Source organism: Tubulanus polymorphus, chromosome 1, assembly GCF_964204645.1.
Source record: "Tubulanus polymorphus chromosome 1, tnTubPoly1.2, whole genome shotgun sequence".
NCBI lineage: Eukaryota > Metazoa > Nemertea > Palaeonemertea > Tubulaniformes > Tubulanidae > Tubulanus > Tubulanus polymorphus.
The window spans coordinates 4,887,060-4,953,228 of NC_134025.1; the positions used below are offsets into that span (position 1 = coordinate 4,887,060).

The 66,169-nt window shown below is 37.7% G+C and overlaps 4 protein-coding genes and 1 long non-coding RNA gene across 5 annotated transcripts; 2 read left to right on the forward strand and 3 right to left on the reverse strand.

Moving 5' to 3' along the window:
- Positions 1-1,500: 1,500 nt before the first annotated feature.
- Positions 1,501-8,004, forward strand: LOC141915445 (uncharacterized). The gene is made up of 8 exons (XM_074806971.1): positions 1,501-1,689; positions 2,973-3,175; positions 3,496-3,585; positions 3,665-3,720; positions 4,252-4,378; positions 4,774-4,898; positions 5,598-6,914; positions 7,710-8,004. The coding sequence occupies exons 1-8, from the start codon at positions 1,501-1,503 to the stop codon at positions 7,829-7,831; spliced, it is 2,229 nt and encodes a 742-aa protein (XP_074663072.1). The 3' UTR covers positions 7,832-8,004.
- A 1,885-nt stretch (positions 8,005-9,889) lies between these two features.
- Positions 9,890-28,972, reverse strand: LOC141911348 (mast cell tryptase-like). Its single transcript, XM_074802353.1, has 8 exons — positions 28,737-28,972; positions 15,841-15,874; positions 13,241-13,279; positions 12,700-12,910; positions 12,472-12,608; positions 12,195-12,350; positions 11,255-11,421; positions 9,890-11,045 (listed from the first exon to the last, which is right to left on the reverse strand). The coding sequence occupies exons 1-8, from the start codon at positions 28,797-28,799 to the stop codon at positions 10,878-10,880; spliced, it is 975 nt and encodes a 324-aa protein (XP_074658454.1). The 5' UTR covers positions 28,800-28,972; the 3' UTR covers positions 9,890-10,877.
- Positions 28,973-33,735: 4,763 nt separating this feature from the next.
- On the reverse strand, positions 33,736-41,344 carry LOC141911294 (uncharacterized). Its single transcript, XM_074802291.1, has 14 exons — positions 41,235-41,344; positions 39,127-39,203; positions 39,000-39,024; positions 38,755-38,885; positions 38,497-38,643; positions 38,074-38,206; positions 37,544-37,839; positions 36,799-36,931; positions 36,680-36,694; positions 36,344-36,533; positions 35,130-35,275; positions 34,882-35,037; positions 34,478-34,671; positions 33,736-33,961 (listed from the first exon to the last, which is right to left on the reverse strand). Exons 1-14 carry the CDS (start codon positions 41,239-41,241, stop codon positions 33,800-33,802), a joined length of 1,812 nt encoding a protein of 603 aa, XP_074658392.1. The 5' UTR covers positions 41,242-41,344; the 3' UTR covers positions 33,736-33,799.
- On the reverse strand, positions 39,414-40,647 carry LOC141911428 (uncharacterized). Its single transcript, XR_012620045.1, has 2 exons — positions 40,215-40,647; positions 39,414-39,995 (listed from the first exon to the last, which is right to left on the reverse strand). It is a non-coding gene; the product is annotated as an uncharacterized LOC141911428 (long non-coding RNA).
- Positions 41,345-41,894: 550 nt separating the features above from the next.
- Positions 41,895-42,965, forward strand: LOC141911414 (uncharacterized). The gene is made up of 2 exons (XM_074802427.1): positions 41,895-41,977; positions 42,575-42,965. The coding sequence occupies exons 1-2, from the start codon at positions 41,911-41,913 to the stop codon at positions 42,808-42,810; spliced, it is 303 nt and encodes a 100-aa protein (XP_074658528.1). The 5' UTR covers positions 41,895-41,910; the 3' UTR covers positions 42,811-42,965.
- Positions 42,966-66,169: the final 23,204 nt, after the last annotated feature.

Genomic DNA, 66,169 nt, shown 5'->3' on the forward strand with positions numbered 1-66,169 from the left:
TTTGAATTACCAAAAAACTTACTTCCGTCGATTTCTAACTGGCTGCGGTGGGGGATGGGTGATTATAGGACGTGCAAAAATTAATTCTCAAGATTTATTTCTAAATCTTTAGATTATAAGATCTTTATGCAATTCAAACATTGATTCGATTCCCTTCGGCGCTTATAATGGCTACAAGTGATTAGATATCCATTAATTCGGCTCGGTTATATTTAGTTTATGTTAGTATTTGCCTTATCCCTTGCTCGAGATAAAGAGCGATCGAAGCAATTTAGAAACGGACGTATGTAATGGACAAAAATGAGACATTGATGCATTCGTTGGATGGCATTTTGAGATCATTAATGCTTTCGTTGTCTACGAATTGCCATGCATATCAAATTCGATTCAACATAAAAACAACGCGATAAAGGTTGCAATAGTAAATGGACCGAAGTTATTTTCTTATAATTTTTCAAGTGCATAAGGATATGAAATAGCATGCCAACGACTGTCGAAAAACAGCAAGGACACAACAAATCTCCAATACCAATACATCCAATACGTATCTTTCTCTGTTCTGAATCCATCCATCTACGTCGCTGAAACGGTTTGCCAACTTAATGACCCAACCGTTTTCAAATTCTTATAAGTAACATGAAGTCATCTTTTCACCAATTCGGTAATACTCAAATAGATTTGAGTTAAATGTTTAGACTCGGGTCTAGTTGCTAGCTGTGCACTTACTACATTTGGATTGAGTCCTACAATCGTTGGGAGCATAAATCATTCTTTCGTTCGAATCGAACCTTTTTGTCATGGTGTTTTTTTCCAAAGGAATAAACGACATAACTGTCAACTTTGGCACAACAGGTTGGCTTAAGAAAAATTTCGTCACCGCATAGGGCTGTTTAGTAACTTCATTTTAAGAAAGATTCTTTGTTTGTTGCTGTAAGAATGCGTGTAATTTATGTATCGAGAAGGAATATTCCACCGAGAAGCTAATCTAACGTACGCCGTTTAAATAAAGCATATCAGAAATCGTACTGACATACATTTTTTGTCGCAGGAAAAACTACGCCGATCATTTGTTATTTGAATGGCAGACATAATGTAATATAATATAATTCGTTTTTTCGTCCATTATACCTAGATTGTATAGAACTCTTCTTTGGCAGCTCAATCAAACGTCAGCGTATTTTTCATATATTTAGAAACGCATTCACGTGAATAGCGGCACCTGTACTGATATGTTTTGTCTGGCTACTAAGTGTCGCTTGGTTAGTCGCGCTGTAATTAATAAATATGTTTCGGCCGACCTGCAAAGATTGTCATTCGGTTGTGTGATTTACCTAGTCGTAATAAATGCCACGATTTATGAATGTTGAACCTGTGGGCAATTAATTTTTACTTTTAGTCTATTCGAAAGTAATATACTTCTAGTCGATGACAATATGCGAAAAGCCAGCAAAGCAAGTAGTTGAATTTGAAAATTGGAAATCTGGCTAAAACTGCGTTATTATGAAAGGAATACGCGGACAAATGCAAAACAGTGAGCTACTCGAGGATATTATGAAGCAGGATGACTCCAAGGATGCATTCAATTCAGATTTGAAGAAGAAAGTTGGCGATTATGTCATTGGGAAAGTATTGGGTGAAGGGGCTTTTGCGAAGGTGAGACTTGGAATCCACCTTCCCACGAAAGAAAAGGTTTGTAATTTAAGAGAAATTTTGCATGAAATTTTGAGAATACTATCAGCGTTTTTTTTAAAGATTTACACTTCTACAAAAGGCAGTATAACTCCTATCTTCACACGATATCGTTGAATTTTCGTTGAAATACTTCCATCGACTTTTGTCGTATACAAACCTCTTATTAATTAATAATTGATATATTCGGCTTTTAGCATGTTTTACGCACGGGTAATTTCATTACGGAAAGATAGTTAGTAAATACAATCATTCCAAAGTAGGTGATTAGCGGATATTCAACAGTGAATGTCAATCTTCAAGTATACGTGGAGTGGTTTTGTACTTGTGTATTGAGGAACTAAGGGGATTTTGATATTGAATTACTGTGTCCGTGCCTAAGCTTCTCGACGGATCTGATATCGGTTAAGCAAACATCGCGAAACAATCAAATCGAAAACTGAGGCGAGATTTTTGTTAAGTATCGTCTAAGCTGAGGTACAAGTGTCAGATAGATTATCCTTTCTTCATCGATCTACATCACCAACAGCTGCCTAGTCGCGACACGTGCAACATATCCCCTAGAAAATATCCCTTTTAATATAATATAAATCGAAAAGAGTCCTCTTGCAAAAGAGTCCGTAACTCTTGCAATTGGCATATAGTATCACTAACCAGTTATTTGCAAATTGATTCAAAACTGGGCATGGTTAAACGTTTGCACATTCGTTGATGATTTGCAAAATTTTCACGTCCTTTGGATAAGCTCACGAATGATGTCTTCACCCTTTGTTGAATTATGGTCGTAAAACTATTGGCGAAATCGTCTGCAGTGATTTAAAGCAATAATCCTCCACGCAGACGTGATGAAAGGTCAAGGACAAGGCATATTGCGCAGGCCCACGCAATGAGATGACGCTTACCGTAAGTCGGAAATGAGCGGCTCCGACGTCCCGATAAATTTTGAAGAACAATAGCGCATTATGTAGAATTTGTCTTCATTAGATTCGCATTATCAAATTTTCTGAACGTCTACATATTCGATTTATCGCGCGGAGAGATATTCGATCGCTCGCAAAATCATTTTTTATTTAGACTTAATAGCATTCATAGCCTTATTGTTAAAGCCTTCTCACAGTCTTGTATAATGTCAAACAACCAATAGATATATGTCATATGATAGATTTTAAGGTCATTAATTTAAACAGAGTGCTCTAAGATATTCCGATAGAGCTAATATATAAACTGAAAATACATATAAAGCAATGATGCCGGAAAATTATTTTTCGATGTTTTCTTTTAAGGTCGCAGTAAAAATCGTGAACAAAGCTAACGTCAAACGACACCCGTATATGAAGAAGCATTTCAGACGAGAGGCGACGATTTTGCAAAAACTTGACCATCCTAATATCATACAGATTTACGACCTCATGGAAACAGAGAATTGTTTTTATTTGGTGACCGAATGGGCAGATGGGGGTGACTTCGTTAAGTACCTCAATTTAAGGTACCGTATACGCATATCATTCTCTGCTATAGGCCTGTTGTATATACAGTCAAACCGGCTTAATCCGAATCGGCTTAATCCAGATTTTGGTTTAATCTAGGTATTATTTGCTGTTCATTTGTTCATTAACATACACGAAAACTACTTATAATGTGAATTATAATTAATCCCAGATACCGGATGAATTCTTGTGGTCTCAAATGATCCAAATTAAGCCGGTTCTACTGTATACAACCAATGTTCAAGAACATAACCATAAATTAGATGATTTGAGATGAAGAAGAAACTATGCTCGACAGAAAATGTATTTATAAATTCAGGCGAATATTGAACGAATTTGAAGCTCGTCGAATTATGCGCCAGTTAGTCTCAGCGGTCGATCATATGCACAAGACCCATGTAGTTCACAGGTATTGAAATATTAGATAATGAATTTTGAGTGCACATTTTCATCCACAATTCTGAACTGCATTTATTTCCCTTTGTTAGAGATCTGAAACTGGAAAATGTGATGCTTGATAAAGATATAAATGTGAAGTTGATAGGTAAGTTCTGTTTTCAGTAAAGTTGGAAATGATAGATAAATGTAGGTGGAGTTTTGTATATATTAACACATTTTATTGCCATTGATAACACCGAACGGTCGTAATGTGAAAAGGTGAACTGTCAATATACGGTCAGCGGTTTTACCACTGAAGACAACTCCAATCAGTAGAGCTAATGACACTTTATTGTCGCAATAAATTGCATCATCGTAAGATCTTCCTGATTTGGTCTGTGTATGGTGCGTGTCAGTACAAATAACTACGAACGACACCAACGTCGCAGTGTCAGGTCATTTTGTCAGTAGTCACATTGTAATTAATGGCCACGACCTCAAATTATTTCTTTTCGACGTGTTAGCAGGACAAATAGGTTACTGAAACGTACCCAACCCACAAAAAGTATTATTTTCTTCAAAAACAACACAATATATAACAAACATTTGTGGTTAACTAACACAAAATCCCTAGCAATCATGTATATATATATATATATAGTTTTGGCTACTGATGAAGTATATGGTTGTATTATAGATTTCGGTCTTGGGAATGTCTTCAACGATTCGAAGATTTTACTCACAAACTGTGGTTCTCCAGGTTACACAGCACCGGAAGTGCTGACGAAGAAGCCACACGGACCAGCAGTCGACATATGGGCATTGTGAGTAAAGCAACCTATAGATAAGTAACTAAATACAAAAAGAATTTGACGACGTAAAAACCGTTACAATAATATTTATATACATTTCTTTTTACCTATTATGCATTAACTTAAGGGGTTTCGTGTGAGTAGATGAGCAATCATCAATATTGGCATTTCAAAATAACAATAACAATTGTGAATTTTGGCGTTTATTTTGTGATTATATGTATTTCATAACTCTTTTGGATAAATTTTGATAATTATGTGAGAATGATAGAAAAATGAGAGAATTTTATTAAGTCTATATCTAGTATATACGTTTCAAATATTCTTACCGCCCCCGGACAGAATTTAAAGTTTATGGACACGAAAAAACTGCTCCACATTACCCCGTTTTCATTGCACCATTCCAGGGGAATAAACCTGTTTGTGATGCTTACCGGAACCCTGCCATTTCTGGTTGACAGTCCGACCAATTATACTAAATTACACGCCACCATGCTTAAAGGACCGAATATTCCCAGCCATCTCTCAGACGGTAAGTCAATAAGATTCGTGGAAACCGAGACACAATTAAGCGGATCTGCAACGCACGCTTATTTAAGCCGGTAATTCGTTTCATTTCGCGTCTTATTTGCCTTTCAATGATGTCCGCTAAGGGTTCATTGGTGCGGTCATACCGATTGAAATCGCACCAAATCACGTCGACAGATCGGTTCTCATCAGTAATCAATGTTATAACGATGCCGCCGCCAGAGATCGCAATTCCAAATCATATAACACAAACTGATTAAAAGTGTCGAATCTCAACGGACCAGGAGTCGATATTATGAATGGAAAGCAAAACCAAATTCACAGGAGTCTCTATTTGATTAAACTCGTGCTGGGTATTCTGATCGCTTTTATCGCACTGACTGGAATCAGTCCGAAACTGACAGCACGAAATTCCAAACTACCATCACAAAACATGTCGAGATATGTTGTAAAAGAAAATCTTTTCAGCTTCGTCAAAAGCGATATCGAAACTCGGTCAAGGTTGCATTTACTCTCGACTCCTGAGAGCACGTGCATACTGTTAAATGTAGTCGGGCCATGATAGTCGGTCCATTTGCAATTAGCCTGAGCTTTGCCTTCTCTTTCTCGTATTCGTCTAATAGCCACCAAGGCTTTAGACCTAATGTCTTAGATTCCTATAATGACACCTTATTGCTATCATTATACTAATTCACTGTTTCAGAATGTCAAGATTTACTCAACTGTCTTTTGGACCCGGATCCTTCGCGTCGTATTAAGATGGCGGTACTCCGAGTTCACCCGTGGTTGAACGACGGTTTTAAAACGTTTCCCCAAACTGTTCCACTGAAAAGATGGCCGCCAACTCTGGACCAAGACATTACCGATTTCATGATGGATGAACTGGATATAGATAGCGAGGATATCCGAATTTCTTTCGCTAATGCTAAGATCAATTGCATTATGGCAACGTACAGCTTGCTTAAGCGCCGTAAATTAATGAGTTTACCTTTTCCCAAAGGAGAACCGCTAAGTAAAGACGACATAGTAGACGATATCCCACAATTAGACCGTAGTCCCGGGGTTCGTTTTTACAACATAGATATTTCCGGAGATATTGACTATAAACTCGTGGCTGCAGGTGAACAGACAGGAGAGGGAAGCGAGAGAATTTTCGATACGGGGAATTCAAAGAAGCCAATATATCCTACGACACTTTATGAGGCCGCTGGCGCAAGGTACGGCGGAGAGAGGCTAGCGCAAAGAGACGCGGCCATGTCCGCCTCTTCTCGCTCGAGTTTGCAAACTAAAGATTCAAACAGCGTTGTAGATTATAGGGATTGCCTGAGGAAACTGTACGTTAAAAGTCGAGAAGGAGCGCATAGTGTTTCCGAGGGCGTGCTGCAATTGGCAACGAAGAGAACACCTTCGCGTGGGTCGGGAACAGCGACCAGCTTGTCAATGTCATCTTCTTCCCCAAAACAAAACAAACAGTACGTACGACAAGCACTGCGAAACCAATTCAATGCTTCCAACTCAAAAATCCGGAGCAAAATTGGTGACATCGACGCTATGAAAGGTGCGATTACTTATAGAAAATTGAAACCTGGTTACTCTGGTGAATACGATGGGTTTATGAGACGGTCTGGAAACAGCACATCACGATTACGCGTCCTCAAAACCCTGTCCTCGAGTAAACGAAGACTACCAGTACCCCCACCTAATTCTGCAGCTCACCGTCAGTTTGATTTGGACAGCGGAACTAATAATGGCCGCAGCGAATCGACTGCTGATGAGACATCTAGATGTAACATGTGTGAAAACCTCGCCGAACTGGAGAGAGAATTCTATTGTCGATTCCGAGTACAGAACGTAGAAGCGGAAAATAATTACAATAGCACTACACCAAGAAAACCAGTTCCCTTGAGACATTCGACTCGCGAGATGCCGAAACAATCGGTACTGACAGCACGGGAACTCCTTGACCACCAGGGTATCCGAGGTTTGCCCTTCACGAAATACGGAAGGCAGAAAGTTCAAGGTAATTTACGTTTAAGGGATGGTAACCTTAAAATGCGTTTGGAAACATTTCCGGTATTGATAAGCCTTTAGAAGAATCGATCAGACCGACCGTACCCACACTTTTTCGAGATATCATCGGTGAATGATCATAAAATGTGTTTGGACCATCATTCAAAACGCGTTTTCTATACGTTTATTACATACATATCTTCGACCAACATAGTTTATGTCTGTTTTTTGATTGCCAATTTCTAACGGATACATCTAAATGGATGCATCTTGTGACATGTTTACATGCGTTTTATCGAACTAATTCAACGATCATCCATTTCCCCACACATACACACACATTCGCACTATTACACAATATCCAACACCCGGTGTGAATTTACATAAGCCGATTAGTCGGAGGCTTCTAAAGACTAGGAAAACATATTTCTGGTATTTAAGTCAACTACACCGTTAGCAGCATACCAATATCTATTATCATGAATTCTAATGCCAAAGAATTACATACCAAACTCTAGTGCCACAACGTATTTATCATTAAGACATATATACACATCATTTATCCTTATTCTATGGTTTAATAGACATTTACATCCCGGAGTTGCCAGTTCCTCACAGAAACCAAAAGCTTAAATATTGAGAAATTAACAATTTAAATGACTGAAAAAACCTTAATTATCCTAAAGGCTAAAATGCTTTAATTGTCGAAACATTTTCCCTGGGAGGCCATTGCATCGTGGAAAAGAATGAAATAACTTTCATTTCATAACCGTTTTGTTTATCGTTGAATGCATTGTGTTTTCAGGGTTCATGTTCCAAGGAGAAAACGAGGATGAAGCGCCGGTTATGCAGCCTATGCCAAAGCGAGTCGTGATTCACATTCCTCAAGTTCCGAATGAAAACATGACCGTCGTCACGTTGCGATGATACACGGTGAAACAGATCATAGGTTAATCGTGTGGCCCTGAGGATTGTTAGTGATTACGTGTGAATATTCTATATTTTAATGTTCCACGGGGATTTAATGAATAGATCTTAAAGAATACATTCGGATTTTTTACGACTGTTGCCGAAGACGATACACGAACACTCGCCATAATTTGTTTTCTTCTGAGCTTATTAGTTCCATAGCACTTCTGGTTACAGTCTCTTCCGTGAATAAATAATATCTCTATTATATATTCAGTGTTTATTTCTGACATTCTTGAGATTTTGGATATTTTTGCGATTCCCAAAAGAACATTACAAATCCATCACCAAGCTTCCTTTTTACCGAGGCTCCATTTAGATCCACGTCACGCACGGCTTAGTAGTTTTATGAAAGGTTTTCTGACTGCTATTTTCGGTGATCGGCAAATGTTGAATGCGCCCAAGCATGCTTAATCTACTTTGAAGGCCACACTCAGCAAACAATTAGCGCATAAGAGATGCCCAGCTCTGTTAAAGGACTCCTTGATATGTATCATACGAGATATATTTACCCCAATATTTGATATAAAACATAACCGCCCTGATCATCTCTGAAACATAAAACATTCATAAAACGGCAATTGTATCGATAAATTTACCACAAAATTAAGCGTTGAATCGAAAGTATTTTCAAAATCATCGTATTAAAAATACAGGTTGAATACTTGATACATATATATATATATCGATCGATATTTTATAAGTTTTCCATTATTCAGGTAATGACGTACTCGAGTTACTGAAAAATACGCTTGACTCAATTTTTTTTCTTAGTTACTTTTAATTTCGGAAAAGTCTTCAATTGTCACTTTTGGGAAATGAAATCCGCCCAAAGCCGACGGGGAGGATGTTGAAACATATAATGTAGCATCGAACTTGTCAACTGCACACTTCATTGAGAACATGAAGAGACGTGTATAATGTTCGTGATACTAATTGCTTTACGTATCGCGAACGTCGTTGAGAACAACCAATAACTGATGGAACCCCCTCCCTCCACATTGAAAACCCTGCGGAATATATTTGTATTATAACTATTATTTTTCTTTTTTATGTTTGGAATATCCTAACATTTTTCTAAACATTTTGTTCACTCTCCGAGTACCAAAACAAATGAATGGAATGATGAATAGATCCCTTTGGAACGAAGTATTTCATTTTCCATTTCTATTTTTTGTCTCGAAAAATATCGATAGAAATTCCCGGGGAGGGAAAATCACAACATGTTGTATAAACTCGTTATGTCTGTTCTGTGCTGAAGAAATGCAAATGTAACCGAGTTAGATTATTACGATAACAAACGTAATTCTACCGAGAAATGACGACGGGAACGGAAACTCGTCACTGGGACCGATGAAGATTAATCACTTTGGACATGTACGGATTCCCTATTCTTAAGATCCAGAAACCAATATCCATACTATGAATACTAGATGCAGCCATATTTGGGACGGACTTTGGCGTCGTTGTCTTCAAAACCAATTGGCGTCACACGGAAGCGAATACGTCGATAATGATTTCGGAGGAAAACTTCGCTCACTTTTGTTCCTCGCTGACACCAAAACTCGTGTCGATATCAAGCGAGTCGGGGCCATAAAGTAATGGAAAACTATCGGTAAAATGTCACCTTCTCAAAACAATCGTGATAATGCACAACATTGATCACACAATAACCTCCATTTCCATCTCACCATCGAGAAACACTAGAGAAACATTAGCGGAAAGCGTTTTTGGAGGCACGTTCTTATATTCGATCTCGAATTGTATTTTGCAACCGACGAATTTTCATGTTGAATAAAAAAGATTCGTTGGTACGTGTCTGATAGAATGGAACAGAATAACCGTTATAGTGAAAAATTAAAGAAGTCTCGTTATAGGAGTCAGATCTAAAAAGTCTCCCATTATGAAGAAACACGAAACGATGACTCATTTTCAAAAGTATTCCCTGGCAAAAGAGGAGAACGTGATTAGAATGTATTTTTTTTCAACAGGCGTCTTCAATTTTTATGAATTTGTCTACTTTCATTCACGACTATGTTACACGCTTATTATGGAAAATTGAATTTATTTTCACCAAAAACAACGGTAGAATATACAAATGTATTATCAAGACTATGAAATGAACCAGATATTCCGATATATGCGATGTTTTATCGGCGTTGCTTCGGTATAATTAATTGAAATAATAATGATGATAATTGTAATTGCGATCGTATTTGAGATTATTTTACAGAATATACCAGCCAGTAATGCATTCAGATAAGGGATGAATGTACCAATTCGGAACATACATAAACCCAACTACCCAATAAAACGATGTATGTCCACGCGTTTAATGATGATAACGGTAAAGTTAGAACTATAAATAAGTCGGAGACTAGACAGAGTTACACGTAACTGACATTAATTTATCATGGGCAGTAATATCGTTGTGTCGCGCTTGATTGGATCAATCAAGTTGCCTTGCTAAATCTGATCACACGGTCCAATTAGCTACCTCCAGTCCATATTACTGATTAGTTGACCTTCTGACAGATTATCGAGGTCTATTCGAGCACGAATCGGAAAAAATGCTCTCGCATTGACGAAGTTTATACAGTGGGATGGATCAAACGAAATTGGGATACGTCGGCTGCTAAGAAATCAGTACGATAGAGAGAAATAGAGATAGATAGAAACAATATATCATCATCCTGGACGATATTAATGTTTGCCATTAAGCAAGCGGACGTCCGTCTTAACAAGCCGCACGGTACACAGCTCACGCAGTCGAATATTACAATATTATGCTGAATGTCGAAATCGCCGTCTATATTTCACATGATATGCACTATTAATGTTGGACAGACGGACGTGAAGATGTGTCCAGTATCGAAACCGTTCCTGTAATAAGTTTCACCACGTTTAGCTCAACTTGTTTAATGGCAATCAATCCGTTTCTTGCGTATACCCGGAAAGAGACAGGCCCTACGTATAAACGCGTTTATTTTATATACAGCGGAACTTAGTTGGAGTCGATGGTGCTCTCTATCCAATCGTTGTAGCTCTGCACCCTTGTGTAAATCCCTGGGAAAGCTTTTCTTGCGCAACCATACCCGGTGGAAACGATGCCGACAACTAACCATTGACCGTCTTCCTCGTCTTTGTACATCATCGGGCCACCGGAATCAAACTGAAATCAAGTACATAATGTTTCTTGCAAAGTATCACTGAACCGATCGATCGCACGATTCTATCAATCACATATCGTCATCTCAATAGAATGTAAGATCTTTGATATAAACGAAGCAAACGCCAAATTTACGATTAAAAGAGAAGATGGGATGAAAGTAAAAAATTGTATTGGAGTCCCCACAAATTTAATAGGAAGTTTTATCCTACCTGACAGGCATCCCGGCCGCCTTTATCAGCATAGCCGGCACACATCATATCGTTGCTGATGTTAAGTACGACTCCCAATTCCTCGATTGGCTTGTAAAACCGATTGCAATCAACATTGCTAACGACTGGGACCTGAACGTGACGTACAATTTGCGATACCTCCCCATCTGCAAAAGGAGCGCGATATAAACAAATAAATCGTCTACCCCAAGCGATCGTTACAGGACATACAATGTCTAAGTAAAATAGCATCCAGACATTGGGGAATAATTTGTATTGATGCTCCGTCTGTATCTACTAAATCTATATCGAATATTAGTATATTCCTCTAGACTCGTTTTTTGCATAGCAAGTACAAGCATTTATATAAAGATTCTATCAGTGTTTGCATTTTCTAGATACATTAATTATAAGTCCTTCATAAAAGTTCGCCATTTTTCTATTCTATTCTATAACTCCGTCCGGTATTTCCGGCATGGAACAACAACTGCGAAACTTTCATATTGCGTGCATATAAATCGTGCCGTGATTGCATGGAATAATTGGGTCTCTTGTTATTAGAAACTGAATGTCCCTCCGGCTTCATCAAGCAGTTTGCGGTCGTATTCACCAATCTTAATATTCGAACAGGGACATCGTAATGTTTGCAATGTTTCGGAAATTAGGTTTGCCGTTTTATCCCGAAAGCTTTGCAAATGAGGTAAACTAGATCCAACTGATCATCTCCTTCCATTGAGACATCATCCGATGGTGTGAATCACACAGACGCTATAGACAGGTGTAAATAGTTGTCATAGTTCTTTGCGTGCGTGATCATATTAACAACAAGTTGAAATTACTGCTTTTTATTGCAAACAAAAGTCTCGAAAGCGTTTATCGCAGTGAGCTTTTTGCTTGGAAAATGAGACGGTATAAAAAACGATTTGCAACCGTTACTTACTTTCTTTCGTATGTCCCCAACCAGCCGTCGTACATAATGTTCCGGGTGGGAATTTATCTTCCCTCGAGGGTAAACAGGCGACGTTCACGTACTGAGAAAGCTTCACGGGATTTTTCAGTTTCAGGAGTGCAATGTCCATATTCATAGTCTTCGGTGCTGTGGATGAGAGTAGACATAAAACATACATAAATACAAACACCATTAATCTACGCAACGACAATAACATGACTTAATAAATTATCACATTCACGTTGGTGTAAGTTCATGGGCAATGCACCTTGTCTCTTAGGGTAGAAGATTATTTTTTCGATGTCGACGTCCATGTGTTTACCGTCATCTTTGAACATGTCGTGTTCGCCAACTCTTGCTTTCCATTTTGTCGGATCAGCAGTGAGGAATTCTGCCCAGAATGGTCTGCAATGTAAGTTTGGATTATGTATTCATTCTGATAGCAGGTTCTAAAAGGTATAGATTTGTCACTATCAGGGTATTTTAGAAAACTTACTCGAAGCAATGAGCAGCAGAAAGTACCCACTGCGGATGAATGAGTGTACCGCCGCAAAGATGTTCGTGCTTAACGCCATCTTTATTCAGTTGCAAGGTCACTAACCAAGGCCATTCGCCGTACTTTGATTCGACTCCACCGACAATACGTTTCTTCACATTTTCGTAACCTACAGGCTTGTAATATTTATTTTTTCCGCAATGTTCTAAATCTGCAAAAGCGGCGTAGAAATGAATGATTCGGCATATCATGCGTTTAGAAACAAATATACTTTTTCGACCTATTTTTTCCTATCGAATCACACCAGTAGTTCCTCGCGAATTAGAAAAGAAACTTTTGTCGTGACATTTTTGGTAACACATATCTCTTGACATCCTGACATTACGGATTAGTGTCGACTGAAGGGACTTATTAAATTGAAACACCTGATCCACCGCCTAAAGGCGATGATACCAATCAACTAATACTGGCAAGTGAAAATTCCCAATTATTAAGATAAATATTGCATGCTCTGACTACAGTTATCAATGTTGATACTTACTCCCTGCAGGAAGATTTTCATACTTTATGTAACCAAGTTCTGAAATAGAATGGAAATTCACTGATCATCCTACCCCACGGCCATGATTCTGATTGTAATACGACAACTTGTTGGAATTGAAAACGTGCCCCAGCTCAGGCCTCATTAAGAAAGGTATTGTGACTGAAATAGAGCGTTAAGGGAAAATTCGTAGATCTGGCCCGTGGGTTTTTCCGGAGTAGTGTCATTTATCTTCGGTCTGCGATCCAGCTTTGAAGATGGTAACAGTTACAATTACAAGAATAATAACGAATTGTTTGATCCAATATCAGTATTCATCGATCTCCAAATTTGTTACTGTAGGAGTGTTAAAGTGCTTATCAGCAAGTTACAATTGCTTCCGGTGTGTAAATTGGGTATTATGTACGGCTTAACACGTTTCAATGACTCGGATTGAAATTCATTATCGGTAAATTCAGTTCTTCGTACGGCATCATTATGCATCATCCGTTATTACTTTAGCAATGTTTTTAGTCACATCCGTGAAATACAATGATTTGTTTGCGTCTTTGTGAACATAGATGAAGATACAGATGGATACAGACCATCATGGGGCATGGGAAAACAAAAAAAGTGGCCTTGGTGTACGTATATTCTGTTGAGTCGATCCTCCGTAGCAGGTCTTGGGCTATGATTTGTATGAGTATTTCTATAGCATGATTCATTTTTTGTTTGTATCAGAAAAAATGTTCCGCAGGCGGAAACTATCCGCCGTGTCGAACTGTCTGTAAATTCCCAGACAGTGTTCACACGACACGACGTTTCGATCCATTTCAGCAATGCGTGAAATTTGACCGATTGCCATCTCGAATATGTACGAATGTTCGAATATACCCGGCGCTTTATGTGAAATTTGATTGGTTTCGGTTATATCGATGTTAACGCTGATACGATATTCAAGCAATTAATCCGTACAATGCAGATACCGTATAAACTTTCACTTCTCTGGTAACTTAGAGAAAATTAAACAGCTTCAGGGCATTCCGACACCAGCATAATCACAGTTTTATTAGCGCTGTACAGTTCTACCCCATCGTAAGGAACTCATTTCAATTAGATTATTTTGAAATGAAATATTCTTACAACCAGATTAGTTTTTTTGCACGATTAATCTGATTAATTTCTTATCAACGGCCGCATCATTTTTAAATCTTTATCGGAGAATGATGCATCCTCTTGGTTTCTATCCGTGCGTTGAACCAGTATAATTTATCCCAAACGATACAAAAATGTGATAACATTGATATTTTTCCAATATCTCGAGAGATCGCGTTTCCGAGATCAACAACATAACAACATCAACAATATCATCCCTACAAGATTTTAGCTGCTAAAACGCACAGAGTTCCAGGGGACATGGATCGATATGTTTTTCATGAGGCCAAATGCCACTTCACGAACATGGGAGTTCTTTTGCATTTACAAGTGGGCGATTTCGTGAAACAAGATAAGATGATTGGTAATTGCTGGCCTTAACCCTGTTTTACAAGAAAAATTGTATTGTATACTACAAAAATCTTACTGGGAAATAGAAATGAAAACCTTATCGAATCTAATGTGCGTGGTTCGATCTCGGTTCGATAACGTGGTATATTCGGACGGACGCCAAAGTCAATTCTTTCAGCGAATTCATACATTTTGCAAGACGTATCCATTTTGTTAAAGTACGAATCTCTATACAAGAATGTAGATTGTGTCAAAGAACAGTAAGCAGACCTTCTATGGTTTCATTCAAGGGGCAAATTGCCTTCGGTTTTACAAAACCCATCGACTGATGTCGACAGAAGTGGTCAGGGCTGAAACGTGATAAGAGTATTCGAATCCGTGATTCTAAACTTATTGTGAACCACAGAGAAGACAGGACGTCATTTACAAGAGGTCTTTGCTTCATAACTTCATTGCTAAGCCCTTGGTCGAGCAAGACGGCAATATTATCGCCACTTCTTATCGTGCATACTAAGTGAAAATATAATGGAAACAAGAGTGCTCCTGAGCTTATCTCACATTGCCTGCGCGACACTTCGTGGATAGAAATTGACGTCAGTGAGATTGCTTATGATGAGGGTTATTTCTCTTATAACTCGTGGTCACAATAATAACAAATTATGATAGCCGATAGTTTAAATGACGTCATGTAACAGTTGCAATCATATTCCAAAATATTCTACTAGAATTACTGTTAGGCACGAATGCGTCATCTCGCCATTAGCCAACGATGAATTTCAAGTTTTGGAACATCTAGATGCAAGTCTATGAAATGATTCAAAATAAACTGATAAATTACTAAATTACTTTTTTGTTACTGTCATTCATTCAAAACTATGGCCGTTATTTTGTCAAAAGGAATTCTAATCATTTGGCATATATATAATGATAAATGACACGAAGATCCATGAGTAAACTCTTGAGTCTTAATGGACGTGGGCTCATTTTTTAATACATTCCTCCGAGGAGTTTGTAGCGTTTGGTTTGATATGCTCGCAGATGAATGTATCAATAGAAAAAAGAACTTATCCTCGTAGGGAGAATCGTGCGGAAAACAAAACGTATTTGCATCCTACCTTTTAGCCAGTCTAAGAAGTCATTTGGCACTGCCTGAAAAGATATAAGAAAATAGCGCGTGAAACGTAGTTATTTGAATGAAGTGTACGATATCAGTTCCGCCTCAAATGAATAACAACTAAGTAGTAAAAAGCTTCTTCTCATTCGATCCTTGTACGGGGAATTTCATATTCCATTTTTCTATTCAAGAGGTCCATCAAAGCCAAACTGCGTTCGATTGATTCTGATGCAAACTAAACAGCCATTTCGAATAGCACCGATACGTACGATTTAAAAGGCATATCGTTTCATCAATCTATGCATGTCTTGTATATTGTATCTGGGTATCGCGGTAAAGCCATTTAAGCCGCATATATTTGACGCGCAACAGGTAATTCATTTTATGTGTGAATTATTGTGGACCGATGCATCAATTAAATAAGATAAATACCCTATCGGGAATAAACTAGACTAGCAGTCTAAATACCGAGTTAATCCGCATTTATCTTCATTCACACGCAAAGTGCATTTTGCCGTCCTACTGACCGTCTGAAAAGTAAGTTATACGGACTCTTCTTCCCAGTGGCTTCTTCGAATTAATCGAAACAAAGACGGCCGGATACAAAATCAGAAATCAATTTCTGGCATTACCCCAATTCCAAATATTCCAAAATCCTGAGATAACATTTGACTCGAGTTAACTCATTTAAAATGAAATGAATTTCACTCAGAGTTAACTCTCAATCACAACTGTGGAACTGGATCCTGCATTTTTGACCCCCTTAATGCGACGATCAATAGAAAAAAGGAGTTCAGGAGTTGTATTTCAATTTTGATACATGGTAGTTTTGTTAATGGAGACAGATAATGGCTTCCATTTAAGAGTTATAGAGGAACCAAAAATTCAGACACTCAGATAACAGCTGAAGAAGCCGATGAGAGGAATGCCGATGATTTGTTTGTGATTCTACAACAAAAGCCGAGATTCTCTTGTTGATACCGTTTTTGAAGATACGACGTTCTTCGATAGCTTCACTGGAGAAAAAAACACGTGAATCTTCAGCATACGAATGCCACAAAAAGGAAATATCGCGATGGCGTCGGGTTCTTCAATCGCATGAGACTGAGAAGGCGCGAGCGAAATTATGTAACATAAATATGTAATCAGGATCGGAGCACTGGCGGTAGTTAGGTTTCTGATACGTATAATCAAGGGACCGGGGTGGGCAGTGAAAATTATAAGGCTTTCGTAATTTGCCGTGTATTCAAGAATATTGTATTTCTCTAATGAACGCCGCCGGTAACTATACGTTTGGTATATTTTAACCCAAGTAATTGGATATGTACAGCGGTCACGATTAAACCTTTCCGCCCTATCTTAATTGTGATGCGGATTTGATGATATACGGCGTATTCGAGCATGTGATGATGCGATGATGCACGTACGCAGCAGTACATAAAGCTGTCTGAAACTTTCAATCACCCAACCTGTTTTTCATCGTCATTAAATAAGACATCTATAATTGCAGGTCTTTGATCGTCATTTCCATGTCCGCTGCTTCCTTCCGAATGTATTCATCTAACAACCAATAAGATATACACATTTATGACAAAGATGCAGTCACTCTGGAGCGTGTATAAGGAGATTAGCGAATCGTATTTTTCTTCGTATTTCGTAGAAAGAAAAGCCCAAAAGGGGAATTTCTCGGTATGACATGTTGACAAAAAAACTAGTACATATCTCATTGCTCCCAAGAGAATGAATGACAGTCGACGTTGCCACTTTCTATTGGAAGAAAACGCTTAATAAAATCAGGTGTTGCGCAAGGATCTTCGATGTTACATGAAAAGTCGAATATAAACTTGCACAAAGACGCGGAAATATGCCGTGGGGAAAAACAGACACACGAGAACCTCAGGAGAGATGGTGAAAAAAGATCAAGGATAGGATGAAAGTTGCTAAGTGAAATTGAAACATGCTCCAGGAAACGATGGCTCCGAGCTGCAAAAACCGCGCGATACGATTAGATTTTCAAAGAGAAAGGACTTTGTTGATCGTCTGATCAGAGCCTATTTGAAAAAAAAAAACGATTCTACCTGTGAATAGACAAATACTTGTGTCATTTGCATGAATTGCACATGATGGAACTCAATAACACAATTGTAAAACAAAAGCGAGCTTATAAGATATGGAGGTGCCCTTGTAGTTGTCACGAAAGGTCAAACCAATTTGACTCGCTTATAATGCATACGAACGACTAGCTAGCTAAAAGGATGAAAAACCACAGAGGCAAATATTAAAAGGAACTGAAGTCCCGTTAGTGACCCTAGGTTTGTGGTTGCAAGTGCATGCGTCGTGAATTATTGAACAGATCCAACTTATGTCAACTGCAATGGTTATCACGCAAACCTGGCGATTCGCATTAATTTGCCAGTTGTTCAGTACAGGGCAAATTCACTGCTTGATTTGAATAACATGTTGACACGGAGTGATCTCCACTTGGACGAGCATCGGTTTCGCCATTAGAAAATCTGCCGCGTGGACGCCAAGTAAACACTCGAGCGCATCGCACGGGCATCGAAATGAAAACCAATTAGCAAACCGAAGATCGCACTGGAAGCGCTTAGAAATAAGTTAACATTTTTTTCAGGGCATCTGAAATTTCAGTTTCAGATCGTTTTCTTTCGAATTGCGAAAACTGTACGTCATTGATTTCCATCGGGATGAACCGCGATAAATAATATATGACCATGGGACCTTGGAGTAATCATTCAATGATTACTCCAAGATGGGACTTAGTTAGCTCGCATTTTGACGATAATATGTGACGACTTGAAAGAAAGGCAAAACACAATCTTTTGGAGTAAATATGTCTAATCTACATTTCAGCAAGGCCCACTACCGTGTCCGTCTCCGCCCAAGTCAATACGCTGCAATATTACCGAGAAAATGATAATTAGGTATTTTGGCTACAGCTATATGTGCTAATGATGGAGTAACACATAATATGAAACGTAATGATATATTTCTGCATTTTCTTTGAAATGATCGGTACCAGCTCAATGCATCAGAATTGAAATAAGAAATGCACAGTAAGTGATGAATTCAACCGATCGTAATGACCCAGATCTCGAGGGCTTTAGATGTGACTCGCCTCATTCATTTGAATCAATTCAGGTGAGCAGAACGCGATAGAAATCCATTTGAAAAATATCCCATTTAAACACCAATACAAAGAAGCAATGAAAGAAACGATCGAAGACTTTCTAATGATATATTGTTAACGAGGGAATTGCTTTAGAGCAATTTAATCTGTGATGCAGGCGTTGGCATGTGAATGCACGATTTCACTGGAATCACAAATAAAGGTTTCTAATAGGAAAACTGGAGGTTTAGTGTAAGGTTTATATAAATCAACGCTTCATTATGGAAAAAATGTCATATCTTGTAGATATTCAGCCATCCATTTTCAGTAATTTGCAACATGTTCGAATCCATGGGGATATTTTTCAGCAACAGACCTTATTCAATGATTTATGACCCATCTTTTCTTTTCCTTTCGGGCCATTGTATGATTTTTAAATTTTACTGTTTTCGTGACGGCGTCCAGGAAATACAGTAGCAATTTCGCGAGAATCATTGCCTCATAATAGCACGAACCTAGTTATAAACCATATTGCAAAAATCTAATTCATCCCGCAGTTTTCAAACACCGTAGGAATTCAACGATGTCGATTGAATGTCTTGAAGAAAAAAATTGCAGTTCTTTTGTAAGGATGCTTTTTCATTAACGTACGTAACGGCCGTAGCGTAGGAGACATCACATACAGCGGAAATGAAAGTCTTACGATTTGTACATCCCTACATGATTTAATTCGACGCTTGCAGATCGTGTGGTCTCTTTTCTCTGTGTCCTAGCACTGGAAGCTATACAAACCTTTATGTCAGCGGCGTGTAGCGACAGGATATCCGGTTTGTTGCGCGATCCACCGAGAATAGCACTCAATTCCGTTATGTATATATTTGAAATCCTGACGTTTTAACGATCAGATCAAGCGTCGTTGTCAAAGGTTTTTCCGAGTATTCAAATACCGTGGGCGCCCGTAAAATAATGTTTCAGTACCGAAAAAAGGCCTCAATCTCAGTATAAATGGCTTTAACGGGTGTCATTAAAGGGATTTATAGTTTTTGAACACTTTAATTTGTTTATCTTGAACTTCTCAGAACGATCGCAAATAAGATTAGGTCAGGTTTTACGGGTCCAATATGGCAACTAATTGACGCCTCCATTAAGAGACACCGGAAGTGAAACGAGCGATTAGATTCAGAAATTGCATCATCGGAATTACAGCCAACTTGCGACAAAGTACCAACCCAGAGGGAGCTACGTGTCGAAAGCGTTGGCTACGCATTGTTTAAGTTTCTAGTCATTTTTCCATGATTTGAATATCATGAAAGTTCATTTTACTACAAAAAGAAACATTCACGCGTGAACAAGTGTACTGGAAAATTACTGGAATTTATAAACTCTTCGTTGACAAATGATGCGTGAGCATTTCACGTGATTGATTGTAATTAGATTCTTTTTAAGGGATTGGACAATTTCGGTAACGGGTAGACGATGAATGTGGAACCACAAAGTAACATCCACCATGCTCTACGTGACTTCACGATATTAGACGCGAAGCTCGTGTTTTCTTTTCGTGCATGAATGAGAATTATGAAACGTTTAATCCCACGATATGAAAACGATGTCGATACAGAAATGATGAGGTTCGAACTAAGATCTGTAGTAGAGCAAACATTTTTCGATAGCTCATTCGTAAATATTTTCAAATGAACATTGATTCTACGTTTTATTCAAACCGTTGCATCAATGATACTTTTTAAACAAGTTTACAGTTTCAAATACTTTACCATAATATAATAGTATTTCAATTTATCTAAAAGCTTTTAGAAATTGCTTTCAGCTTTTCACATAGATTCATGGTCATTGCCATTCATTACATGGGCTAATCGACCGCATCCCGGATATAATTCGAAATCGTCAAATCACTCAGTTATATTAATTTATGACTTTCAGGCCAATAATGATCTGTACGCACAGCTTGTTGTTCAATACTACGCGTATTAATATGACCGTTTGGTATGTTAAAAATTTATCACGGAGTCGAATCGGTCTACTACCGATATCACATTCGCATTAATTGATTTATGCGCTAATCCGCGATGACTAACATATACAAGCTATTAATCTGGGGTTTACTGTGAAATACTCTAGACACCGACGGGCAAAATATTCGACGCATTCGTTCATGAAATCGGTTCGGGATGTTGTCGCTGCCAGATCGCCACCATTCGTGATGATGAATACCTTCGGAAACAATTATCACATTAGTATAATTTCATAATGATTATCAGAATAATATTCATTACGAATCTGATTCCATTTAAGTAAATGATTCCACGTCCATTCGGATGAAGCGATTCGGTTTATATCGTTGTCATTTGGTGGCTTTCAGAGAATTATAATTGAATATATGGTATAACCGAACCAGAATATTTGGCCACATTTGTTTATGTTCATTTAGGATGGTGCGTAATTATGTGTTATATATGGATGTTGTAATTTCTGAAACTTGTTTTTGTACATTGGGATGAATGGGATAATAAACCATTTTACAGTTGCTAGCCGCCATTTTGTTAGGGTACTTTTGTCCCGTATTGTTGGGTCATTTTTTTCTCTTTTTTAAAAACTATCCGTGATGTGTATTGTATCATATTTCATCTGTCCATGGATGGATTTTGACAACTTCAGCAACATTCAAACCGCGTGAATCTCTAGTTTTCAGTTATGTTAAAATCATTTCTCAAATTTACAACAATGCGACATGAGAGCGATATAAAAATCGGTGGTCAGTTTTTGCCGTGCGCATAGAAATCCAGGGTACTGAATTTGAAGTTCGTTATTTTCAGAAATAATTTTCTAAAAAATCCAAACATTTCAAGCACTGTGCGCATAAATGCCCCCTTTTAGGTGAACTTTGAAATTTTAAGATATCTTGCCCAGTTTTTTTTCCTATGGCTCTTTAACTGCAGCGCGTGTATTGTCATTCCGAGATTCGGCGCTGTTTTCTTTGCGTGTATTTCAGTATATGGGTGTTATTTCTTCATTTTCACTACACTTGTCTCTACGGAAAATGGTTTTAATTGTTGGTACGAGTATCAGGTTTAAATATTACGGCATTAATACTGTATTCCGTTCTCCGGCGCTAGTTCGTAATGGCTGTAATGGTAACCGCTTTTACGGCAGGCAGAGGCTTACGTACATGCACCCAAGAAAACCCAAAATATCACTCTTTTGTTGTAAATGCAATCCACACACTTCTTGCGTTTTTGGTGATGGTAGATGTCACTTTTTACTTTTTATCACCTGCGTCTGACATTCGAAAAAAAGAAAACGTTTTCCTATATTTTCTTCCCAATCTAATCAATCTTGAGTGTACTTAATAGAAAGTATTCATAGAAAGTAGCTGAATATTTGCCCCACCCCATTTGTCCAGCTTTTTGACCACTTCTCCATCCATCTAATTTCAGTAGATTTTTATGTAAATTTATTGATAGACTACTGATTTAAATGGTCATCATACTCGATTTTGAGTGCTATATTTCTTTTCTTCTTCCATCTCAATATAGGCCCATATATTCTCTTCCCGCGCGCAACTTCGAATGCGTGATCAAAATGCCGCTCAGTCTCGCTGCTAAAACTGGTCAGAAAAATCCCTTAAACCCCAACATCTCTAATGTCTCCGATCTATTATATTGCATAAACGACGTGATATTTAAACCTGATACTCGTACCAACAATTAAAACCATTTTCCGTAGAGACAAGTGTAGTGAAAATGAAGAAATAACACCCATATACTGAAATACACGCAAAGAAAACAGCGCCGAATCTCGGAATGACAATACACGCGCTGCAGTTAAAGAGCCATAGGAAAAAAAACTGGGCAAGATATCTTAAAATTTCAAAGTTCACCTAAAAGGGGGCATTTATGCGCACAGTGCTTGAAATGTTTGGATTTTTTAGAAAATTATTTCTGAAAATAACGAACTTCAAATTCAGTACCCTGGATTTCTATGCGCACGGCAAAAACTGAGCACCGATTTTTATATCGCTCTCATGTCGCATTGTTGTAAATTTGAGGAATGATTTTAACATAACTGAAAACTAGAGATTCACGCGGTTTGAATGTTGCTGAAGTTGTCAAAATCAATCCATCGACAGATGAAATATGATACAATACACATCACGGATAGTTTTTAAAAAAGAGAAAAAAATGACCCAACAATACGGGACAAAAGTACCCTTACAAAATGGCGGCTAGCAACTGTAAAATGGTTTATTGTTTGGAAGGCTGTTACGCAGAAATTCCAGTTTCAAAATTTTACCAAAAAAAATTCACAATGAACGATCTTCCTGGTCAGGAAATTTCTGCTTGATATATGTGTTCAGCGAGACATAACGTTCGGGGCGAAGAAGGACGATTCTCAAGAGATTATGAAATTTAATCCGATCTTGTCACGAATATAACTCTTTATTGTCGCATACTTTCCGCCAGGAATTATACACGCTTGGCAATTCGATAATTTCTCGTAAACACGCAGTCGTCAAATCCTCTCCCTGTCAAAGCAACTTTCTGCGCATAAAAAAAGGCTTTTCATCGAAAAAAGCTACTTTCGGTTGAGTTTTATCAACATTTGATATCAGGAATTTAATTTTGTTCGATCGAAGAAGAGGACATCATTAAGATTCAATTAAATTGAAACCGTGATTTAGATTCAGTATTTTGTTACATCTCAGATTTTGAAAACATTTTATACAGTCATAGCAAAGGTGCTATTTCGCAGGAAACAGGATTATAAATTTTTTGTATCATCTAACCATCTGTCACGTATCATTATTACTAATATTATGAATATCATACAAGTAATTTTAATAGTATGATGGATATCAAATATGTAAATTGGCGAAAATTTTTCAAAGTATTATCTGAAGAATGAACAGGCTACAGCAAATAGAAAGTACTGTTTACCTATGTGAAGTATATTTCCAAAGGTTATTCGTTAATCAGATGTTGAATGGATCATTTTTGTTGGCGGTAAGGAAATTCCTTGAGAAATGATAATTTTCCTGACGCCTCTATTGTTAAAAAATACACTAATATTGATATGATTAGCAGTAAAAAGATTAATTTTCTATTTCCGATGTCGAAATATACTAAAATGTCTCGAACTCCCACACTGTCAGCCTGTGCTCCTCCTCCGCAATCAGCGATATACTTAAGACGACAGGATTGCCTGTGAAATCTGATATGAAAATTGATTTCATTCTTTTTTTGTTTTAGGACAAGATTAGCTTTCACTAGGAGTATGTTCTTGACACTTCCGAGAAAGTAAGGAGTTACTCTTGGGGTGATAACTATAAAAAGTGCACGAATAGCCAATTTCCGTCATTCGATTATTAATTGGATTGAAAAGACTATATTTTCGGGAAGGAAAAAATTGATTATCTTACGGTTAATGATATACGTCAGAAGCTCATGAATATGCAGCGCATTGCATGCTTATATTTGACCAAGAAAGTGTAAAATTGATTATTTAATTTATTATTTTCTTATCTCATGCTAAGTGCAAAGATTGCTATGTAGATAATGCGCTATATCAAGGGAATGAATTATTATCATTATCATTATTATTATTATCAATACGCTAAAATCCATATACAGAAAAGAAAAATGAGTCTAAAGGTTCCGTTGAGCTAAAGTTTATCTTCACTTTTTCGACTATATCCTAATAGTCATCTTCCCGAAGATCATTATCAAACGTTGAAAATCAACTACAGCTCAATGAATCCTTTTGGACTCATTTTTCTTTTCTGTATTGTGAGATTTAACTGTATTGATATATTTAAAGTATCGAATCAGCTCGATTCATTCATGTGAGATAATCACTATCGATAATGACGGCTTCGACACTAACAAAATATGTGATATATTCTATTATCGATGATAACTACTGCCTTCGTGGAATATTTGAAGTCGGTTGATATGAAATTGACGGGTTACGAAGTGACAGTGCGCTCCGTATCATTCGATTTCGATGTCAATTCTTATCACCTGAAAAACGACATCCGTTTCGCAAATGAATGAGGACAACTAGTCTTTTCGTTAGTTACAACGAACTACTTGATTTGATGGCTGACGCGGAAACGAACACCGAAAAGGCAGAATGAAAAACCTTGAGTCGACACAAGTTGGAAATTATTTCAATTCACGTTGAAATGCTGTTTCGACCGTGGATAACAATTTGCTGCAAGCGTACGGACAAGTTTTCGCGTGAGAAGCACGCGCAGATGTACCGGATTGGGATTCTCCGATTACCGATTTCCTTGATCGACTAGGTAATTATTTCCTGGCTTAAAGACACATTGTACGTACAAGCGATCATTAGGCGTAATGAAAAGGCCGCTGTTGCGCTAATGACGCCTGATTTTTCTCCGAACGCGTCGCGTTCGATAGGGGAACGATTGTCAATGACAGTGTCGATATGTAACGGGGAAATGCCTTTTCTCCAAAGAACTGTCTCCTGTTTCACAACCTTCCACAGGCATTGATGTCAACAGGTGAATAACGTCGATACCTATTACAAAAATAATGAATATATAAAAAGTGTGACCTGAAATGTATAGCCTCCCGGTAAAATCACACGGGCTCAACGTTGAAGTTTGGGAGCGAATAAAAGTAGCTTAGATCCTCCAATATCCCAGCAACTTTCTTTTTATACGTACCGGTATAGTACGACGAGCCCCCGTGGGTAAAACATCATCTGGTTCGAATCCATATGATCGTGGCAGGTGCCGTATATAAGGTCGTCACGTCTTAGGTTAATCTTGGATCACTTATATGTGAGACTTGGCGGTTATCTCACCCACACCTCTTAATACTTACACATCCAGTATATGCATGACACGACAAGCGAGTAATGAAAAACCATCATAGTCAGCGAACTGATGCAGAAAATTAACGATCATTCGCATACTATGTCTACAGTATCGACTATAAGTTGTGGAAATGCAATACACGAATATGTGGGATTTGGTAATAATTGATGCGTGCCGCCACTGATCCCTTCCGGCGTCATGCTGCTAGGATTAAGTTACCTTTTTCTACGCGTTCGTATTAATACGACAAGATTTGCTACCATGAAATCGGCGCGCGAATACAAATTTGATTTCTTCGGTTCACAGTGGACGCGATACTCGCGGATGCGATATCTTTAATACGATTTAAGAAATCAAAGCTCGCTTCGTTCACATGAGGCGGTCGGAAATATCCGTAAACGTTTCCGAGAAAAGAAAAAAGTTGTCAACCAATATTCCCCCGGGATATTTTTAGCTCGATGATATTTGCGCGCATATTGAAATACATAGCAATAAGTTCTCAGAAATAGTTTTCTTGCCAAGTACAATACGATGCTAGTTAAAGTCCAGATTTTCCGTTGGAATACCCGGCATTGTTTCGGGTTAGATGAAGGGTAGAAAAGGTCCACACACGCGGATTTTACGATGAGTAATGCCCGGTGACAACCCACCATCAGTACCATCAGAGGAGGACGCCTTTACCCCGGCAACACGTGGTTAAATTTGGACCCTAATTTAATAACCTAGATAATAGTCAGCAAAGTCACCGATATTTGACAGATGAAGTATGATGGATTGCGTTTTTGAAGTAGATAATGGTAATGCAGCGAGCAATATCACGGTTTCTCTACGTTTTCGCAATAAAACGCAAATACAGAAGCTCGCAGCGATGCATACCTCACGTCGACGTCATATCTCAACATCAACACACTCGGTTAATATTTGCGTGAACAGTTTGCAAACAAACTCATATATTTTCTTTCAAGGATGCGAAGAATGGAAATTCTCTAAAATTCTGATCACCACGCGCTCACATGAAAGAATCGTGATGTCTAACACCTACATGCATAGACAATCCATCGCAGTGACGATGGTCGGTTGGTGCTATTGTTCTCTGAACGGTGTGGAGTCAAATCGACTGTCAGCTTTCGACATTAGATCGTTGGCAATTATCAATAATCAAAGCGAGATGAAGAGGTGAAAATGTCATCATTATGATGATTATGTCCCCAGTTAGAATAGTTGCGATCAATAAGGGAATTGTCGTGGTTCAGTGTGAAACTCAATACTGGCCATCTCGAATCTTGCACACCACATCTACATATCAGAAAATCAGTTATTCATCGTAATTCATCGACAGCAAAAATAAACTGCGTTATTCTAATTCGAAGATGACTGATAACGATGGTTATTTCTAGGATGTGGAAAAACTTTTGTTGATAAAGAAATATTTTGAACAAGGTATAACCGACTTTTCTCATCGAAATTATTATTGCGTTATTTTTACTGATCTAATTTTGCAGGTTTTCGCCAAGTTTCCACACCCAAGTTGTGCTATCGGCACACGTTGGGCTATTTACAGCGTTAAATTCTGTTGAAAAATTGTGATTGGATATTTGACTAGAGGGAAGATTTTTTGCTTGTGAAACAACAAATGATTAACTTTCGATAGCCCGTAAATACTGAAGAGCGAGAAACGGAGAACCCAGGCTTCAAGGGAAATGTAAATTTTCATTGTATGTGATATTCAAAATATACCTCGCCGACCATTTATCAATACTTATTATAAGCAACAGAAGAAATAAACCGTAGCGCGGTGATAGTAAGCATTGTTCTTTGTGAGATGGATGACCTGGTTTTTGTAACCGTCGATGAATTTCCAACGACCCAGAATCAAAAAATATCTTATATTATAAATTAATGCTCTCGAGAAGAGCTCCAAAGCATATCTTCGTCTTAACTGGCTGAAGTATAAGTATTACTTTAAAACATGTTTATCGAATCAGTTCGTTGTATATGATCAGCTCTGGCCCACGTACACTTTATACTATCAAAGGCATTAGATTCGTTAATCGCAGAAAAGATTTGGGAAGTGCATTTCCCCACAGGCGCGTCCCACACGAGCTGTTGAATAATACACGCAATTTCGAAGGAAGGTATGACTTTGACGATACTGAAGATCAAACCCGTTTCCCATCAGTTTTCATTGCGATTTTTTTTTTGTCATTGACACCTGACGAAGTTACACGAATTGATTGTCGAGTGATGTGACTTTATAAAGCTAGAAAAAAAACGCGCTGAAAAGATGGAAAAACGATGTCGACGCACTATTCAGAAAATCATTGGAAAAATTCAAAATAGATACAGGCTTTCATCTTCCTGGTCTTCGGGGATTAAAACAGATATGCAAGCTGGGTTTATTGTATGATTCAATATAGAAGTTAAAATCAAATTGGCCAACTTTGAATTTGGATTTGTTATCAAAGTTTTGATATTAGCATTAGTTGCATCGAATTGCTTATCGTCATTTCAGAATCCATGCTGATTTCTGTTCCGTCTCAATTATTAGTCAAATCATCTTATGAAAAAGACATATTACATTATACATGTCATCATTTTAAATGATACACGGCCACAGATGAAGGGTTTTCTTTCAAGAAACATTTTTCTATTCTTTCATCCGTTTTCGTATTCATTTATTAAGTTCTTTGAAATTCAAAGAATTAAATATTTTTGAAGTATTAAGATTTGTATTCAGGGTGGTTTTATAAATTCTAACCCTAATTCAACTGATTTCATTTGAATTCTCAAAGTAGAAGTACAAAAACTGCATGGGCCTTTTTACCGACCCCTGTTTTTCTGCATTAGTTGAAGAATACTAGCAACTCTCGTGTAAAATTGTAAATAATGAAAGTTTAGCAGGAGGACTTACCCGCGGTTGAGCTTGGCATATCAGCTGAAAAGTTAAAACCAGTTTTAATAATCTCACTATCATCCTCTTGCGTAGTCCGTGTTACGTGCGCTCGCGGAAAGGAAAACAAAAATAGATTTGTTTCTGGTGTAGTCCTTTTTTATCGTCGGTTATTTTTTCTACATAAAAATAGGTTCGTAATTGTTAGATGAAATTAACTGTTGATTGTGTTTTTCTGTCAAATCGAGCTCGTAGTAGTTGATACGGGTATAATACCGATGCGTGTGCGAAGTTCAACCAGCCACGGCGTTGACAAGACAAGCTGAATCTGCAATTACCAGCGAGCGTATGACGACACAACCTGTCTCCATACTGATTGGTCTCCGGTTCACACATAGTTCTGCACTTCAGCACCGTCACTAGAATTTCTCATCTTGGTTGTCCACTGGGTGTCCAAGGGCTATGGGACACCAAACTACTATGTTGAATGTAATTTAGTTTGCAGTATTCATATTTCAAACATTTTTTTTAGATAGTTAATACTTATCACTAGATTTCTGAAACAACACTTCTATAAACCTTTTACTAAGATTGATTTCACAAACAATACCTTTATAATCTCTATCGCAAGAATCCAACGGCCACTGTTACCATAAAATGGTTAGAACGTTGTGGAAAATTATTTCTATAAATTCATTTTCATGAATATGTGCAAGTAATTACAGTGATTAATTACAATTATCAGCAAATTTAAACGCGACAACGACGCCTCGAATTCTTGAAATCCAATTTCAATGTTACACGCTGTTTTTCGGTACGTAAACTAACATCGAAACTCGTGGGTGTGTTTATGAAATATCTACGTTAATGATGAAATCTCTTGTAACGTGATACAATTGAGTTTTCTTAGAATTGCCTCCTACAGAAAACCTTGATCTACGTAAAGTGTATCCACAGTGTGGCCACCCTGGGCGAGCAAGACTCAATTTCGGAACGACAGTCATTTAGAGGCCGCGTCGACTTATTTCATATTTGCTGATATCCGTTATTAAGGATACATTTGGACAAATGCCCTGAGATCGCTAGGACATCGCTGGGAGATCGCGATATGGGTCCAGCAATTTGACCGCTGATGTCATAACAGCATTCGATAAGTTAACGCTACGAACGTTGAAAACAAATATCTCCACGATGCCCAACGGGCAGACTGTACCAGAGATCAATAGAAGTTATATCATCAAATAGATAGCATTGATGTAACTTATTATAGCAATGAATAATGAACATCTCTCAGTCGTATCCCAGTTAGACACCACTGACGAATGACTGGCGAACGACGAAGCTGCAACATAACACACACACATTATACATCACGTTTAAACTATATATATATTTGAAGTAAACTGATAAATGATCCCAGTTGGTATTCATCTCAAATCTTTGTTTCTCTAATGAATTTTGTCCTTACATAAGATACATCCTAAAGGTTTATTGTTACGTGCAAGCCAGTGCGTGGTACCAATACACTCGCTTATAGTTTTGCGACTTTTGGATCTTTATGATTGCACCAGACAAATCCAAATCCCATTCTGTACGCTGCAATTGTCACGCTTTTGTTGTTCCTTTTTTTGTATCTATGTTCGATCGTCGATGTGTTCAAGTTCATTCGGCAACAATTTGGTAAAAGCAACCGCCGAACGAAAATCAAATTGTCGAAATAAAGTGTATAACGGTGGACGTCATCTAGAGGAAATTGCCCCATCTCGTGAAGCGGACGCCTGAGTCTGATGTCCGTCAAGGATTACTTAATCATCCATCCATAAATGTCGACCGAGACGCGCCGGTACTGAACCATATACGTCAAGGCATTACGTGTATTGTTTAATTTTACCTCGAACTGCGCCGTAAATCAACACTTGATGCAATAAGGGTTCCCCGTAAGTGTCAGTAGAAGAAAGTGGTCCTCCTCTAATCTGTTTACACCCGTAGCAAATATACCGATGTCTCACTGATCGGTCCACCTAATTGCCAAACTACTTTACGCACGATCTTAATATCGCATAATGAAGCCGGAGACATATTTTCTTTTTTCATTACGGGTGTGCATCCAGAAATTGAATTGACTGGTTGATTCATGGACCCTAAAACAAAGTAGTTTCAGAGTCCACGGATGGTTCAAATTACATTGCCTTGAATGAAATAACTGCTAAACAGTGAACTGTTATCTAAGATAAAACATTTCAAATGCAGACTCGATTAAAACCATATTCTATGCACTTTCGAATAACCGTACTTGTAGGGTAAGATGGATCGAAAGACTTTGCCTCATGCGTATACATTATTTGGTAACGTAGTTAGCGATGGCAGTTCTAGCCATTGTCAAGCCTAATATCTGTGTAAACGAATTTCAGCAGCGGGAGGTCTAATGTTTTTGCCATCCGGCATTTTGTCACAGCGTAGTTATCTACGAGAAACATTTCCGTTTATATCTCTGCGACTTGCATATCGAATTAACACAGTGTTTGTTCTATAAAAGCCTAAGGGAATGAAACACATATCACATAAGCGATTTCTTCGAGCTAAAGGAAAGACGACTGGCAAGACCTCGGGTATTTCAATGATGTATTTTAATGACATGGCACACGAAATTTGTAAATGGACTAAGTCACTGGGGTTATCGTGGTAAAGTTACTTCTTCATCTTCAGATCCCGTGATTAACCATACGATACTCGTGACAAAAAGTTACATTGTTCAACAGGTACGGTGTAGCTTTTCAGAAAATGCTTGTGGGTTACTGGCGCGTTCTGCGATCTTTCGGAGATCAAATGATGAAATTCATAAACCTGAATTTTGTTTCTAGTATAACGATTTTCCACATTATTACTTAGGTAAATTTGCTCAGTTCCCACGCCAATGGCACTACACGAGTTTTGACTGATCGGAGTGTCTTCATTGACAAGGTTCTCCATCGCTTTGTGTCCTTCGTTTTAGTCCATTTTTGGTAAACAAATGAAATGGAGAACTACCCAAAGGAATCAGAAAAGCGGAGTAAAAGTTGTAATCATTTGAAATGTCATGGAAACTGAATGAACAGCGATATAAACGAGTTTTTAGTATCATTTGATCACGATCGTGTATCGTAATGTTTGAGATCTGATGTTATCTGATGTTATAATGTCTTCGCGATGTGAAATTTATTTTCATTGTTCAAAAGAAATCTAGAAATCTTCATCGTCATAACATATTAAATGTAGCTGAAACTTATAACAAAAAAAGACTTGTAGATACTTATTTGTTTTGTTTAAATGGAAAATTACTGGGTGTTTGACACGAAAAATGTTCTGAAAAAGATTGAATGTGTATTTTGCTCAAAAAGGTGATTCTAAAAAACAAACTGACTCTTTGATTTGAGTCCTCATCCGAATCAACGTTAGTTTGACTGCTATTTGAGATGTCGAATAGCTTTTTGTTTAAGGTTACTGAACCTCTTATTCGAACTCAGAACAACGCTGGTAGCAGATGCCGTAGGATTCCCACGTGAGTTAAACTGTCAGTTGCTCGTCGTTGATTTGTGTCGCCGTCTCGATGAGGAACTGGCGACTGACGACGCGTAAATCCCAACCGAACGATCCTGTTTATCGAACTCATCTAACGTAAATCTATCGCTGTTTTGAATTAATTTCACACTTAAAAGAACAAAGCTGAGTTATAGGTCGCAGGTGATGGATGAGGTGTCGACTGCTCAATGGAGTTATATATGAAAGCTCAATCATTGGTCATTTATTTTGATCCTACAAAACGCAAGTGCGTTACTAAAATATTTTGGCCAATAAAGCGTCAATTTATGGGAAATACACGGAAATATATTGTAAGCTATATTGAGATATTTGCAACGTCAGCGAAGAACGAAGGAACACAACTCAAAACCACAAACATTCTTACACATAATTAGTAGCTGGTTTTTTGTAATGGTATAAGGGCTTCAAGTTTGTAGCGTTAATAAATCTAGCTTTGATAGGAGACATTTCGATCCATTAACGAGCTTCCCCATGATTGGCTATGTAGGATGGTCGATGCGAAAAACGTAGATAGATATAATGTTCGATTTTTTGGTGTTCGTTTTGTGAGGTTTTCTAAGGTGACATCAATATCTATGAATAGATATGACGGATCCTTCACGAAACGATTCAAACACGGATGGTGATTGTTCGCTATTCTTCTGCGCAGCAGAAATGGCCATGTTTATTGTCATGTCATGTTTATATGAAAAATACATTACATGTCATATGATGGTTGTTTTCATGTCACAATCGTTTATTTCGCATCCAATGTGAATGTGGCGTGAGTAATTTGCGATATATTGTGACGTTTTGCGTGCGAAGCTTTGCGTTTCAAAACTGTTCTTACCTCGTTGATGATATTCTTCATCTGATCTGTTCTGGTGGGGACCTACACGACTTTTCTTTCACAAAGCTATTACAACAATTATACGATACAAAAGTAAGGTTCTCCATAATTTCGCCATACATTGCATAACTTAGGCGATGGCCTGAACGGTCTATCAGAAGCGTAATCAATCAGAATCGCAAATTAACACAAACACGTCTAAGACTGTGCGTATTGGGTATCTTTGAGGAACGAAGTTTAAACACAACATTTAAATTTCAATATACTTACTGTTATGTGGGGGAACTGTTAGTACTAACCAAAATGTTGTAGTATATATTACTAGAAAACATAGCAGTAGTTCAAAGACAGAATACATTCTCATCGCTGACTCGAAGTAAATGGTCGATTTTCATCTGATTTCACTCTTTTACTCTTCATGTATAATTGGTAATCGGTAATGATGACGTTGATCTCTCCCGGTGTTTTGTATTGGAACGATGTTTCGAACAGAACTGTCCCATTTGACTGATCAGATTCAATCATCGGGTCTTCAGACTATATTCATACAAAGCCGGAAATGATATTCATACGACAAAAGACACGATGAGATTCATCCAGAAATTGTGGAGATGAAAACCTTTTTTTGATTATGAATAGCGATTGCGAAATGTATTTTTGCAAAATATCTGAAATATCATTGCTCTTTTATAACCTTGTCGATCCATTCTAGATGTTTTTCAACACGAGCGAAAACACCTGGGTGTCGAGTGGAACCACAGGTTTTACCCCAAGAAATGATACCGACTAATTTCCAAACACCTTCGCGGTAGCACATCAGAGGACCGCCACTATCTCCCTGCAGAAATCGAAAAATATAATTACTACGTGTTGTTCGCACCTAGGAAAGAAATATGATCATTAATATTGCGAGTATATGTAGAAACACAGGTGTCATGTATAGTTTTACGAAAGGTGCGCAAATGTTAATTTGAATTTGTCAGCTATCCAACTGACCCTTTCCGGTCTGGAGAAATTATCAAATAGTAAATGTTATGGTCCTTCTGTAAATTCCATAGATTATTGCCAATAAAAAAGGCTTGAATAGTATCACTGTCCAGAAAGTGGCTGCATTTAAACCGTGGAGTGATCATTCGACAAATGATTTGACAAATGATAATTTCAAGATAAACCTAGCGCACTATTTATCATTCCTTCGTGACTTGACACTCCAGACGAATAATGACGCAACTACTTCAAATGATCGTGAAGCCGTTAAGCCCCAAACCATTGGATTTCGTGCTATATGAGAGATTCGCACAAGAACTGACGGCTTAATTAGAACTCTCAGTTTCTTATTCTATGATTTACTCACATAACAGGCCCCGCTGGGAGTATTCGGGTGATATGCACATATTTCGTTTTCTGTCACCATAGAATCAGCACGCATGGACTCCGAGACGTACTCAGAAGTGTCGTCGGCCAACACTAGATAGACTTGGATCATTGAGTGACAGGTCTTGTAGTCCATTAACAGTACGGGGGCATGTTGAGCATTCGCCGGATCATCTACCGATGAAAAATAACAAAATAAGAGATTTTTCATATTCAGTTTTTTAGTTAACAATCGTCCTGTTTTTGGTGCCAGTCCTATCGCCAAATGTCTTACAGTCCTTTCACCCATATTCAGACGTTCAGATGAACACAATATATGGAGAAAGGGTGAATGAAACATAAATTAGTGTCTTTTATCTTATATCGACCACGATTTACACTCACTCCAACGAGCCGTCTCATTTAACTGACCCCACCCAGAAACATAACACTCGGTGCCGTCTGCAAATATTTCGTTGTTGTCCGGCAGACATATAGATGTTATGTAGTCGGTCGTTGCTACCGGCGCTTGCAACTTGAGTAAAGCTATATCGTACGACCCTAAAATTCATATAGTGACAAATATATAATTGACGTTAATATTCTGTACAGAAACTGAATGGTTTAGTTGATTTTTAATTCTAATCAGTTACCTTCAGGATCAAATTTCGGGTGAATAACAATTTCTGTCACTCGTGCCTCATATTCTGTGCCATGCTGTACGTGAAAATTGTGTCCTCCGAGCCAAGCTTTTATCGGTGAAATTTCATAATCAGTTATGTTTACCCCATCGATATACCTAAAATTCAAACTAAACTCTACAAGAATGACCAAACTGTGTTTAGATAAGGACATGTTTATTTCTACAGAACAAAAACGACTACAAGAGCGCGCTATTGGCATATTCTCGCCTAGGAAAGATAACAACGGTGCACAAAAGAGGTTTACATTTTAGTTCTATGGTATTCAAGGATACCCTTTGTCAACGAAGCCAGTTACTGGAAAAGACGAGAAGATTCAAATATTATCGATAATTGGCGTTTTTAACTATGGAAGATTAGGTCATGGAGGGGCCCTGCGAAGTTGTATTGGCACCGCTTGGCCATCTTCCCTCTGCAGGGACTCGAACCTGATGGCATCGCTACACTCAGCCACGGCACGAACCCCTGCCATAGACGACCATGTGCGCAGTTACATGCGCACTATCTGAACGAAAACTGGCGGCACCAATCAGATTGCTCGTTGTATAATCGTTGAGGCAAATTTCGAGGAGGAACTATAAATGGGAAAACCCGGGCTAAAATAAAATGGGATTTCTGATTGGCTAAAAATCACATCATCTGAACTGCGCATGTATCTGCGCACATGGTCGATTGTGGCCATCCTCCCTCTGCAGGGACTCGAACCTGATGGCATCGCTACACTCAGCCACGGCACGAAGACCGGGTGCGCAGTTACATGCGCAGCTTTCCGAACGAAAACTGGCGGCACCAATCAGATTGCTCGTTGTATAATCGTTGAGGCAAATTTCAAGGAAGAACTATAAATGGTAAAACCCGGGATAAAATAAAACGGGATTTCTGATTGGCTAAAAATCACATCATCTGAACTGCGCATGTATCTGCGCATACGGTCGATTATGGCAGGGTTTCGTGCCGTGGCAATCTCGATGCCATCAGGTTCGAATCCCTGCCGGGGGAGGATGATTGTGGCAGGGTTTCGTGCCGAGGCAATCTCGATGCCATCAGGTTCGAATCCCTGCCGGGGGAGGATGCGCTTGGCAGGCCTTGCTAATCTAATATTCAGAATTCAACTGGGCAACGACCAACAATCGACCCCTTGATATCTAAACTCCTCAAATACGTACTTTGCACAATGAGCTGCGGTGATTACCCATTGAGGATGAATGAGAGCTGCTCCACATACGTGACTTGATTTATTTCCGACATACCGCAAAGAAACGAGCCATGGCCATTGACCGTGTGAAGAAGGGACGCCTCCGACAATTCGACGAAAGCGTCGTCGCAATTTTCTTCTACCACATAGATTTTTTCCTGCTAATATATATGTACATAGCTGGCTTCATTTCAAGTTTTGAATGAAAAGCACAGAGAACGATTCTGTATTATTCTTTAAGCCGACCATCATTACATTACAGATGCCATGTTTATCAATGCATCGTTTCTTCCGTTATGCAACTTACATTTGAAACCCCCGCCTTTTCAAATGATTGTATGAAAAAGAAAAAAATGCACACAATAAACAGAAACGCGATGATAAAGACTATATAAAATCATTCCGAGAATACTTGCACTGACTTACCACAGGCTAACATATCAAACTGCAATGTGTTATTTTGGTGAGATTCTTTCGTGCGGATTCGTAAACAGGATAGCCGGACGAGTTTTGGAAAGTATATGTCTTTTGACGTTCCGTTTTTCTGATAATCAAATGTCTATAGCAAAAAAAATGAATAAAACATTACGTGGAAGCCCTGTCCTATCTGAACGATGTTTGTAGTTAATAGAAACAAGATACAAACAGTTCTCTACGTCTCCTCAGTATTATATTTTCCCAAGTTGACATGTATGTTATCAGGGAGCTTTGGACCGAAGGTTTATGACTGTAATAATGTTTCTAAATATAGTGTCCATCGTTGCTAACTTAACACTCGGCTAGAAGCAAAGGCTAAGAACCATGTGTCTAGATAATTTGATATCTGTAGTACCGAGACATACATTTTGGTGACAAGAATTATACGGTCCATATCAGATTCCTGTTTAATGCGGCTGATCGTATATGGCAAGCGCCAGCGGTTGATCCGAGACTTAAAAAATAGCGTATTGAACACAGCACTGATATACAGCAACAGGACGAATAATCGCATTTTCGGCCAACCAAACCGATGAACTAATTAATGCGATTAATTACTGTTGCACACAAATATGGATCTGCGACAGTGAAAGATAATGGAATTTGATAAATAGTCCAGATCCGGTCTAGTTAACGTTGAATGAAGCGGGTTGGTCAAGGACTAATAAATGTAATAAATGTGAGCGTTACTAACCAAATTCGTCTGGTTGTTATCCGCAGTAAAATGCCTGAAATCCATACAATTTCTACTGAACGAAACGGTAAATGAATCAAATCGAGTCAGCTGTAGTTCCCGAGAATGAATTCTCAATCCGGCGACGATTTTTTCGTTCGGTAGTTTTATCTGTAGCCACGAGTCATTTTTCGCCGGACGCCACTTTAGGTGATTACCCAGCCGAGATATTTCCGTTTCCGGTTGCGTAGTGAAGAAGGAATCGGGGTATCTAGTTTTGTCGCCTAGACCGATTGCCGTGGAACATTTTTGACGCTCTAGTTTTTGATTTAAAAAAAAAATGAATGATCGACCGGTTGCATTTATATAGTCAAATATTCACTAGGCAAAAATTCACTAAATCAATGTAAACAAAATAATCAAGATAACATCAATTCAAAAGATGATTCTGGATCTGATATACATATGACAAATATGCCGCTAATAGTAATAAAGTTCAATTAACAAATTAACATTTTCCCCATTATATTGATTTTTCTAAGCGATCTTACTACATCCCATCAGTTGCAGACGTGTGATGGCCATCACTGATACTGAATGGCGAACCTTGAGAGTTATACACCTCGCCTCAAATATCTCATTAAACCACGTGATCGTTTTATAGTTTCTATTCACGGAAAAGACCTGCAAAATCTCAAACCAAAATCATGTTTCAGTCTTTATTGGCAGTGATATATTTTACTGAATATCCCAAAAAGCAACATTCGTTTAATCGGTTCTTCAATTTTAGATTAAATTACGACGTACATTAAGTGTGCAGATATTGATGATCGCGCATTAACGTTTTAACTGTGCTCGAAAATGTTAGAGATTTGTTTTCATTTCATCTAATAAGATCTGACAACTCGTGATTATAAGCTATGATTCGCTTTCAACTTTTTTGATCTGCATAGAAACGCAGACACACCACACACCTGAAGTTCCCCAGCGGTATCTACAAGCGGGCGAAATCGTTCGCAATCCTCGCTGTACCAAAGCGAAAATCCGTTTATCCAATGTCTGACCTCTGTAACCCCTCGCGTTTCGACGCCAGTTATTAGGTAGTTTGACAACAGATCAATCTGAGAAAATATCACGACAAAACGCCGATATATCATTTCGACTTATACACAAATTCTCCAAAAGGAAAGAAAAACGTTTCATCGCGATGAATTTCAAATTTGAGTTCGTACGTGTATGAAGTTACGTCGATTGCCGATCCAGATATCATCACCAAGTGATGGATATGGTACATAATAACCCTCGCGTAGGTTGAAACTTGTGTTGATATGTAATGAACCCTCGCAGTTTGAATGCGTATTTCCTGCAAAATTTACTTAAAATCTGATTCATGTTTGGTAAAATTGTCTATTGTTTGAAAATCTCTAAAGGTCTGAATGCTTGGTGTTTTCGAGGAGATTGTCTATGCATTAATTACCTTCGTAATCTCTATTGCTTGAGGTCTGAAAAGGAATCATCATTTATGATATTTGCGGTTTAATAGCTGATATTCCATTACAATCATTGCAATAAAAGACCGGAATAAATGATATTTTCCATCATACCTTGATGGGTCGGGACACACAAACAGACGACCATAATACACAGAACCATAAAGAGCAAACGATGATTTCAAGATAACCTGAAATACGTAAATGAATCTGGTCCAAAAATCGTTTCCTGTTTAGCATTGTTAACACATTCAGCATAATATTTTGCTTCTGTTGCCCAAATACATAGGATCCATAGATTATCAGCACGCGGGAGAAATAACTTGAATCGATGAATTCCATTCTGTGCGAGAAGGACGAGTCTTGGACATCGAAAAAAGAAACAACAACAAACGTTGATATAAAAATCTACTGCTTTTATCTACTTAATCTGTGAAAAAAATATAAATGCAAAAAAATCTACACATGTCTACAAGTAGATCAATTACCAATGATTGAAGTTCACTGATACAAATTCAATCAAAATCTAGGATTTCGGTATTTAGACTTTAGACTTCCGTTTATAACGAAGTTGCGTACGGTTCAAAGCAATAAATCAAATGCCTTAAGGTCGTCTTTATCGCAGAAGACCAGTTCAAAAGGCAAAAAATATCATAAATGACACGCAATAAGTAAAGCACTGGTTATTTCGAGAAGCTTTGCACGACATCGTAAATCGTAAACATTTCTCTTAACGGCAATTATATAGAACTTTATAATAAATGACATATACAATATTTCGTTATTAGGAAACTATCCTGAAAGTACTTGATAACACTTTCCAGCATTCTGGTATTTGATGTTCACGAATATACATAATCCGAATTCGTCCCGAGCGAAGAAATCGCAGACTGAAGTACAGCAAGTCCGAATGTCCCAATGTCCCACACCTCAACCAGACGATATGTGTCTACGCGATGCGTGTTCCTTATTAAGACTATCTTCTGCAACAAAAATATATTAAACAAACATATTATATTCATCCCCATGCTGTCAATCTGTGAAGACTTTTTGGAAAGGTAATATTAGTATCGGGAGTGAAAATCCCAGGCTTAATTGTCTTTTTTTCAGATTATCGGCTGTTTATTTGAAAATTAAAGTATAAAAATGATTACTGGTAAATATCCTTATGATACAAACCAGACAAAAAATTCATACATCACCTTTGTAACTGGTCAGTATCAAATCGTCTACGTTTGATTGTAGGTGTGAATGAATTTGTGAAATCCTTCTCGATTGTTTCGGAGAAACAGTCGGCCGGACGATCGAGCAGTACAGTCCGTAGGTTATGAACAAGAAAAAACTATACACGACGCAAAAAAACAACGTAAGCAATCCTTGGGCTTCCTCGCCACCGATTTGACAGTTTTTTGCAAGAGTTGCTCTATCGCGAGTAGAATTGTTTTTTGTACATGCTGTAGTATTTACGAAAGTTGTACTGTTCATATTTGTAGCCCGATGCTGGTGATTGTGTTGAGACATTTTATCTTGCGTTTTCATTCGAATCTGAACCGGAATGAATGAATTCACCTTTCAGGATTTGGCATTTTATACGTAAACAGATTACGCTTGAGGGCGATGTCCATGTGCCCGTTATCTCACTCGTGTTTACCGTTGACTAACTCTGCAAAGTTGTTTATTCTCGAGCAGAAAGTCAGACAGGGTCAAAGTACAAAAATGATCAATGAGCTGTCCTTAAGATGGAGCATTTCGAACAATTCAATGCAATCTTCCCTGTCCAGACTGACCAGACAGTTTGATTAGGTATATTATTCAATACACTTGAACCCATTCATGGTACTTGCTTTGGGTCATATCAAAGTAGAACATTATTTCATTTTTCAAATCAACTAGCTCGTTTCAAGGAACTTGGGAAAAAAATTTTTAAGCGTTGTTAAGATTTGAAACAATACACTCTTCAAAAAGTAAAAATAAATTATGAATCATTTACGTAGTATTAGATCTTTTAGCAATGATTAAGCACAATTTTAAACAGTATTCAAACTTTTTTAAATACTTCAAACAACTGATTTGTTACATAATTTCCAAACACTTGATTGAAAAAAAATTTTGATATTCCCCTGTCTGGGTGTCACAATATATCATATGCATTATATGCCAAAAGTCATATTTCATTTTTCTATTCACAGATAAAGTCACACAAATGAACCTCGCTTACTTACTGCGCATTTTACTGCTCTGTTAAAGTCAGTTCCATTTAATACATAACTGAATAAGAAGATAAAGTGTGCATCTCATTTGGATTTAGTGTTGAAATATTCTTAACTGTACAATTTCCGGTTAAGATACGACCTTGCCACGGTAACCTTGGCCTTCGTTTCTTTTCTCGATGAACTTTTCTGAAAAAGTACTGTCGAAAGTAGTATTCCATTTACTACATGATATTAATATTTCCCCAATTTCTTATGGACAAAATACTTCATTCACGGATTACATATTTCAAAACCTCAAACATTTATCTCTTTATAGTCATGTCATTTGAATAGGACATCATACGAAACGTGGTTACAAAATATATTTTGACCCTGATGAATATGAGATGGAAGATAGGATGATAATATGACCTCGTCCATGCAGATCTAAAACCTGCAGTATCATTTTCTAAAACTCCGTATGATCTATTTTCAGGCTTTCATTGTTTTTCAATCGAATTGAAGAATAATACCAGTTTATATGCGAAGAATTTTAGCTAACATTGAATTAAAGAGCCTCTTGACCTCAGGCTGCAAACGTGTATTCTGTTTTGATGAGATTAAATATCTATGCATTTCCTTACTGGAAGAACAACCCTTCGAATTGTTATACTGAACTGAAGATCGCGACCCGAGATACGAAATTATGGCGCTTTCTAGATGTTGGATACTTGTGTTTGGGTGCCTGTCCATCTTGCTCCCAATTATACAGGGTAAGCGTCAAGAGTATATCTTATTAGGAAATAAATACAATCATATTCTATGTACAACGATTTTGCGCACAATGTTTGATGAAATTCAAAAGTTTTGCCCAGGTTGAAAATTTCCTGCTATTGCAAGTTTATATCCCAGGGCCCAGTTGCACAGTCGTGACTTAAGTCCAAAAGTGGTCTTAAATCTTAAGACTGGTCTTAAGTTGTTAGATCGAGTATAGAACTTAGTTGGTCTTAGACCAGTCTTAAATCTAAGCCGTGACTATGCAACTGGCCCCAGGACTAGAATACCGTCATGAATTAAGTACGTGCTATCGATGGCCCGGCTATTGGCATTGTGAAAAATAATATATCGTCTGGTAGCCTCTTGGCACTATTCCAATTCATGTAGATTCTTCAAGATGATATAAACCTTTATTGCTCCATTTTAGAAATTTCGAGCAAAGAAAAACTATTATCAAATAGAACAAGCCCTTCGGTTTGTAATACCAACCCCCTACTAGAAGGCGGTATTAAGACGCTGAATTGAAGGGCGCCAAAAAATTCGAAAGTTAGTGTTGATGATCATTGCCTGATTTTTTGCATCTTTGATTCCAGGTAGAAATTTTCAAAATATCTTTCTGCAAAAGGATGAATCGACTGCTAAAGAATCCGAATCCATTCGTTTGACGGCAACTGGGAGGCTGGATTGTGCCATGAAATGTTTGGCTCGACTGCCGTGTAAAGCGTTATCCTGGGTGCGGCCTACTTGTAAACTGTTCGACAAAGTTCCCTCGTCGAATGGCTCAGAAATGCAGTGGGAGTTTTATAAAGTTGTAACTCGCGTCAAGTAAAGACGAATCGTGCCAAACGGTGAAAAGTTAAATCTATTGCTAGCGTCAAAGAATTAATGTCTAATTATTTTGTTACGCTTCATTCATTCCCGTAGACCTTAAGTGACCTTTTTTAAATGACTAGTGGTTAACCTCATACGTACTCGGCGTACTGTCTGTCCGATATGAATATCGTATGTAAATATAGCAAATTAACATGAATTCCTTAATGTGTTTGTTGTATTGAATCTTTGGGGGATATAGCCTATGTACGAAATGAATGTTGGATGATTTTAAAGGCAGTAAATTTTTCGTTTTTCGTAATTTGATTGAATCTTCCGATTTACTCGAACACTTTACGAGATTAATTTCAACTTAACGGCGTGATCACAGTTCGATTGAGTTTATTCGCCGTTTAGGGCCATGATGACGTCACGCTTTAGATAAGATTAGACCTACTTTTCCCCAAATTAAATTTCTAGACGATAATTGATGACACCCCCGAGCCTCGACCGTGTATGTTAAACTCGATGATTAATCTTGACAAGCTGATGCTATGACTATTAATTCTATAAGTTACTACAGATGATATCCAACCTCACACGTATTAGTAACGTAGCTACGCTTGGTATTCGAGACATTTACTGTATACATATCTCCTGGTGACCATTCGGTGGCCGCAATTAATAATAAATTGTCACAGCCGGGCTTAGACTTGGGTAGAAATCGCCTTCGTGCGGGATTTGAACCCGAACCGAAAAGACAGAATACCACAGAGTGTTTATTTATGATATACGTCATCATTTAGACATGGAACGAAATTGCTGGATTTGTAGTTATCTCGTATTGCGGGACTGTTAGATTACGGAAAGGGTAACGTACACCCCGGAAGTGTACACGACGCATTCATTTTCTTGCCACCAAATTAGCGTAAATGTTGGTATATCAATGCAAAAATTGCCCTTTGAAAAAATGCCTAAATAGTTAAGTCGGACTTTGAGCACAATTCTATGCATACGTAGCGATATAAGCTGCTACTCGGCAGCAATGCACGTCGGTTAAGACCGATGTAGCATTGGCAGAGAACGAACGACCAAATTGTATCATACAATGATAAGCTGACTCATTTTTTTTTGAAAGAAACGTGCTAAACCTTGAACACGACATAAACATTTGTCAATGAACTTTTATCGCTAACAGAAAAACTGCCAGTCTGCAAGTTTTACTTGTGTATGTATATGTTCAAAGCAATGTATCTATAGTTGATTTTCTTTGACGGCGTTTCTTTACAACAATCAGGCTAGTAAATTCACATTTATGATTAGTATACGGAAATTTTAGCCAAAATCGTTTTAAGCGTAGTCTTCTTTACGTAACCCAAACTCGGATACCATTATACAACTGCGTTTGACGAAGCGATCAGATGCACCCTTTACAAGGATACATTTTTACTGAATGAGTGATGATCAGTTCGCAGAGACACCAGTGTATAGTAAGGCTAATATTGGACGATTTTAGACACAGCATGATTTCCTCATAAATTCAGCCAGATTAAAATGAGATCAATTCATCCCCGCTATGAACTATCGAAAGATATGATGATAATCGATTACAAAGAATTCACAACCACGTCATCATCCATGACAGACTTTCAATTATCAAGAAAAATATTCCGAGTCTTGATTATGCACGTGTAAAGCAAATAAAAAGTTGGCAAATGGCAGTCTACGGTAAATTAGAATTTTCAATCAAGATATTTTTATTGCTTGCTGTTGAAATATCATTTTATTAATGTATTGATCGATAGCCTTTGATCTGTCGTGATCAGCTTAATGAAACTGATATTCCAAGCTGGGTGACGCACTGTCTGGAACTCGTTCTCCTCTTCTTGTTGACAGTTGTTGCAGTATACATGAGTTCTATGTTCAACGAGTTGCAGTCTTTTCAAACGGCGATACTAATCAAATTCTTGATGACGCTATAAAATCGACGTTCCGTATCGTCGTGGATGTGTATAATCGCCGGCTCGGCTCGGCTGTGAAATCCGTCGTAAATAATGAAATTAATAACCCGCTTGTAGAGTACTGATCCGAAACGATTTCTCCATTAGTCGAGGCTCGGTGCTAAATTATTCTAATCAAATAATTGTTTATGGCCACTAGGTAGTAATATATTTCGATTCGCAGTATACATTATTTGATTTCATCACGCGGGATGTAATGTTGAAGTGATTTCCAAGCCAGTAATGTTTCAAATTTACTAAGAAACTAAAAGAAAAAAAATACCCGTTCATTATTATGGTGGTTACGGAAAGCCACGAGATTTGCAGAAGATGAATGGTTTCGATTTTCTATTATTGGCGAACGAATCAACATGACGGTTTTATCTAAATGTGTATCTATCGAAATTGTGTTCACCAGCGCGTGATTTCAGCCGGACCAAACCTAAGCTACCAATTATGTTCGGACCTGAAGAAAAGAAACTTCGAAAATAAGTAATACGCAATTATGATATCGTCATTGAGCAAACGAGGGTAATTGCGTGTCCAATCTGTAGCATATGCGAAAGCTCGAGACCAGAAAAATGTAACAGACCAAGGTGTACAGCATACTTTTAGGGAGGTTTTGGAATATGGGTATGGAAAATACTGTCGTCTCTAGCTTTCTAGTTATCGTATGACTTCCGTATGTCACTCAGATTATTCAATGAAAATATGACTGGAGGCCTGGGGCTGATGGCGTAAACAGCAAGCGAGAATAGCCATCTGCTCGAGTAGGAAACGGCCTGGAAATGACACAACATTCACTAGCTGTGCCTTTCATTTCCCGACGGTTATCGGTACAACTGAGCTTCTAAAAAATATAACCATCAGTCATCAGACTATCGCAAAGGGTTTTGCCGTCGATTATGAATAGAAAACACCCGAGGTCATGACTTCCACACTTAGTGCGCACCCCGATAGTAATTTCTACATTCTGACGTCACTATCATCTAATCCGAACTTAATTCGAACCATGAAATCATCATAAAATGTATGTTTTGGGTCGCGTTCTACCAAATGAATTTGATTTAAAAGTCATGTCTGGAAAATTACCCTATCCTAATCTCGAAATGTGGTCAAAACAATCTGACCAGCATAAAATCACCGAATAAATCAGACGAGACCGTAATGATCTGCCGTCATGACAACTAACCGTTAAATTTCCCAGCGGGCGACAAAATACTGCCAAATAAACATCAATACACATTGCAGCCGATCACACCCGTCTCGTGGAAATTGATAATTGAAAATGACGACAAAATAAAGGGGTTTCTTTACCCCTTGTCGAAATCCTGAATTTCATTAGTTTGACTATGAGCGAAGACGAAATCTGTAAACCAACACTACACTTCGATCGCAAGTGCGCTCACTCGTCTTTCTTCGCCACTATCGGTCGCAGCAAAATAGATACACACGTTCACAACCTTAAAACGGCAGAAACCTTTCGATGGATAGTAAATCTACTAACTCTCGAGGAGCAACTGGCTTGTTCTATTAATTATAGGTAAGAGACATTAAAGGACAAGAACGCCTCTAAAAACAGTACCGGTACTTCACGACTTTATAGTCCATGGTCAGACGTATCGAAAAAGTTTATGGTGGTTTTAGCTTGCAATCTAGATGAATACTTTGAGCCTGGAATCAAATATGTAGTTAAAATTGAATTTTTGGAAGACACCATTTCGTAAATAAGCGAAAAAAAACCAGAACAAATCGACTCGTGAGTGTGCTGATATATTGAAGTTTGTTGAAATATAATATCTTTATCATTCCTCAGCAAATATATATTCATGAATTATACATTTTGTTATATACATCGACCTTCAGATTGCGAGGTGTACGTCAAGCTGAGTGTATATTGAGAAGCCACACTCGAATAACAAGTATGAAATGAAGATGTTAAGTCCCAAAAGTATGTTGGGTGAATCAGTCTAGAACTGATGGTCGGATATTTGCTGCATCATCGATTTATTCTTCAGTTCGAGTGAACGATTTTTTATCACGTCTGTGACACGTTAATAATCACATTACCGCGTGGATAACATACCGGAGCGTGATTTCCGACGAAAATGAAAATCGAATTAAATCGAAAGCCTTCCAGCCGAATCGTGCTTATTGCTAATCCACGATAGAGGTGTTTTTTTTATTTTATGGTGATGCGTCAGCGGGAAAAAAGGGAATTTATGATCATCAAAAGGGTGCCATTAGGATGCGTGTCAGTATTTTTCTCAGGAGTTCAACTCGTTCTGGGGCCACGCACTTCTATTTCAACACTTGACAAATTCAATGTATCTCCTGCAAATTGATTCGTCTCTGTCGTGAACATTAATATTTTTTGTGAATCTTTAAAAGTAGTGAATGACTTTAAGAATTCCAGTTCTTTGCACTACTATCTCAGAGAAAAAAATGAAAAGTAGCTTTTCTGAATTTCTTGGCGAGGCTTTAAATCAGGCACATAATACTTACTCAAATGTATTCATATTTCGTGCAAAAAATGATTTCTATGCTTGATACACGAACAGAAATCCATCTCGAAACATGGCCTTCTCTTTCAGAATCTATTTCATTTCGCTCCAGCGAAAACGAATCATCATTACATCAATCAGATCATGTTTTAAAAGTACCCAGGAGATCTTTGCTCTGAACAAGCTTTGCATATATGTACTAAGGTATGACCCCGTATTCTCGGCAATCAGCTTCGTATACTAGTGAGCCCCCTGCCCGCGAAAAATCTGTAGTCAGAACGACACGCTCACAAATTGCCTATTACAACTGTTGCGTAACTGGAATGATAAAAAGATAAAATCAAATTGGGCCTACTCCGGAATAAAAATTGATGGTGACCATTCATACACCCCGAAACGTGATTGGGTTCCTAATCAAATCAGTAATTCCGCGACTGGCGACATGGATTTTCTTTCCTCCGAGATGAATATTGCGGATAATAATCTTTCAGCGGATGGAAAAAGTTTACTATTTTCTGTGTTAACACAATTGTGTTAATGATAGGTAACATATTGGGTCGATGGCAATAACGCTGGCGCCAGTTACCTTTCAATGCAGCTTTTTAATAGCGTTACATCATTGCTTCGTAATCAAAATTAAATATACGTGCGTTAGAGATGGCTAAGAAAAAATGTCGAAACATATTTGGCCTAAGGGTGCTGTAATAGCGTGAGGTGTTGAATATGATATAAGATCAACCAAGATAGAAACTAAAACGAAACGCCTTCTCACGCGTAATGTAATATAATCTCGCGATGTAAGAGCGCTGTAACTGGCGGAAATCTAAGCGTTAAACACCAAAAAGAATACATGAAGTGAAACCTATGCGTGGGAAGCATACATTTTATAAGAATGATTTGAATATTGTTCGCACGTAATTTGGTTTCCCTTAATCCTCTATTGCTGTGATAAGATGATCGGGTGAGATCAAATCACTGGACAGTTTGTTGATATATTATTTATCGTCAAGTCATTCTCACCAGTGACTCGTCTTTCCTCAATACGGAAGTGTAGATGGTATAACTCTACTTTACGAGGCAGTTATGAGATGATTGGGGAGTGTTTGACACCATCATCACGTCATCGACACCGTAAACGAACACCTTTGACAATAGCCCGAGTGAAAAAATATGACGAAGCCTCGAAAGGCATCTTCCTAACCCCATACCAAACCGCAGTATCTATTCATTTTCATGCGTGTTCCGCATGAAATCATTGGTTTTAAATCCTCCGCACATTACATTTGCTGCGCTTTTCACATTCAAACGGAATGCGAAATGTAGGAATTTACGGAAGTGTCCCGAGGAGATGTATTTAAGTGCTATTGCATGTACAGTGTATTTATTCTTGTCATTATAGGAAATTGTGATCATCATACAAAAACAACGTGGTGAGTTTGACAAATATACTGCTGTTATTGCTGTTGTGTTTTTGTGTTTGTGTATATCATTTGATTTTGAATCTTAAACCGCGGATCTAACTGGCCTTAACTCTTGAACATAAAAAAGGTGGGGATTCCGAAACTCGACACAATGTTGTGACAATGTTGCGGATGTGATAGGCATGATAATAGGGAAATTCCTCGATAAAATATCTCCAAGGAAGAGATAAATTAATCATGATTCCGTTGATAACCAAGCTTTATTTTGTTGCTTTATGACCGCAGAAATTCGTGCTCAAGTCCGACAGGGCTGTGGTACATTCTACATAGTGGGTATAAAGTGGTCGTTCGGGTAAATAGCTGCACCGGTACCTTACTATGCCTGCACGTGGTTAGATCAAGGCATGGTGGTACGCATCACACTAATTCGTAATGTCTTCCTGACGTTTATATATATAAAGTAACACATTATGATAGCTTTTAAGTGAACACATTAAGCTTTCGAATCATCTGTTTAAATCAATGTCAATAAATCTCGCGTTCGGTTTGGGTGTTGTGATAGCAGCTGCTTCCAGAATCCCATCGTTACATTGTTCAAATCCGTTAAATCTTTGTGTAATCATCTAGTCAAGATGACTCCAAGGTTACAGCTACCAGAGTCAGTGTACGCGCAAGTCTTCAGTTTGAACCCGCGGCAAAATGGATTATTCGAAAGTGAACGATCTGTCTTCTCTAGTTCCCGAGGCGCAATGTTTATACTTCCATCGACTTGCAGTTGCCACAGACAATATCATTCTCTCACATATCGTGACAGTTTCGCCCATTTTCATAATGCAAACCTAGCATCTTCATTTCATGGATACGCTAGTTAATATCAGGCATCCATCGGTTATATGTTGGTAATTATGACATGTGTCGAGATGCATGTGGACTAGTGTTTTAATGAGTGGCACGCAATTTCGTCGATGATGCGTCCCATCAACGGCGTCGCCGGAACCGAGCAGTATGTGATATAAGTGATGCCATTATTCCCCACTCGTCTCAAAGAGGTTAATTGCCGTCCGTGCTTTAACATAATATCAGATTCATTTATTGTGGTAATTCTTCACTTGTTCTTCCTCTGCACCTTTTTAAATCGATGCATTCGGAAATCCCTTGATTGAGTAGCCGTTCTATCGCCTCTCACGAGAGAATATGTCACCATTGTTCTAAAGACCGCTTTCTTCTCCCCAGTTTAGAATCACCTCACTCGCTTCTTTTTACTTGGACAAAAAATTCCTCTGGGCCAAAATTAAACATCGATCGTCGATTTTGATTTTCAGGATGATATTCTTTCTGACTGTGTTGAATTAGATTCACGGAGTCTGTAGCATAGGCGATTCTCCTATGCTAGACATTCATTTCAAGACATCTGTAGATCGGATGTACATCAAAAAACCTACAACTCCTACTACTGAGTACCGCAAATCCGACAAGATAACCGGGTAAATTGACTTACTGGCAGTGTAAGATGGGTAAATGCGATTACATATTGTGACTACCATATGATACGTATTGCTTAAGGGAAGCCGTTTCTGAACCATTTCTGGATGTTTGGTTTGAAATGCAGATTGAATATTGGGAAGGCACTACTTTTTTACATGCATTCGTACATAAATCAGCGTTCGGTCATGCCATCAGCGCAATTCAGTTGTTCATTTAAAGTTCGATGAATGATGTCCTGCCAAATGAAATGAATTCGGTGATTGGTCAATGAAAATGGAAAAAGAATTAAAAAAAACGTTTTGGTGTAGCCTTCTATAGTAAAGAATATCTATTTTTCATAATCCCTGCATACGATGTAATAAGTCGATATATTTCTAAGTGCACTGGTTTTGAAGGATCGGGTGCTAGGCAGCTGTATGTATCTAGAATAAAGGCACGATGCTGATAATCACAATCAACAACTAAATTAATCAGGATGTGAAAGCCGGAAAATAACGTTTTGAATGCAGTATTCAATTTGTTTTTGGTCCGTATCGTTCTGCTTTGACCAATCATACAGATTGGATTGTAACATATGTCAGTGACGATGAAAAGCTCACGGAGTGACAATCTAGTATAGTAGTCTTTGGAAACAGATTGTGATAGTTAGTAACAGACCTTCAGTAAACTGACACGTCTGTTCACTCACTGCAACCACAAATCAGAATTCCAAAACTATCTAGAAATACCATGTTGATTGGTACTAAGGTAAGAACACATTGCTACTAGTGTGCTACTTTCGTGAATTCACCACGTACTTCATTTTTTTGAGACCACTCTCGAGATTTGATATTCGGTTCCCAGCGAAATACTACATCATCAATTACATAGACATCGGGCTACTTGTCGGCCAAAACATTTTCGTAATAGCGGCGGTTGATTTGTGGAACTTTTTGAATGATTGATCAGTGGACTGAAAATACTCAACCAGTCCTATATCAACACAAATTTAATATACATTTTTAATGGATACAATGTGATCAATCGGTTTATATTTGGCATCTATCGATACGCACGAGCTATATCGGCTTGAATTAGTAATTTGTGGCGCACAGTGCATCCACGGGATCACCTGAACCACCCATCCATTATTAGGTAATAAGAATCCTCCCAGTTGATACAAACAACTAATCGGCAGATATAGCGAAGCGTACATCACCGATTTATCAAAATTATTGCTGTCAAAGATCTAAAACCACTTATCTGCAGTACAAACGGGATCGTTCAGTGATAAACAGATCGTTCATTAAGAGAATTCCGCTTTTTCATGTTTACTCGTTATTTATAAATTTCTAGTACCTTAATCAAATTTGCGGTGCGAATTCGCCTTTCAAAATGGGTGTTTGATTAATCTGTAGAATTTTTACGGATTCTCGTTCATCTTGGTTGATGATGAAGTACTAAAAGACACGCGGCGTTCTTGCTACCGCTGAAAACTCGGATTGAGCCAGTTATGAACTAACTACAAATTAGTATATTACAAGAAACCATTGAAAACGATAGTGACTAATGACAAAATCTCTTCAACAATCGGACGATTTTCCATCTCAACTTCTTAGTTTTATTTGTCAATTTTCACGAAGCGAATTAAGTGGATGACTTAAAACTTCACTCCGATCTCAATCTCACATTTTACCCGCACATCAAATTCATATCTACTCAGATTACGATGGATAGAAAAAAAATCCAAATTTTTGCAAGGGAGCCAATTCTAGAAATAAATGATAATTGAGGAGTGAGGCAACGTATTAACTGAGGAATCAGGTCTATAGGGTAAATCGTACTGATAGGATACGTGGATTTAATGGATATATCACAAGTAGCTTTTAATCTTAGTAGATTTAGTTTTTTGTTCTACCTTATGTATCTAAATATATAGAACATAAAGATAAAGCGTGTTTTAATTATAAAGAGCATTACTCCCACGGTAGCTCCTGTTCGATTGCCTATTGGCAAACAATTTTTACTTCAGAATTCCATTTGAATTCGTTTCGATGCGATGAGTAGATTCCTTTTAGCAGCTTGTGAAAAGCCGATTACAGTTCGTGAGAAATCATACAAATTAATTTTGTGGTCGCGTTATGAAATATTAATGCTGTTCCAGAGACTGGTAAAGTCAATTACACGACGTACCGTACGGAATCTTACTAAACAGTCAACTCGTGTTGGCGGACCTTTAGCGTCAGTTTCTCGGAAGGTAACTTCATCCATCCAGTCGAAAGCCGAGCTTGAATTGACGTTTCATGAACCTATGCGAGCGCAAGAGTATTATTTCCAAATAAAGGTAGACTAGATGAATGCAAACAAAAAAACTGAACAACAAGTGAATTTTGAATATGAGTTGGCATTATTTTCTTCCATCGAATATTTAAAAACAGTTATATTCTGCGTTTTCCGTATTCCGTATTCCGTAATAATAACCTTTGAATTGGAACAGGAATGAGTTTCATTTATACTTAATAATTAATGAAAAGATGAACAGATAACGATATATCTGCGAAAGGAAACTTTTCGGACTTCATCTTTCTCGTCTTATGGGGGATCCTCCATTTGTGAAGAATACATGTGTACTGCTTGTAAAAGATAGTAGCGTCAAATTCTATAAAAAAGAATATTGAAAAATTTTAATGTATAACATTCTATTGCATGAAATGGACGCTTAATACCGAAACACGTATTAAAACCTTCAGAAAATATTCTGAAAAACATTTTTCGCTGTGAATCGTGTATTTTTAGTTTTAACATGTTGTATATCTGCCACGCACTCTCTCTCTCGCTTCTTTGTCATTTCATGGTATACGTTTAATCTCTTTTAGACTGGAAAAGGAATTGTCAAGAAAAAGGATGGTATCCTAACTATGGCGTCCGGCTAATAAACACAACACTGTGGGCTGCAATCTTGTGGTGACGAATTAGCCGCCGAGCACTGAGCTGGGTGCGCGGATCTAATCGCAACACACGCATTCTTCCGCGAGAGAGCATAACAACACCAGAAAAGAGTCTGAAAAATAATCGGAAGCCGCTTGACATTCTAGACTCTCGGAATCTGTTTTGATTCGCAGCGCGTTTAATGCATTATTCGCGTATTCTTGTGTAGTCGCCGACAAACTTTATTTACAGTATACAAGAAAATAGGATAGAATATACGTGAGGTGGGAACGCCTCGAAATGCCCGTTCGGAGCTTGTTCGAATAACGTTATGGAGTACATGAATAAATTTTCCGCCTGGATTTTTATGCTGATCGCAAGAGGTAAGAATTATATGTAAATTTCAAGTTGTTGTCTACTTAATTATTTCTTCATTTGTTCGCGCAGTTCTTCGACAAGAGAAAAAGCTCATTTGAATTCAAGGCACGGTACGAGACACAAGTTTAGGTTTGACAGGAAAAAAAGACACGTTTCAAATGATAGATTCAAAGCAAGAAGTAAAAATCCCATTTACACATACATTTTTTGAATCAATACTACAACGACCTGCGTCTCATACAGGAAACAAAAGTTAGATTGTGTCGCTGGTCAAATGAAACTTTCAAAACTTCTGAAGCTAAATACGCAACTCCTTTAAACACGAAACTTCGATTTAGTTACTATTGACTGCGCAATGATTCCAATCCAAAACTTATGAAACGCAATTTTTTCGGTGAAGCTCAAAACCTTACCCAAACAAACTGTGTAGATTGTTGAATAAAACATTCTAATCCGTGTCAACTGTAGATAAATAAAGTCCCACAACAAAATTCAGTTATTCGATAGAATTTCATTGAAATTAAACCAGAATGTTGACTATCATCAGGTGAAATGATTTCATTACTGCCATGATCATTCCACCTGATGACGGAAACGCTGTGGTTTCACTTCAATAAGTTCTAAAGGATTGAAAAATTTACCGTGGGACTTTTTTCATTTATAACTGTGCGATCAGCAACGATTGAACATGAAATAATTGCTCAGACCCCGTGAAATAAACGAGATCTAGCGAAGGTGTTTGCGGATTACTTTTTTCATCGCTGCTTAATCCGGCGAATTTCCATGATATGATATGATATATTGCCAATTCGTTTCAAAAACCCTTATATCAGAACGGAGATTTAGATAACTGCAAATTTCTCGAGACAGTACGGCTTTAGAAACGAATCCATTTTCGACGGCCTCGCAGCGTTTCGAAAACTGTTGAAACAACACACGGAAATTGGATAAATGAGTTTCTTCTAAGGGGAGAAAAGCATAAAAATTAGATTAAAATTGTCATGCATAATACAACGCCGACAATCTAACAACCATCGCCCTCAATAAATTCTTGATAATTAGATTCAGCTTTTAGATTCAATTTTTAACAACTTTGAGGTTGATATCTATGTGGAATATCAATAGCAAGATTTTGATTGATTGAAAATAAAGAGGAAAAGTTATAATGCAATGTACGGGCCTCTAAGGCCCTTGCGTTACTGTTTTCTCTTCTTGATGTTAATAATAATAATGATAATAATGATGATAATAATAATTATTATTATTATAATTATAATAATAATAATAATAATTTGATAATAATAATGTAATATAAGACGCGAGACGACTGTTGAAGTTGAAATGAAATTATTACCTGAAGGGCCCAGTCGCCCACATCATATCCATGATCATTCATACCCCTTGTTCAAGTATAGTTGAAGATATCGCATTTAAATTTCAAACTCAGATGATAAGGTTCTTTTATTTCTTCTCCAATAAAATGATTTCATTCATTGATATCGATTTCATGCAAAACAAATGACTCAAATATACCAATAAAAATACAAATCTGAGAGGCAAATCTGAATTCATATTTTTGAACGATATTGAAGAGGTATGAATGGATGACTTTGAAGTATCAATAAACTGCGGCATAAAATATTTTATTAGAACCAGTGATACGTACTTCATCCTCCGCGGAAAAACCAAAGATACAATCATAGTTGGATCCTTTTAATGAGGAATCCGAAGATATGCATATTCTATGGCACGTTTTTCACATTTACCAGTGATCTACACTCAGTTTCAGCAAACAATGAGTTCCTGCCTATGATGATATATTTCTGACAGCTGAAACGCTTTTTCTCATTAATTTCTAAATAGATACGTATACCAAGCACTAGGGTATTAGGGTAGTGATAATAACATGTTATAATCGTTTCGCTTTAAGTTCACTATATCATTTTTCTTATGAAAAAAATTAATTAATAACGTAGTGGTAATGATTGTGTAAGATTTTTTGTTTCGTTATTTTCTAATGCTCTCGCTTCAGTGCTTCCGTCCGATCTATTCAATCCGATATGAATAGGTTTCTGAAGATTGCTTTCAATCGTTCTCTTCTCTGAAACACGTAGCCCTATTTTCCATCCGATTTCTCAATCCTCGGCTTCGTGTCACGTAATAATGACGAACACTGTCGCTTTTGTCAGATGATTATGACAAACCGCAATGGCTCCCTCAGACGCAGAGGTTTATGTAACGTCCCCAACTGTTCATTGTTTCCCATTTCTTTCGTGGAAATTAGCTCAACTAGAATCCTCTTTCGATGGCAAATACTAAGAGAGGCTCGGCAAATAAGGCAATAGGTTGCGTAAACCGCCTAAAGGATAATTTATTCTATCAACAAAATAACTATTCCTCAGACCACACTGAGAACATCCGTATCCTAACAAACGAAACCTACTTTATATTCGCCTTAGAACAGGCCTAATTGCAATTCGTACAGTTTGATTTATCTCGAATGGTCTTTTCTAGTTCAAAACATTTGAATAGAATGAAGTTTGAATTCATAGTTTTACAGTTAAAGTTTTGGAACATCAGGATGCTATCCATTTTTATTGATATCGGACTAAAAGAACAACCTAAGAATAACTTTCGAATGATTGCAAATACGGTTAACCTCTCGTGGGACTCACATCTTGTTCGATAGGGTGAAAATTGTGTGAAAATACATTTGTTCGGTAGCGGTCAATCAATACGGCGGAAAATTAACAAAAACCGAAGTGATAGCGATACTGGACAGATACAAAAATTGATACGTCATCTCTCTACGGACTTACGTGTTCTACTATACTGCATTCTGGAGTATCCAATTAATCGTTATAAGATCGTGATAGCAGAATTCACTCAATCGAAACTCTCTGCATCGGCATCAATCATTTCTTTATAACCGCAACGGGATCATTGGCCGCCTTAAATACGAGTTCATTTGACTCCAATAACTCAGTGGTGATATCGGAGCTGTTCAGATTTCTAAGATACCTCATAGAACAAATGGTTTTTACTATCGTGTATACACATCATGGCATTTCATCAACCTTATAGTTCATTAGGTTTTCTTTCCTGCCTCCCTGGTGGAAACATCCAAGATTTCAATCCAAATAAGTTGATTCATCTTCCCTCCCTGAGACCTTTGAGATTGTCATATTTTTATCAAGCCCACGACTGTTTAACAGAATCTTATACAGACTTATTTGATGCATTGTGCGCCATTATTTTTTTCTGACTGGCGACGAAGGCTTTCACTTCGGCTCACCTTACAATTCATGATAACGAGACACAATATGTGTTCGCGGTACTGGAATGAGTATTTATAATACGACAAAATATGCGTGGGTTTAGATTCTTCGTGTCGACGAGAAGGAACTATTATTGCAGAATTACCTATCACGACATCATTAATCCTACAAGGAATAGACTACTGATTAGAGGAATAGCGGTTTCCTTTTAAATAATTGACAAAGGTGACCTATAAACCCCTGTTCCAATGAACTCCGTGACCTGAATATAGATAAACACCTTGATTAATATCTTCATGGTTGAATAAGAAAATTTCATTTATCTCTTTGTATCAAAAACAAGAACAAGCCAGTCCGTTAAGGCTTACAAGACACATTGACGGTAATAAGATACACAACAAAAACAGCAAGTTTTAATTCTAATCTTAAGTGATGTAACAAATAGATAAATGGATTAAGTTGGGAATTGCAAAGTCTCATCGCGACTGATATAAATCCGCAAATACTAGTTGGTTGTGACATGACTACATTGGCGCTCTGGGAGTGGTGGATGGGTGGAAGTGCCATTAGTCGAAAATGGCACGCAATCTTGATCAAATGCTACAAATAAGATTGTTAACATTGAGTCCTGAGAGCGTTTGGAATTCAAAATATGCTTTCGGAGAAAATGTAAACAATCAAAGTATCAATCATTTTCAAAGAGTACGATAACTTATGCGGATATTGTTTATCTTGCTCTTGCTTATGGAGTCATTTAAAATAGGGATCGATGAAATACACGGATCGAATGATCTCCATCGATTATCGCCGTAATAAAAAAGAGAAACACGTTGATAGATATCTGAGGTAACTGATCGCACGGTAAATTGGATCACGGCTGTTCCCCCAATCAGTATTTTTGTTTTGCCCCTCGTCAGGATAAGAGCGTAGTGTGCAATGAAGCGTGAACAATTCGCTCTCGTCTGCCCGGCTAGAGAGATTTTTCACCGGATGAAGCATTCGTGCATGTACTTACATACCAACCTATGTATGGGTGCGTTTGAATGACTGTAGGAAATGTTTAAAGATTCTTATAAGTTATACTAACTTGTTCGTTCTACCTTGTTATAATGATAATTCTAACGATCTTGTAGATTCTATGTTTTATATAGAGCCTAGTTTTCACGAAGAACAACAAATCTGCCGTATGGATTTTAATTCATTGCAGATAAACATGAAAGATTTTGTTAAGTTGTCTATTCTTGAAGAAGAAGCTATTCTGACAAGGCTGGATCAAATCCATGAACTGGCCAGGAACAGAATCCCACCGAGTCATTAGTCTTGTCTCCTATATAATTAATTTGTCATTGGTGAAGTAGAGATTCAGCGCTTACATGCGGACATATCATCTGACTAATGGCTGTAATCAGTTACTTGAAAACCGTAATTAGTTTTCGAAAAATAACTTCACTTCCTTGAAGAGTCCCTTTTACGCAGTCAAACATGATATAAATTGGAAAAAAACTTGGATGTCGTCGTTAAACGTTTCGCAATTAAAGTGCACGTAAAATATTCCCCGTAAGCCGACTTGATTGATCCTCTTTCGTCGCTAAAATCCGTCCCTTGATTCATTTTGCGATGAGTAGTATCGCGCGAACGAATCTCTGAAGTCTCATTTTTAAAACGGTTATCACGAGTCTCTATAAACGACATCGAAAAATCGCCTTCGCGATTCAATGAATCGAATAGAAAACATTGATAGCGTTTGGGTCAACGGACCGATATGACCGCAGAGGGCTAAACTAAAAATCGGTCAATCTATTGGATTATTCATAACTTTGATGAGCTATCAAATTAGATTGAGTTTTTCTTTCGGTCATGTCTTCATCCAACAACATGCAAATCAATCCATTTGTCAGCTCTTATCGTCTGCGCTCCTTTCTTTCGTCCAAACTCCTTTTCTCCTGTCCTGTCGACTGCCTGTTTTCGTTTATCTTTCTAATCGTCTGTCACTTCAGTCATATTTGCTCTTTCAGCTGCCACGGTGACTCCTATCGGTGAGACTTTTATGAGGTTTAACAGAACTTATCCATGCGAAAAAATGATTCAAAGTGCAAAACGCAATATTCTGAGCGTATAATGAAGGTGCAAAATCTAAAGAATCTGCTGTCGTGGAACACATGAACAATGTGTTGATGTCGATCGATTAAGATCAATCAGTGCTCTCCACCTTTCATCAAATTCTTCTAACTGATCTATATAATACTTATTACTTAAACACATTATTTAGCCAGTATATCGATAATTACACCATTCAACCGATGATTTCTGAGACAAAATCTAATAATTCGCGGTGTCTGAGGCCGATATGGGATGACAGGCTGCGTAGATTTTCTTTCCAGCTTCCCTTTGACCAATTAACGTCATACGCAGTAACGATTTAAATTTCTCACGTAGCAATAATTTGAAAGGAAATCAATATTTCTAATTTCCATTAACGCCAAGGAAGACTCATAGAAAATAGAACCGAACTTCTTAAAAGAGTATGTTGAGAGTTTTTGATAGATATAGATTTTCCGTTGCTAGATTCTGCATGTAATAATAATGACTCGCCTGCGTCAACGCAATGGCGCGTCAGAAGCCGATGGCAATTTTCACTAACTGCATAGTTTCTGTCAAATTCAACACAGGAAACAATATTTCATCGGTTCAGTAATATTACATTCCATAACAAAAAAGTGCGATAGTTGCGTAGTAGTTGTGGTATGCAATTTAGAAAAGTCTCTTGTATACGACACATTCTGCGTAGGTTATGTCATTATTTTCGCTACATAGAACCACGTCTTTAAATCCTGTCCTTAGGCATTTGGCCAGGATGCCCCAATCGAAATGATTTCATAAAATGTACAAATCTAGGCTCGTGAAGTGGAGGCTGATTTTATCATTGACTGTAGTGCATATTCAAACGTAGGAAAAATTATGTATTTCAGACATTCTTAGGAATTATCACCGATACAAAATCAGGTCCCAACTAAATCATCTATTGAAAGCGATCGTAGGCTATATCAATAGCGCGTCCTGATTAGTTCGTTTATCCATCGTGGATAGGAAATGCACGTCAATGCACAAAAAGTTATATCTGTGTTTAACGAAGAAATTGTACAGTCAAGTGTGATCTGGCTGGGAAAAAATCATATATTTCGATCATTTATCTCGGTTCTTATTAATCTTCGTTCCCACGACCGACTTTTAGGCGCCGTTCAGTAAGTTGATTTGCACGACGTGTTACTCAAGGAATCAAAATCCGCAGCGTCAAAAAGAATCAAAAGATTGAAAAGCTTAAATATGATAATGATTGCAGTGAAACTTGGTTTCATACAAAGGTATATCTCGAAGGCTTCGTATAGATTTTTTTCTATGATATGGATGTTTCGGTTCAGGATGACGCAAAGAAGTATTATCAAAGTACTTGTAGCAGTATGTTCCCAAGAGCTACCGGCTGATCGACATCCTTCAATGTGTAGCGGATTAGTAATCGAAAACAGCATTTGTTTCTCAAGCACTCGGTGTACATGATGTTCATTATTTCCAGAAACTCTTTAATACGCAGTGCACAGACCGCACCAACCTGTGACAAAGGTTCACCGTTAGACTCTTATAGATTTGAAGACCGGGAAACGCAGGGAAGTCCTAAGCATAGGGAAACACAAATACACAGAATCAAACCGTAGTCATTCAATTTGTAATTGATTTTTTTGGTTTATGACAATCTTAAATTGTCGTAAACGGGTCGTTAGTTTTGTGTGCGTTTTGTTTTGTTATTGGACAGGTTGGGTGTAAACTAGGTCCTATTGTATGGTATTACTTGGCTATAGTTGTGTTAAATATATGAGTTAATGTTCTGGTTCAGCTAAAGCATTTAATAACAAAACTGTTACTGTAATTGATACTGACGAAGGTTTTGTTTTGTTAGGAACCTGAACAATTAGTTTGATCTCGGAAACATATTGTAACCCGAAACCATGTTTCTCGTGTCTCGAGTACGCACACGACACGGGAAAACGCTTGGAAACATATTTATATCTCCTGTTTCTGTTTCCCTGCATCACGTTTGGCTTAATCTTTTTGATTTAGACCAAACAAACAGTTCTGGGCGATTTCGCTGTAGGTGATATTGCAAATGAATTATACGTCGTGTTTACTGGTTCTGATTAATGTTTCAGTATTTTCCTGGTCAGTTAACTGATTGATGATGGTGTTAATGTCACAACAACACTTGTCCACTGTTAATTCACTGCGCGATAATGTCGGCCGTTTCCGATCGCTGTTCGAGATTCTCAGAACGCGCTGACACAAACATATCTCAGTTTTGATGAAGACAGTGCATTCATTATACTCTCGCGTTCTGAGAAAAAAGGGAGTCTCCGGATCAATTTACACCCACGCTCTCATACGAGAAATGCGAATACAATTTCCGAAACTCCTTGAAACAAAAGTTCTGATATATGATGTGAGTTGCTTGAATGATTTTTCTGCCTAAAGACGACTTTCTAAATTCAATAAATATTCATGGCCCGGCTTTGCGTTGCTTTTGTAGCCAGTTAGTTTCTCAGATCATCGAATGCTCGTGTATTCGTTGCCCGTACGATTAGAACCCAATTTGCCGAAAAAAACCCTACTGAATTATTCGGTAACACCGAAATTCATCGTCGGTAAAAGCCGAATTACGTCGTAAAACATAGTATAATACGATAGTGTCGAAGCACTTTGAATCTTAAATCGACTGGCCGAAATTGAAAGACCCGATACAAGCTTGATACCGCTGATCTTGTGCAAGGAATGTGTTAACCGAAATGTCAATCCTCTTCCATCGGCTGTTAGAAGTTTCTTCGTGACAAACACGATAATACGCGTACAGGGAACGACAAACCTGGTGATATATTATTATATTCGATCTCAGTTAAGTCAATACAACTCTGTGTGTACATTAGTTTTGTTGTTCTCGTAACAAACCGCGATTTTAAGACATAATTCGATGAATCGTGCTATCGATCGCACTTCTCTCATTGCTCTTCAACGCGTCAAGTTGACTTGTAGCACAGTAATTATTGAATTGGATATTTGCTGAATATATAACTAATTAAATCGTTATTAATTTTTCGTATTGATATGTGTCGTTTTGTAGTAACAAGCCGTAAGCTATGCGTTAGATCAGCTGCTCGATTTAAGGAAAAATCTAATATAATTTAATCGAAACATTTGCAGCTGTCATAACATGAGTTTTTCGCGCCATTCCGAATTTTGACGTTCTGTCTTTGGAATTTTCCCGTGTATAACATCCATCCGATATTCCACGAAAGATTAGCATCCATTAGTTTTAATTCACGAGTTGGGAATATCAACCACAAAAGATATCTACCGGTATACAATCATATCTTCGCTGGACGATAGTATAAGTGCTGAAAAAAACTTTTAATTTTCAGTAGTTGATTAAATAATAGCTATCGATATTGGCTGTTATAGGTCCACTATTTTCCATAGGTTTATTTTGGTACGAGTTTGACTAGATATTCACATTCCATCCATTAATAAACAAATTTTCTTCGCACTGAAATGGATTTTTATTAATTCTCATACGATATCTCTCCTTTTTCTTGAAATGATTTTCCAAGAATTTCAATCTTGAGCCCACAGCTAAAATCTGATCTGATTTAAAAATGTGCAACTGGATGCTACAGAAAATTCCCGAGAATGCGGAGGACGCTGGCGTAGCTAATATCAATTTCTTGACTCTAACGCCCTAAATCGTGGATGAATAAGAATTCATTTATTAATTCTCCACAAGAAAATTAACAATATCGATATTAACCTGACGATAGAAGCCTTGAATCTATTATTTCCGTATAATTACTTCAAACATGACATGGGAGTGTGCATCGAGGCATCGTGAAAACTGGTCACATTTTAACACCGGAATTAATCCTACGTAGTTAGTAAAGGTGTTATACGAGACACGATCACATTTTTATGCTTGCTTTAGGTGTAAAATGTTTGCGGGATGATTTAATCTCAAGGCTTTTCCGCAATGAACGAGAACTGACCTAGATATGTAGATTTGTGCACAAGATTTGACTAGGAATGGCTTCTTGATATTTTTCACGTTGCGTGGTTGTTGTACCTTTAAGTCGGATAATGCACAAAATACTGAGATGTCTAGGAAATCTATATTTTTTCAGAAAAGCTACTTTTTCTACACGTCAATATCGAGCGAATTAATCAATCTAGAAAGGTATATACATGTTAAAAAATGCCCTAGAAACCTTTTCATCCGATAGTACAACTAGTTCAAGAAATACAAAAGAGCAATCTCGCTAGTTAATTCCTCCTCGAGCTCCCGGGTATTCAACCGCCTGAAATTATTTTCCGCCGAAAGAAAACGTCATTGGGATAAAAAAGTGAAACACGCAGTGTAACTATAATGAGTCAACCGACGAGAATTCCGCATCATTTTTGCGGAACGAAAACTCATACCAATTATCACCGGGGTCGGTAAGTAGATTGAAGTAGAATCGCGCACGATTTAAGATCTCAACAAATCGCACACGACGTCGATTAGAAAACCGAACTTTATCGAAGGTAAAGGAAAAGTGGAATTTTTCGATGAGTTGAAATCCAACTGATCAGGCTATATATGTATACATATATATATAGAGAGATAGATATATAAAGGCCCAATGTCCTGAGACGGAGTCTGTTAAGAGATAATTGGATACTGGCATATGCGACGTTTGATGAGCTGATCAGAAGGACGTTGGCCGTGATGAAAATGTCACTCTAATGTGTTGTCAGTATACAGCTGCAGGTAACCACCGCCATCCTTTTAACTTGTGCAACTGTTCTGACAGAAGAGCGTCTTCTAAGAAATCAAGCCACGACGAACTGCATTCATAACCAAATATACCGAAGATAAATAATATGATATTTGATAAGCGGTCTACGTACGCACTAAATTCGAAGAAGTAACTTTTTGAATCAAACAGAAATAGCTGTCTTGGGAATGGCTTGAATTCATATAAAATGGTAATACTGATACAACGTATTGATTTATTGGCCATGTGATTGATTTTACGATCGACCGATGATCAATCAGTTACTTTTGATATATATTATTGACAACTATCTTGATCAGTTTAGTTTAGCTAATATTACCTATTAATTTTTCTTTACGAGCGAAGTTAAGCTACAATCAATTTAGTTTTACAATCATTAGTCGATATTTCTGCGCCCATAAAGATCTTGCACCTTGCGACCATATTTCGTCCCATTTCACGCGCCGTCTTGATATTTCAGTCAAAATCAGAAACAGTTTCTGATCATTCTTAACTTGCGGCGTGTTATTGCAATATTTTGTCATTCGACGCTCATTTCCTTCCTGTGTACACAGAATCAGTATTGTCACTGGGGGATTATTCGATCCGACAGAAAACGTTGAGCAAGATCGAGTAGTGTTTCTAACAACGGCATGTTATCTGATACAACGCAACTTCTTGATGTTATTTTTAGACGCGTGTCCTCTTTTTAGAACATTACGTGTGAATTCCTACAGCGTCAAATATTGCGGAAATTCTCTTCTGGAATATTCCAGTTGAGCATAAATCATATTTATTGTTTGGTGTTTTTGATACGAAATAAACATTATCGATATATCAACGAAATTGTTACCGGGGGCAAAATTTGCAATATATTCACTTACACACGTTTTTAGATATGAAATTGTGTTTATCATTAAATTCGGAATGCTTTTAAATAATTTGCAACTTTTCTTGAGTAGTTATTTTTCACGACCGTGGTTACTTGTCGAGGAAAAATGTATAGTTTCCATGGTGACAGTCGTTTGTATTTGCAATTTTCTCTTTCTGAATGGTACTTCAGTGAAACCCGGTTCAGATGCCCCCCTCTATATGTTATTAAATCTTGTCACCACGAGTCTAAACGCTCGATGTTATGGTTATCATACTCGACAAAAATCCGAACGAATAGCAAATACGCACTCGATACACTTGGACAGATTTGCTCGTATACAATGTAAGGAACTCTATTTCGGCGAAAAACATCCATCCAGGATTTATGCTGATGAAATTTACCTTCGGTGGCACCCGAATAGGTCGCTCACGATACGGTGCACTTGACGGTGTCTCATGCTTAGACTGCTTTCAACGGCAGTTTTTTTTTCGTATGTTATGTCGGTTTTCATTAAAGGGTTAATGTAAATGAATGAAACATTCGGCAGTAATCGTCAATTTGCATCCTTGACTGAAGTAAATGATGCGCTATTTGTATTGTTTATTGTACAATCGCGTGACGTGAAAACGAAACAGACTATTTTCCTATTTTGATTCGATCGTGTTTCGACGCATTAAAAGTCCCTTTTCAATTTCAGAAACGACATTAATAATTCACCCATTGGATAGAAATGAAAAACAAAAGATTTTTTATTTTCTATGATTCGATATTGATGATTTATGGTCCACGCCTACCGGGATAATGATAATTCCCATTTCGAAAAAAAAAATATTCCCTAAAAGATTCGATATTTTCATGTCGCGTGAATGCCATACAATTTAGAAAATTAATTCCCAAAAGCAAAATCTCAAAAAGAATAATACTTCGCTAAAAGTTCATTACGTCTAGAATTTTTGCTAATACCTAAACAAACCAAAGGTTATGAGGTCCTAGAATTTAACTGAAAATTAGTATAGAACTTAGATAGATACATTTTCATATAAAATAGACCATGGCCTGAGGTTCACACGCTGTTAAAACCAGACCATTGAAAACAGGGAAATTGTCAATATTTTTCGTGAGTTTGCCACTCAAATATATTCAAAGCGGAAAATATCGACATTAGTTATAACCTTTACCAAGGAAACAACTCGCTAACAGTTTTCAAGCTGCTTCGAGTGGCTTTCAACAGAAGTCTTGCACAGCTCCCTCGAAGGCAATAGTCAAGTTCTTCAAACACTTCTTCCGAGAACCAGATTAAAAATGTATAGATCTGAAGATTTCCCTTATCTTCGAGATTTTGAAGTAAACCTGCATGTTGACGGAAAACATCGCGCGAAAACAATAAATGTGGCCAGAGAAATTATTAGCGCGCTAAATCACTGAGCCGATCAATCAATGTTAAGGTGGGTTGATGTCCGTATAAGAATTCTCCGCGCTAAATTGAATGAATGAAATGTTTATGCCTGAAAATTTCCGAAACCACCGACTTCCTCACTTTGTCGGATGGCCGTATTTCATAATCCTATGAAAATGAATAGATTGCTGCAGATTATTTCAATCAATGTCAAATTTCCCGTCATGAAAATAAATGCTAACATGTCATCGACGACGTGTGTAGAAAAATGAACAAACCGGAAAAGA

Bases quoted from the DNA above. Each gene is read 5' to 3' on its own strand.
- LOC141915445 (XM_074806971.1), top strand. From the start codon at position 1,501: ATGAAAGGAATACGCGGACAAATGCAAAACAGTGAGCTACTCGAGGAT. The intron at 3,586-3,664 runs GTATTGAAATAT...TCCCTTTGTTAG, and splicing joins AAGACCCATGTAGTTCACAG to AGATCTGAAACTGGAAAATG. The intron at 4,899-5,597 runs GTAAGTCAATAA...TCACTGTTTCAG, and splicing joins TCCCAGCCATCTCTCAGACG to AATGTCAAGATTTACTCAAC.
- LOC141911348 (XM_074802353.1), bottom strand. From the start codon at position 28,799: ATGATAGTGAGATTATTAAAACTGGTTTTAACTTTTCAGCTGATATGC. The intron at 13,280-15,840 runs GTAGGATGCAAA...ATTCTATTTCAG, and splicing joins CTTCTTAGACTGGCTAAAAG to AACTTGGTTACATAAAGTAT. The intron at 11,046-11,254 runs GTAGGATAAAAC...ACTTGATTTCAG, and splicing joins GCGGCCGGGATGCCTGTCAG to TTTGATTCCGGTGGCCCGAT.
- LOC141911294 (XM_074802291.1), bottom strand. The intron at 39,025-39,126 runs GTATGATGGAAA...ATTCCTTTTCAG, and splicing joins GTGTGTCCCGACCCATCAAG to ACCTCAAGCAATAGAGATTA. The intron at 35,276-36,343 runs GTACGTATTTGA...TTTGAATTTTAG, and splicing joins ACCGCAGCTCATTGTGCAAA to GTATATCGATGGGGTAAACA.
- LOC141911414 (XM_074802427.1), top strand. From the start codon at position 41,911: ATGGCGCTTTCTAGATGTTGGATACTTGTGTTTGGGTGCCTGTCCATC. The intron at 41,978-42,574 runs GTAAGCGTCAAG...CTTTGATTCCAG, and splicing joins CTTGCTCCCAATTATACAGG to GTAGAAATTTTCAAAATATC.